The following is a 67,038-nucleotide window of genomic DNA, read 5'->3' as shown; positions in this document are numbered from 1 at the left end:
TCTTGAACTCAGAGATCCGCCTGCCTCTGCCTCCCGAGTGCTGGGATTAAAGGCATGTGCCACCACCACCCAGCAAGAGACTTATTCTTAGTTATGAATGCCTGGCCTTAGCTTAACTAGCTTCTTGCTAGCTTTTCTTAAATTATCCCAGCTACACCTTTTGCCTCTGGACTTTTTCCTTTTCTTTATTTCTGTATATCTTACTTTCCCTTTTACACAACCCCGGCTGGGTGGCTGACCCCTGACAGCCTCCTCCCTTTTCTCGGGTCTCCTATTTATACTCTCTGCCTGACAGCCCCGCCTATCCTTGCTCCTGCCTCTCTATTGGCCATTCAGCTCTTTATTAGACCATCAGGTGTTTTAGACAGGCAAAGGATCACAGCTTCAGAGTTAAACAAATGCAGCATAAACAAAAGCAACACATCTTTACGTCATTAAACAAATGTTCCACAGCATGCACAAAAGTAGCACACCTTAAAATAATACTCCCCAACACAGGTGTGTGCCATCACACCTGTTTCCATGACATTCTTGGATGTATGCTGCTGCCATCCCTCCCTGGTTCCGGCCTCCCTCAGAAAGTGCTTCCACTTTACCCACCCGACTTGCACGTCTCTAGGATGCATCCCACGCTCAGGGAAGCTGCTCCCTTACCCTCACGTTAACTCCTTCCTAACTGTGTTTGTGATCATATCCCGGTGACTGTTCAGACTGAGCTCCTTGGGGGTCGGAACCCAGCCATGTCGCCCCATCCCCCGTGTTCAAAGAGGAGCATGCTAGAGCCGATGTGTAGTTCAGTGATGGGCTCAGGAAACACTGCCAGCTCAGTCAATAATGTGGTGGGGGAGGTAAAGTCTGGAGGACACAGGATCTCAAACTGAGCGTATATGTCATCCAAAGATGTATTCATTCTTTGGGAGGGCTGTAGACCAGAGAAAGTGGAGAATGCAAGATTTTGTGATTTAAATAGTAACATGGGCTGGCAAAATGGCTCGGTGGATAGGGGAAGGTTCCTTCTGGGCTTGGCAGCCTGAGTTCAATCTTTGGACCTACAGGGTAGGAAAGAGTTGACTCCTACAAGCTGTCCTCTGACCTCCACAGGTGTGCCATGCATGGGGACACTCGGTGATACACAAACACAAAGCTTTTAATACAGCAAGAATCTGAAAATATTGCTAGACATTCAAGACTATCAACCTTAAATATATGATTGATCTTTTTACATGTTTATTTCCAAATATAAAGGGGAGTTCACAAGGTCCTGCCCCTCCCCAAAGGTCATAGGCGATAAACAATTGCTGAGAGGCCTTTCCAGAGGTGTAGCCATTAGGAAGTTGTCCATATTTCTGTAAGCAACTCTAATGTCCTTAGATTGACAGGGGAGGGGCTACCTGAAAGTAGTACCTGAAAGAAAGTACCTGAAAGTAGAAGGGGGCTAGTTGGGAAGAGTAACGGGTCAGCCTGTCTGTGCTCTATGCGCTACCATACAGTTTGCGAGTTTCGGGCAAGGGTCTGGAGGTTAAAACATACAAAGACACACAGAGAGACAGAGACACGGACCTCTAGTCACTGGTAAGAAGCCCCTTATTCAATAGCACCATGGAGGCTTATATACCCAACACAGTCAGGTGGGCCGACAGGTGAAAATCTTATCCTCTGATCCTCAAGGCAACACGTGCTTGTGAAGCAGAGCTGGTAAACAACTTTGACACAGCTTTCAGTAACTCAAATCAGAAGGAAAGTAAAGATCTCTAGCAGGGAAGAGCAGCTGGAGGCCAGGACTCCAAATGGTCCCAACAGAAGTGGGACAAAGAAGGGTAATGGGGGGCTGGCTTTATTAGAACGAACAGTTATAATCAGCATGTGCCACTTTAGAACTCTCAAAGCTGTGAACACAGGGAGCAAGCACATGGGTTGAGCTGTTTGCGAGGCTGTGCTGGTCCTGGATCACGAGGTGACTGAGGTCTTCGAGCATTGTCTGGTCCTTCTCTGGACATTTGGAGCTGCCACATGCCTCGTTTCTTGTATCTTTGCATCTTCATCCTGGAAGGGGGCTCAGCGAGCCCCCTCTGCTGTTAGACAATCCGTGACTGGTCAGTATGTCCTACATCTGGAGGTAAAGCAGCAACTTGACTGAGTTCTAAGATAAAAACAGGTACAAAGCGAAGGCAGGGACGGTAGCCTTGTATCCTACTTTTAGTTACTCTGTAGGCCCGAGAGGTCAAATTTCCGTGTGTCTGTTGTGGTTAATGGTCCTAGGGACACCTGGCTCGCACCCAGTCCTGGGGCTGAGAGCTGTAGGACCTTGTCCCAGGACCTCCCCTTTCTTTTCCTGTCCAACGTCGGGAAATGTCTAACATCCCTTGGTCACTAGAGTTCTGTGTATCACGTGCAATGAAATAAAAATAAAGCCTGGAAGATCTTTTATCAAAAAGTAATAGCTAGTCGAGGGATGTCGTCCACTAGGCAGAATGCTTGTGTAGCATACGTGAAGTCCTACCTTAGCCGACCTCACCATGTAAAACAGGCGCAGTGGTGAGCCCCTGTGATCTCAGCGACCAGGAAGTGGCGCCAGAAAGGTCAGAAGTTTAAGGACATGCTCTGCTATATAGTGAGTTCAAGGCCAATCTGGAATACATGTCCATTGAATAAGCCAAACATAGTGCACATGCCTGTAACCCCAGTAACTGGGAAGCAAAGACAAAAGGACCAGTCCACATTTAAGTCCATCCCAAGCTATATAGTGAGGCCATGTTAAAAAAAAAAAAATCCTTCATCTCATACCATGAGCGCTCCTTTTCTCAAAAGTTGTTCTAAAGTAGCTTCTAAAACAGCAGCCCCTCAACCTGCGGGTCTTGATGTTTTGGGGGGTCACATATCAGAGGTCCTGCGTATCAGATGTTTAGGATTCAAAACAGTAGCAAAATCACGGTTATGAAGTAGCAATGAAAATGAATTCATGGTTGGGGTCACCACAGCATGAGGAGCTGTGTTAAAGGGTCGCAACATTAGGAAGGTTGAGAACCGCTGTGCTAGAACAAGGCTGGAGGTGAAGTTTGCCATCTGCTCGCTGGTGTGACTTCTCAGGCTGGTCTGCCCTAGGGGGCCTAAGGTCCCGAACAAGGGGCTGAAACCCCTTTAGCTCTGCCTCTTTTTCGCCAGGTTTGAATTGCCCCGTCTGGTTCCTGAAATTCCTCTGGGCTGAAGATTAGGGCTGTTTTCTGCCCCTCACCCTAGCAACCTAGCTGACTCTCTGTGTCGGTCCTCAGCCCTTGTAACTAACATCAATCCATTGATGTGCTTTTCCAAGCCCCATTTGCTGGAAGCTTTGGGTGTCAGCTGTTTGGGCTCTTTAGGACTGGCGCTGACACAAGGCACTCTGGGAAATTTCGAGAGGCTGGTGCCCGGGCCCCTGACTCGCTGTCCTCAGCATTTTCACTCAGGCCATTAGCTTGCTTTGTATCTGAATCTGCTTGGATTCCTGCCTCTTTTGGGCCACATTCATCATCTCGGTTTCCATTAGGGCTCTCTTTGGATTCGTCCCAGGTTTAATAAAGGTAAAGCCACAACATCGAAGCTGCCGCAGTGGTAACATTCCCTTGCATTAGCCTTTGCTCTAAACAGAGGCGGGCGTCCTCTTTGGAGCAGCTTCTGTCCCTTGGAGACGGTGCTGAGGTTGGTGGGGATGAAACTCAGTTACTAGCAGACTCTGTGTGTGTGTGTGTGTGTGTGTGTGTGTGTGTGCGCGCGCGCGCGCGTGTGTGGTGTGCACACGTCTGTCTGTCTGTCTGAACCCAAGGCCTCTGACCCTCAGCATATACACTACCGCTGAGTCATGCCCCTAAGTCCCTGGCTTCCATTCTGACTCCGTAACTGGCCTGGTAAATGAAGATAATTTCAGACTATTGAAACAATGGATCCCAACGAAATGGGAATTTCCCCAGGAATCTCATGCCGGGAGAAGGAAAATGCACCAGCTGGGTGGAAAACTTGTAAAGGGATTTTACACAGGTTTAATAACTTATCAGGTCAGCTCACAGGATGAGGCTGAAGCCCAAGATAATAATGTGTCTGTGGGTGGTGAGTAGACCACACCTTGACCTGTACTGAATAGATGTGCTATACTTGGCTTTCTAGACTTTGATCTCACTTCAGGGGCCTGGAAGATGGACAGAGAATTCGCGGGATCTCTTTGTCCCTCTTCCCAATGACACCACATTGAATAAATCCTCCTTTTTCTGCTTTCTACTTAAAATAAATAAATAAAACTTTTTGAGTTATGTGTATGGATGTTTTGCCGGCATGTATGTATGTGCACCACATACACACCTGGTGCCCATGGAGGTCAGAAGAAGGCATCAGATCCCCCAGAACTGGAGTTACACATGACTGGGAGCCACCATGCCACTGGAAATCAAACCTAGGTCCTCTCGCAAGGCAATCAGTGCTCTTAGCTGACGAGTCATTTCTCCGGCCCCTGAGCTTTCCACTTTTAGTTGCCTTGTTGGGGATGGTGGCTGACCTTGACTTTGGGCACAGGCTGTGAGTCAGGCTGACTCCTTTCTTTATCCTGAGATAGTTCTTGCGTCAAGGGGAGTAGTGGTGCACCAGCACGTGAGATGAACAGACAGATCAGTCATCCTCAGCTGTGTAGTGAGCTAGACACCAGTCTGGGCCACATGAACTCTCATAAAGCAAAGCGAGTTCGATAGTTCTTGTGTCTAAACGACTGTGCACATAGTTTTTGCTCTAACCTGGGGCTGGGGTTTAGTTTCAGAGCACTCTAGTGTGTGTCCCGTCCTGGATTCCATCCCAAAACAAAACAAGTAAACAAAATACTTAACTGGACAGTGGTGGCACGCGCCTTTCATCCCAGCACTTGGGAGGCAGAGGCAGGCGGATCTCTGTGAGTTCGAGGCCAGTCTGGTCTACAGAGTGAGTTCCAGGACAGGCTCCAAAACTACAGAGAAGCCCTGTCTCAAAGACAACAAACAAAAAACAAGCAAACAAACAAAAACCTCAACAAAATAAAAAACAAAACAAGTAAAACGTACATTTCTGCTGTCTTATTCTCTGTTAGATCCCAGTAAAAATTTTGTTGTGTTTACAACAGAATATTATGAAATCGGTAGGGGGTTTCATGGCATTGCTTCAGTTTTGGGGTTTGTTTGGTTTGGTTTTGGTTTTTGAAAATTGGGTTTCTCTGTTTCTGCTAGCTTTGGAGTCTGTCTTGCAACTTGCTCTGTAGACCAGACTGACCTCAAACTCAGAGATCCTCCAGCCTCTGAGTGCTGGGATTAAGGGTGTGCGCCACCACCACCCAGCTTGCTTCAATTTTGAGACATGGTCTTGCTGTGTAGCCCAGAATGGCTTTCAAGGCTCGATCTTCTTGCTTCACTGTCCGAGTGCTCAGACTGCTGTCCCTGTGCACTAAAGCAGTCAGACGGGTAGTGGGTTTCTGTTGTTTTGTATTTGTTTTGAGACGGGGTCTCTCACAGCTCGTGCTAATCTCAAACTACCGTGTCTCAGAGATAACCTTAAACTCTTGATCCTCCTGCCTCCACCTTCTAGGTCACTTCTGGAATCCCATGCATCACCATGCATCGTTTCAGGGCGCTTACAGAGTCAAGGGAAGGTCTTGTGCGTGCTAAGCAAGCACTTGCCAGTTGAGTTACATCTACTCCCGTTTTTATTGCATTATTTACTTATCTTGTGTGTCTGTGACTGTCTGTGTTATCTGTGTGGCTACTCTTTCTCAGCTGAGCTCTGCTGCTGCACTCTGGTCCTGGTGGTGTCCCCACCTTCCCTAGAGGTCTGTCTTAGCTACTTTTCTATTGCTGTGATAAGACACCATGACCAAGGAAAGAGTTGCTTGGGGAACATACAGGTTCCGAGGGTTAGAGTCTGACCATCATGGTAGGGAGCATGGCAGCAGGCAGGCAGCTATGGAGCTGGAACAGTGTCTGAGAGCTCACATCTTTTTCTTGTTTTGTTTTGTTTCAGGGCAGGGTTTCTCTGTGTAACCCTGGCTTTCCTGGAACTCACTTTGTAGACCAGACTGACGTAGAATTCACAGAGATCCAACTGCCTCTGCCTCCTGAGTGCTGGGATTAAAGGTGTGCCATCACCATCACCCAGTGAGAGCTCACCTCTTGGTCCACAAGCATGAGGCAGAGAGTGGGCTTTTGTAGCCTTTGAGTCTCCCACCCCCTGTGACACACCTCCAACAAGGCCACACCTCCTAGTCCTTCCCAAACAGTTGTACCAGCTGGAGACCAAGTATTCAAATATATGAGCCTATACGGGTCATTCTCATTCAAATTCAAACCACCCCAAGTTCCATTCAGGATGTTCTTTTAAAGGTCTGCATGTGTGTGTATGTATGTGTATGTGTGGTGTACATTTAGGTGTATAGGTGTGCATGTGCCATGTCACATTTATGGAGGTCAGAGGACACCTTGCAGTGGTCAGTTCCTTCCTATTACATGGGTCCTAGGAATTATACTCAGGTCTTCAGGGTTGGTGGCATCTTTGAAGCCCTGTTTTAGAGACAGTAGTCCTACATTGGCCTCAAACTCACTGAATAACAAAAATTGACCTTGAACTCCTAATCCTGCTTCTACTTCCCAAGTTGCTACTATTACAGGCATAGGCTCCCACAACTGATAAATTGATGGTTTTCATTTTTAATTTTCACTTTATTGTTTGTGTGTATGTGTGCACGCATGTGCATACACTTGTGCACATACATGATGTGTGTATGTGCATGGCGTGTGAGAGAGGAGGGGCATGCACATGTCCCGGTGCTTGTGGAAATCAGAGGACAACAGTACGGAGCCAGTTCTTTCCTTTCTGGACTCTGGGGATCAAATTAAGGTGGCCAAGCTTGTCTGGCAGGTGCTCCACTGGTTAAACCATGCCACTGGCCACGGTTTTTGTTGTTATCCAAATTATTTTTGAAAAAAAAATCAAATTATGCGTGTATGTATGTGATGTGTTTGCAGGTGCCTCTGGAGGCCAGAGCTGTTAATTTCCCAGAGCTGGATTTGGAAGTCTTTGTGAATGATTCATCACCTGGTGTGGGTGCTCAGCACTGAACTCAGCACATCTGCAAGAAGTGTATACAGTCTCTCCCTTGTGTTTTTTGAAACAGAGTTTCTCTGTGTAACAATGCTGGCTGTCCTGGAACTTGCTTTGTAGACCAGGCTGGCCTTGAACTCACAAAGATCCGCTTGCCTCTGCCTTCCTGAGTACTTGGATTAAAGGCATGCACCACCACTGCCCGGCTATAGTATATATTCTTAATCACTGAACCATTTCTCTAGCTCCCTTTCATTTCTGAGATAGAGTCTCATATAACCTAAGCTGACTTCAAATTTAATCTGTAGCATAGATTAACCTACAAACTCATGGTCCCCCTACTTTTACCTCCCAGTTGTTGGGATTACAGGTGGTATACCCTCAGACCTGATGAAATCATGGATTTTGAGGAAGGGAGTCGGCTCTGACTAGTGGGCAAATCTAGAGAGTTAAGGCCTGCTTTCTTGAAATACTTTGTCCAAGTGGGGAAAAGAAGGGCCGCCACCTCTGAGGTCTGCCAGGGCAGGGAAAGTGGGTGGACCGGCTGCTTTGCTGACTCACACCAAGCTCTAACTGGTTTCCACCGCTCTGGTTCAGTCAGGCAGGCAGTACCCAGCCTGCCCGTGAGTCACAGCTGCTACTTGTCTGAGCAGTTGCCAGCCTCTGCGCAGGAAATACAGGGCCACCTGGCCAAGAGAGGCCTGTGTTGAGTGACACTTACAGGAGCCTGTCCTTCCCAGCCCCGGGGTGACACTGGGCTATGGTCTAATGGAGCGGAGTAAAGAGCAGACCAGGGACAAAGATGAGCCATAGTGGGGAGCAGAGAGAGGCTCAGACGCCCATCTGACTGACTATTGTTCAGAACAATAGTCACAGGGCCAGAGAAAAGAAACCCCCATCTCCAGCTGCAAGAGGCAGCTATGTGGTTTGGGGGCTGAGGCATAAATCCCGCGTGTTGTGATCCTAGACCCATCTTTAGCTTTTCAGCATTCCTGGGATCCCACCAAATCCAGCGTTTCATAGCTTGCGGTCAGGACATCATCGGTGGGCAGTAGGCAGCCACCCCACACTGTCACCCCAGCAAGCCAGTCCCTTTTTCAGAGACCTCCACTAGGTAAAGCCAGATTCTTGACTTCGCTTCAGGGAAGGATTTCAGGATAAATCAGTATGAAACAGGGTTTATTTAAAAACGATTTTTAACATATCGAAACACAGAGGGGTACTCTGGGAAAGAGCAAGGGTGTCCAGGGGTCTGTAGGCTTCTCAAAGGAGAGTCTCCCTTAAGTGTCTTTACAATGGCCATATGTAAGATTTTAACAGTTTCCCAAGTTCCATCTCAAGCAGTTGCTACGGAACCTGTTTTTATTCAGTGAATGAGATCGTGGGGGTGACTCCTGAGGTGGACTGGGTAGAATTACATCCAGTAAGGCAAGTCCCTGGGTAAACAAGGTTTACAGAAGAAGCTCAAATGTTACCATAAACAAATGTCTGTGTTTGTCTGTTAGACTAGCAGAACATATCTGGGAACAAACTAAGGCCACCTCAAGGCCTCATATGCTCAAGTTGTTTAGAAATAACTGTGCACAAGAAAGGTTGTTCCTGCGTAGGCAGCCTTAAAAGCAACCATGGCCTTTCATACTGAAATCCTCGCTGAGAGACTTCAGTTAAGACTCTGGGCTCTGAATTTGCACAGGGGTATGCACTGTATTAAATAGTTAAGGTTTGCCAGACAGTGATGGCACACGCCTTTAATCCCAGCACTCGGGAAGCAGAGGCAGGCGGATCTCTGTGAGTTTGAGGCCAGCCTGGTCTACAAGAGCTAGTTCCAGGACAGGCTCCAAAGCTACAGAGAAACCCTGTCTCGAAAAACCAAAAATAAATAAATAAATAAATAGATAGATATATAGATAGATAAATAGCTAAGGTTTATCTCTGTGGGTTTAGTAACAGGAACTAATAAAGTATTCCCTAAATAATGGGACCAGACAAGACTCAGTGGTAAGGGGCTCCTTTCCCTTCCCGTGTCCCCTCTGTTTCCTGTCTTTATATCCTGCCTCAGGATGACAGAACAACTCCACAATGTCTGTTGGAACACAGGACAAAAGAGCAAACCAGATCAAGTAGTCAAAAGTCTGCGGTTTGGGGGGCTCTGGAGAGGCCCTGGAGTTATCCAGGCTGCTGAAAGCAGGCTAAGGTCGGTTGGAGGAACTGTAGATTGTGGGAATTATGAAAGCTAGATCCAGAGAAATCAGTAGGGGCTCCATGGCATTGCTTTAGCGCTGAGGCAGGGTCTTGCTGTCTTGCTGAATGACCTTCAGCTCTTGGTCTTTTTGCTTGGCCAACCAAACGCTGAGATTGCAGTGTTGGATCACCAAACCTGCCAAGTCTGTAGTGTGCTTTGTTTGGTTTTAGTTTCTTGAGACAAGGTTTTCTGTAGCCCACGCTTGTCTCAAACTTACTATGGATGGAGGATGGATTCAAAGGTGACCTTGAACTCCTGATCCCCCTGCCTCTGCTTTCTAGGTCACTGCTGTGATTATATATCCCACCATGCCTACTTTATGGGGTCCTGGAGGTCAAACTTGGCCTTGTGTATGTTAAACAAGCACTTTACCAACTGGGGAGCTATCTTCTCCTTTTGTTATCTAACATTCGTTTGTTTGGTGTTGTGCCTGTGAGCGTGTCTATGAGCATGTTTATGTAGGTATGTTTGTGTTTGTGCATATATGTGTATGTATGTGTGTCTGTATGTGTGTATGTATGTATATGTATGTGTGTGTACATGTGTGGCTACTTTTCCTGCCTGTGGCCCGCTGTTGCACTCCATGACTTACCCATCTCTGCCCCCCAGGGCTGGGGTTACAGACTCACAGTTACACCTGGCTCTTATGTGGGAGCAAGAACTCGGAACTCGGATGCTCATACTCGACATACAAGCCCTTCTGCCTCTGAGCCCTCTTCTTGTCTCCACTCTCCTTTTTGGTGCTGGGGATTGAACTTCGAGTTTGTAAAAGTTACAAAATCTTGCTACCACTGAGCAACTACCCCCTCCAGGCCTACCTCCTCCCCCTTTTCAGGCAGTATTTGTTACACAGCTTAGGATGGTCTGCACTACATAACCCAACCTGGCCTCAACTCAGAGTGAGTCTCTGGCTCAGCCTCCTGAGTGCTAGACTTGAAGGCGTGGGGCATTCAACATCTCCAACTTTTCTTGTTATTTTTTTTGAGAGAGGGTCTCCTGTACTCCAGTCTGGCTTCAAGCTCACTTTGTAGCTGAGGATGTCTTTGAACTCCTGATGTTTTGTGCCTCCCCTTTCCCAGTGCTGGGATTACAGGCATGCACCATCAGGCCGAATTTAGGCTGTGATGCTCTGGATTGAACTCGGGGCTCTGCGCACGCTAGAGACAAGCACTCTACTAACCTAGCTATATGTCCGGTCCTTCTTTAACTTGCAAATCCTTTTATAAATGGCCACGGGGAGCAGCAAACCCAGAAGAAGCATGAGGAAGTACACATCTATCCGGATCATTTACAAGCACGGTAATCAAAGCCGTGTACCTCACTTGGGTCAGATATTCATTATCAGGTCTCTCATTCAGGACTTTAAACTTGAACTCCACAAAGTGCTGAATGAGCAGGTCCAGAAGGCAGGCAACAATTTGAGATCCAGTCGGGGCTCCCTGATGAGAAGTGAGTCAGCACACGCCCACGCAGGGCCATCATCTGCTCTTCCATCAGAAGCTGTTGTCAGGCTGTGGAAACGCCACCACACCAAGGGACTCTGACACATTGGCAGATTCCCATCTCGCTACATGACTCAGCCCCACCACGACACTGGACACACACAGTGCTTATGCCAAGGGTGTTCTGGAAGCTATTTGGTCACCCTCCAGCGATGACCATCATTTCCCCCGTTTAGACATCAAAGCCGCGACAGCAGCAGTGTTTAACACAGGCCAGGCACCCAGTAATTTCTTCGTCACACATTAAACGAGTCATTTGTGAAGCCATCGATGTCTCTGGTACATGACCTGAGACCACAGGGCCATCAGTGACCCCTCCCAACATTCCCTAGCTCTACTTCTGCTAAGCCACCATCCCAACCCTCCCTCCACAGCCAGGGCAGAGTCCAGCTGCAGTTTCCTGGTCTATGGAGTTGATAGCAACAGCATCCACCTGGGTGTGTGCGTGCCGGGCCTGTTACAGCGGAGTTCTACAAAACAGGCGTCCTAAAGAACAGACTCACACTGGCCCCTTGTCTAGAGGCCTGAAAACTGAGAACATGATGTTAGTGGGCTTGCTTCCCTTTTCTGTTTTCATACTGGGAATTAAACCCAGGCCTTGCTCATGCTGGGCAAGTGCTCTACCTCTGAGCTACACACCTAGCCCCTTTTTTTTTATTTGTTTTGTTCCTGTTTTTTGACAGAGACCTGGTGAGTTGTCCTCATCAGATTAGACCATGAAGCCCAATATGGTCAAGTTCAACAGAATTGCCATATACGGGCTGTGCCCATACATGCTTCAGCATTACCAGGGCATAAATTTCAATTTCATCCATTATATTACACGGTATTATATAGACCTGACTGGCCTTGAACTCACAGAAATGCACTTGCTTCTGCCTCCAGAGTGCTGGGGTTGAAGGCGTGCGTGCGCCGTCGTCCTTGGCCTAGCCCATGTTTTGGAGAGTCTTGTTACATAGCTGTGGCTGGACTTCCTCTGCAGTCTAGGCTGTCCTCCAGGTTCTGCCTCAGCTACTCAAGCTTTGGGATTACTGGTACACTACCACACTGGACAAGCTAGGTGGGGCTGAGCAGGAGACTCTACTCCAGGCCTATTGCCCAGCACTGGGGAGCTTCAAGCAATCCCACCCTGAGTGTAGATACATAGCCCTTATCTCTGCCTCTCTCTCTCTCTCTCAATCTCTCTCTCTTTTTCTTTCTCTCTCTTACTTTTCTGTTTGAGACAGGGTCTTGCTATATATAGTCTTGACTAGCCTGGAACTCTCTATGTAGACCAGGCTAGCCTCAAACTCACAAAGATCCATCTGCATCTGCCTCTTGAGTGTTGGGATCAAAAGTGTGCGCCACCACACACGGCCTTTTGTTTTGTTTTGTTTGTTTGTTTCATTGTTAGAATTATTTAATTTGTTTTATGTGCATTGTATTTATTTTATGTGTTTTGCCTGCATGTTTGTATGTGCACCTCATGAGTGCCCGAGGCTCATGGAAGTTAGAAGGCATCGGATCCCCTAGAATTAGAGTTGAAGATGGTTACGAGCAACCATTTGAGCGCTGGGAACCGAACCTGGGTCCCACACAAGCACAAGTACTTCTCTCTGCTGAGTCGTCTCTCCAGCCCCTGTCTTCACTCTTGCATTGTGTCACCCTGTGTGTATCCCTGTGTCTGTGTTTCTCGTTCTGTGAAGACAGGAGTGTGCTGGGTTCGGGCTCACCCTACCCATCTCAGCTTAACTGGGTTTTCTATGATGACCCATTTCCAAATAAGTCACCATCACCAGAACTGGGGATTCGGACTATAGCTCTTTAGGGTGTGGCCACAGCTCAACCATAATTTCATCTCAGTGAGCTGATGAGAGGATTATAGGAACTCATGCGTGGAGCACCTGGTATAGCAAAAGTCACTCAATGAGCCTGGCATGGTGGCCCATGCCTTTAATCCCAGCATTTGGGAGGCAGAAGCATTTGGGAGTTCCAGGGCAACTTAATCTACAAAGTGAGTTCCAAGCCAGCTAAGGATGTACAGGGAGACCCTACCTAGAAAACAAACCACTCTCAAAAAACCAAAACCAAACCAACCAAACAAACCAAAAAAGCAAATTGCTCAATGAATATAATTGTGTTGTTTTTTTTTTATTTATTACTGGGAATCAACCTATAGCCTTGTGCCTACTAGGCATTGCTCCCCACTGAGCCTGTGCTGTTATTATACATGGTAGCTGTAGGCACTGCCGTATGTCACTTGTAGTCACCCCAGGGAGTGAGTGCGAGTTCATCTCTGGCAAGTGGCTGGCGATGGTTCTGAATTTCACAGTAAGGAGGCATCTGTCACTATTCGCACACCTTAGAGGACAATGCTTTCTTTCCCTTCTACCTTGCTAAGGATGACCTTGAACTTCTGACCCCCTCTGCCTCTGCCTCTGCCTCTGCCTCTGCCTCCCAAGTGTTGGGAATATAGACCTACCCCACTATGTAAAGTTTAAGCGCTACTATAGGCATTGAACCAGGGCATTATGCATACTAGGCAAGCACTCTACCAATTGAAATCTGCTTGCAGTCCACTTGCCGGTCCCTCTACCTTCTCCAAACCTATGCTTACATCCGGCAGTGCTGCTGCCCAGTACAGTGAACTTCTGTTTTTGCCTTGTGGTACTCTGACCCATCTGTCTGCAGGAGCAAATATATTCTGGTTTTGTTTTGTTTTTGCTTTTGAGACAGCATCTCACTTTATAGTCCTGACAGGTCTAGAACTCTATATGTGACCAGACTGGCCTGAAATTTACTGAGATCTGCATGCTTTTGCTTCTGTCTCCTGAATTAAAGGTATATGCCACCATGATGAGCCTGAACCCCATTTTTAACAGGCAAAGTGGCCCTGCAGCCCTCCTGGTCTTGGGTCCTAGAGAACATGGAGGATAGGTATCAGAACGGCCCTACGTGCAAGGACCTGTCCCCTGGCGGCCTAGAAACAAGACTTGGGAAATAAGCTCTGGCCACTGGACCGAGTCCCAGTTGGTCCAGCTCTCTCCACTCAGTCTTGCCACCAGGCTCTGGGGCACTACCAGGCCAAAGCTGGGTGAGGTGTAGAGGCGGGCACGTAATAAAATGGCATTCTTCTCAGCCCCCTCTGGCTTTGGCGTTACTGCCTTTCATCTTGCTCTTAACGCCATGTTTAAAAACCAGTTGAAACCAGTTCCTCTTGGGGTCTGAGTGGGCGACGGTTTTCATAGACAGAGCTTATGAAAGTTAAAATCCACCTTTGTGGCCACTAGCCAGCTGTGCAGCCTTGGGGAATTGCTCACCTTTCCTGGTCACTTCCTAGAAGGTGAGGATTACATTGATAAAGGATATGGAAGCTTTCACCCTCCCCCAGTTCCAGAATGACTCAACAAAACTGCTTAAAACAGGAAAAGGATTACTTGTCATTCCCAGCCTCAAATGCCTGAGGCAGGAGAATCTCAAGTTTGAGGCCCGCCTGGGCCATATATCATGGGTCTTGTCTCAGTAAATGAGTACATACCGCCTGAAATCTTGATTGGATTTGATGACAGACAACCATAATCCTAGCATGCTGGAGTCAGAGGTAGAAGGATAATCACAAGTTTGAGACTAGCCTCCTCTACAGAGCAAGTTCCAGGCCAGCCAGGGCCGCAAAGTGAGACCTTGTTTCCAAACAAAAACAACAAACCAAAGAATCTGGGCTTGGTGGCAAAATCCTGTAATCCCAGCTATTTGAGAGGCTGAGGCCAGAGAATTGCCAAGCTCAAGCCTTGGCAGGTGACAGAGCTGGGTGGTAGAACACTTGCTTAGCCTGAGGGATGTCCTGGACTCAGGCAAAGAAATACCCAAAGGGAAAGGAACCCTGCAAGGCAATGCCCGATGGTGAAGAGGGTGCTTGGCTGGGAGTCAAGCTCAGTCTACTCTTGACTGGATAATTTAAAAATCGGTACCAAGGAAACGAAGGGCAAGGCAGAAGGTGTTGGCTGCTCTGGGTCAGTTTCTGGGACTGCAGCACAGCCTTTGCATCAAGGAGGTTTTACCAGGCAGGGAGATTAAAAGGGTTTGCATAACAGCTTTCCAAGTTGGGAAGACTCGTGGAGTGTTGGCCCTTGGTGGACTAGCCTCCTTTAACAGGAAACAAAGAAACAGACAACCAACAACATTTCTCCAACTAGTACCAGAAAAAAAGTCCACATTTTATTACTGAACAAGAATATTTTTAATGTATTTTGTGTGTGTGGGGGGGTGATGGTGGTACATGCCTTTAATCCTAGCACTCGGAGGCAGAGGCAGGCGGATCTCTGTGAGTTCAGCCTGCCTGGTCTACAAAGCAAGTTCCAGGATGGCCAGGACTGTTCGTTACAGAGGGAAACCTCCCAGAGCCTGCCTTGTTGCTGTCAGTTGCTACTAGCCTTTATTTAGCCTTGCTCAGTTTCTTAGTCTCGCTGCTCCCTGTCAGTGCCTCTTAGTCTTGCGATTTCTCAGAGCACAGTGGTCCCCATTGGATACAGTGGCGTTGCCCTAGCCAGACATCCTGGCCCATAAGTTTGGTGGTTTCCTTAGTGCCTCCTCTAAGTATTGAACAGGTCTCTATCCGTTGGCTTAGGCTCTCCTGTGTGAGGTGCTGAGGAACTTCCAACTCAGAGCTAGTGAGTCAGCACTTCACCTTAGCCCTGCCTTTGGCGAAGGTGTTGCTCACAACCTGGCTGATGTCAAGATCCCCAGGATCACAGGTAACCTCTCCCCAGAGACACTGACCCGCTGCTCCACACCCTTCCCCTGATCAGAAAGGTGTGCTGACTCACATCCTGACTGCGCCAGTGCCCAAGGCGACTACGAGATCATCCAATCTCATTTAGTTCTCGCGTGTTGGCCAGCCTTGCTTGAGATGGCATCTTGGAATATACTGTAGACAATGAGTTGGCTTCTGGGCTTCGTCAATGGGAGGGAGAGATAGGATTGATTGATCTTGCCCACCCCAGGTGGGAAAGGAGGGAGTGGTGGCCTACAACACCGTATATGGTATGTATATGTATATTATGGCTGCCAGTATCTAGACTGTGGGCCACAGGCTTCACAGCTGTAGAGGGAGGGGAGGGAGACATGGAGACAGTGGAAGGCACGACCTTCAGGTGGTCAGCTTTAGTGTAACTGTCCTGCCGCAGCGTCCTCAGGCACAGACAGGGTGAGACCCTGTGCTGCTGCCTCTTGGGCACAGCTGATTGGACCTAGGTGGGGGTCCAGTCTACTGACAAACTCGCAAGATTGGGAGGGAGCCTGGCTGGAAGATGGAAGCAGGCCAGTCTGAGTGGTTTTGGGGGGAAACAGGAATTCAAGGCAGAGCAGGGCAGTTGGTACAAGGAAGAGCAGAAGTCAGAGGCCGAGAGGGAGAGGAGACAGGAGCAGGAGTAATGATTCATCCTGAAGTTGATGTAATCGGCTCCCAGAGCCTCTGTGGGCCAAGGGTGGAAAGGCGAAAGAAAGAAACGCATGCTGGGCTATCGATGCAGGCATCTGCATTCCACGCCATATCTTTTTCTGGCTACAGGGGACTGGAGCCGTCTGTACTCTCTTGGCTTGTTGAAGCCTCCGCCGCGTGGTGTGGAGTCAGGCCCATGTGGGTGCCCCAGAACTGGCAGGTGAAGTAGATTCAGGTAGTGTGGTTAGAACTCATGACCTAGCAGACCCATCTCTGTGAGTTTTGAGGACAACTTGGTCTACAGAGTGAGTTCCAAGGCAGGCTCCAGAGAAACCCTATCTCAAAAAAAAAAAAAAAAAAGGAAAGAAAGAAAGAAAAATAAACAAAAAAACTCAGAGCCTGTACATTTCCTAGACTATGGGATGCTGGGAGCCAGAACTCTGGTCAGAGTGTGTCGCTGTCCTGTGCTTCCTGTCCTTGTTCATGAGGCTAAGTGACAGATCCTGCCCTTGGGGTGGCCCTGTGACCTAGAGAAAACCTGTGGATGTCTCGGCTGCTGCTAGGTCATCCCCTTTTTCCTGCGGTAAGAACTGACTACGTGAAGACAGAAACCTGGCCTCAAGGCCAGATCCTGATCCAAATCCAGGAAGCAGCTACTTTCTGGTCCCTGTTTTTTTTCCCTCTGTTTCTCATCTGCAAATAGCTAGGCGCATGACCAGCTGCCTGGAAAGGATAAACAAAAGAACAGCCCAAAGGTGACGGGAGCCCTGGCCACTCTCAACTTTCACTGTTCTTGGCAGTTATCCCGTGTCTAATTCCCTAGGTGGGAGAGCCAGGGCCAAGAGTGGGGGCATGGCTACGGGTCAGGAGGACCCTGTGCCTTAAGAGGAGGTAGGGGGCCAGCTCCAGTGGCAGCAGTGACCACAAGTGTGCCAGGCACCTTACAGACATCCTTGCCTTCATTCGTCGCCTAGAGCTGCCATCACAAACCACGTCGAGGCACTGGGGAGATGGCTTAGTTGGAAAGGCACTTGCTCTACTAATATAAGAGCCTCGTTCAGTTCCTCGGTATCCACATAAAAAGCCTGGCTGTAACCCCAGTGCCGGGATGGAGCGACAAGAGAATCCCAATGGCTCACCGGACACTCAGCCCTAAGCAGCTGTCAAGCTCCAGCTTCAGTGAGAGACCCTGTTCCCAAAAAATAAGGTGATCCCAGCACTCAGGAGACAGAAGCAGGTGGATCTCTGTGAGATCAAGACCAACCTGGTCTGCATACTGAGTTCCAGGCCCACCAGAACTGCATAGTGAGATCATGGCTCAAAAGCAAAACTAAGAAGTGAAAACCAATAGATGAGGACACCTAACATCAACCTCTGGCACCATTCACAACGCGCGTGCGCGCGCACACACACACACACACACACATTCATTCATACGCACACAGGCATTCATATGCAAACACACATACACACATGCATATACCTATACACATATTACAGCATGTATTCCACCCCCCCACACACACACATACACACACCTTGGACTGGGGAGATGGCCCAGCAGTTAAAGTGCTTGCTTCATGTGCACAAGGCTCAGAGTTCAGATACTCAGAATCTATGTAAATGCCAGGTGGGAGTGGTCTAATTCCAGTCTGGAAGACAAAAACAGGCGGAATGCCCAAAGCAAGCTGGTTAGCGAGACTTAGCATATCAGTTTTCTTAGGGTTCAACTGAGAGACCCTGCCTTAAAGCATTAGGTGGAAAAGCTATCGAGCCAAGTATGTTGGCACAGGGTTGGCACAGGGCTTTAATCCTGGAACTCAGGAGGCAGAGGCAGAGACTGAAGCCAGCCTGGTCTACATACTGAGTTGTAGGTCAGTCGGGGCTTCATAGTGAGATCCTTTCACAAAAATAAAATATCACTGTGAGCTGAAGAGATGGCTCACTGGGTAAGGACACTTATCGCCAAGCCTGTGTTCAATACCCAGGCTCCACATAGTGGACTTACAAATTGTCCCTGACCTCCATGTGAGCTGTGCCGTACATATGCATACACGTTTGTCTGCTTTTGTTTTTTTGAGACAGGGTCTCTCTACTTAGTCCTGGAAATCACTTTGTATAGATCAGGCTGGCCCTGAACTCAGATCTCCTGCCTCTGCCTCATAAGTGTATGATTAAAGGTGTGTGTCACTAAGCCTGACCCACATGTAATTTTTAAACTAAGTAGCCAGGCCAGGTGGTGGTGGTGCACACAACTTTAATCTCAGCACTTGGGAGGCAGAGTTCTACACCAGCTGGGTCTATAGAGCAACTTCCAGGACAGCCAAGACTACATAGAGTAACCCTGTCTTGAAAAAGCAAATAAATAAATAAAAATAAAAATAAAATAAAAGGGAAGAGCCATCAAGGTAGATTATTAACAGACTCAGGCCTCCACATGGACACATGCCCACATATATGGGAATGCACATACATGCAGTTACTGCTCACCATGCACACATACAGACACTTGAAAAAGGAAAAACCCCACCAAACAAAGAACATGTTCAGAGACCAGAAAGGGAGAGATGGGTCCATCCAGTGTTAAGTGCCTGCTGTTCTTCTTTGCTTCCTTCCTTCCTTCCTTCCTTCCTTCCTTCCTTCCTGACTGCCTGCAGGCATACATGCAGACAGGATACCGAGAATACTGTATACATAATAAATAAATAGATTTGAAAAAGAAATCAGTTTAAACTGACTATCTGTAATGCTAGCACTCAGGAGGTGGAGGCAGGGGGATAAGAAGTTCTAGGCTGGGGTTGGAGAGATGACTTGTTGGCTAAGGGCCCTTGCTGCTCTTGCAGAGGACCTGAGTTCAGTTTCCAGCCTCCATGTCAGGTTTCTCACACGCATCTGTAACTCCAGCTCCTGGGGATCTGATGCCTCTGGTCTCTGCCAGCGTTCCTGAACATGCTCACACAGACACACAAACTACACAAAATTAAAAATAACAATAAAGGCTGGGTATGGTGACGCATGCCTCTGATCCCAGCGCTTGAGGCAGAAGCAAGCTGAACTCTGTGAGTTTGAGGCCAGCCTGACCTACATAGAGAGCTCCAGGACAGCTAGGACTACTTAGGAAGACCCTGTTTCAAAACACAAACAAACCCCAAAAATAATAAAAATAAACTCTCTCTCTCTCTCTCTCTCTCTCTCTCAAAAGAAGTTCTGGTTCACTCTCTAAGCTCCAAGCCAAAAAGACTAGGTAGGCCAAAGACCCTAGAAAGCAAAATAAACCTTCCCCCCAAACACAAACTAATAACTAAATATCTGATCTGTTGGGCATAATGACAAATGCCTTTTAGCCCAGCATGAGGGAGACAGAGGCAGGAGGATCTCTGAGTTTGAGGCCAGCCTGGTTTACATAGCGAGTTCCAGAACGGCCAGAGGCATACTTATACTAAGATCCTGTATCAAACCCCCCCCAACCTAAATATTTAATTATATCTTTTGTCTAAATAAGATCTTGTGAACTGAGGCTGTAACTCACTCAGATGGAATGCTTGCCTAGCATACTGGCATGCACAAAACAGCAAGTTCCGTCTCCACAACAATACAAACCAGGCCTGATGGTACGTGCTTGTAATCCCAGAACTCTGGAGATGAATACAGGAGGCTCTGGGGTACATGGTGTTTGGTTTAATCCTAAGAAAGCCTCTCTGCCTATGCAAATGAACTCCAATAAAACCAGATTAGACCAAATTACAATGCCCATGTTTAATAAATGCGGCATTCTCGGGTGGACCGAAACCACATGACGGGAAGAGGAGCACATGCAAACTCAAAGCTATGTGTCCCCCCCACACCCTGTGTGAGCCTAAATAGCCTGTGTGAGTGGTCCTGACCCTCCCTGTGATAGGGGTCAGCACTTGGCAGGCTGGGACTTGGAGTCTGGATCAGGGCAACTCCCAGGCCAGGGGCTTTCAATCATCCAACACTTCTTGGATATAGGGGTGTTAGAGGACTGGGGTGACGCCCCCCAACTTAATATTACACATAGCAAATTCAAAGCCAGTCTAAGCTATCATGAGACTGTGGAGAGAGAGAGAGAGAGAGAAAGAGAGAGAGAGAGAGAGAGAGAGAGAGAGAGAGGAGAAGGAAGGAGGAAAGGAAGGACGAAAGAACACACATCAGAACTGAAGAAATGGCTCAAGGATTAAAAGCACTCATAGATGGCCTTAGTTCCCAGCACCTATACTGGGTGGCTCCCAACCAACTATAATTTAGCTCCAGGGGAGCGACACCCTCTTCTGATCTCTGCAGATATCTTCATACATGTAAAAAAAAAAAGCAAACCTTTTTGTAAAAAAATCAAATAAGATTTTATTTACAGGTTCAAGTGAACAAGAATTGGTGTCTTTAACTTCTGCCTTTGAAAGGCGAGAAAACAAGTAAGGAAGGAGAGGCTCAGAGTCACTCAGCAGACAGGGCTGCAGATCAGCTTTCTGACCTACAAAAGTTCAGTATGCCAGACTACAGCCAGACACGGTGGCGCTCCCCAGGAAGGAGGAAGTTTCAACAGGAAATTCCTCGGGAGCAATGTCCTAGGCTGCTTATCAGCTCAGGGACCAGACTTCAGCCTCCCAAACTTTCCCTGTTTCTCCAGCCCTACCACCTCCTGCCCTCCTGAGCACAGACAGGGAAAAGGCAGACTAGTATCTGCCCAGGCCTGTTCCAAGCCGGTCTGGCTAGGCTGAGCTGCTGGCAGCAGCAGCAGCGGTAGCAATTCCAGAGAACCAATGGCTGGACCAGCTGGCAAAAAAGATTCTCCAGGATCCCACAGAGAGAAGAGAGCTGGGCCTGCACAGCTAGGGGCCCACTTGTCTGAAAAGGACATTTGTCTCCCCCAGAGGCCATGTCTGTGTGTATAGTTCAGTAGGCACCAAGGGGAGGAGGGTTCAGGCCCAGCCAAGAGCTGTTGATTCTCATCACAGGAATAAATTCATTCTGGCAAGCAGACACCCAGGAACCATGAAAGGGTGGACTATGAAACAATTGACCAGTCTGCTGTTGCCTCCTTCCTCCTCCCCAGCGCAGCTCTGCAATTAGCAACGTCAGTCAGTTGAAAAAGAACGCGGGTTAAAAGTCACTCTCAGGCAGGCTGTTAGAGGCCTGGAATCCCAGCACTCGGGAAGCAGAGGCGAGAGGACTATAGCCGGAGGCCATCTTGGGCTATATAAGACGTTGTCTCAAAAAAAAAAAAAAAAAAAAAAAAAAAACCAACCAAACAACCAGCCACAGCAAACAAAGGAAATTACCCTTTGGTTCTAACCCCAGCCCCAGAGCACTGGTGACATCTCCAGGCATAGTGAAGCCAGAGGAGGGAGGCAGGGCAGGGTGGGGTCTCCAAGTCAAATCCCAGGCACTTTCTCCTGGTGCCAGCTACACGGGCCACACCCAAACCTTCCTCTGGACACTCCCTGTGACTCATCCCTGGCTGTCAGGCAGGTTTTGCCATGCTGCAGCTGGCACACGGGGACAGCAGCCCCGCTCCGGCCCTGGCTCAGCCGCTTTATGCAGGGAGAGTGTTTCTAGTGTTGTAGCCAGGGCAATTGATTCCAAGACCTCTAGGTTCATAGTCCCCAAGATGATCAACTTGTCCGTCTCCTCCTCCTTCCTCTACATAGAAAAGGTCTTGCGTAGGCCAAAGGTGACCTTGAATTTTTGAATTTCTGGTCCTCCTGCCTCTGGGAGGTTTTATAGGTGTGAGCTGAGATTATAGGAATGAGCTGCCAAGCCCAGTTTATGCAGGGGTTGGGATCAGACCCAGGGCTTTCCATACTCGGCCGGCATTCTACCAACTGAGGTGTATCCCCAGTCCCTCAAGTTCCTTTATAAAACGACGGGGGCATTTGTGTGTAACCTGTGTTGTGGGAGAATTGTTCCTACAGCCATTCCACCAGGCCAATAAAGTCACCTTGAAACAAAGGACGAGTCAGCATTAGCTGACTGGGATTAGCCGTAGAGTTCTTGGAGGACTGAGGTTAGCTAGAAGGACCGGAAGAGAGAAGAGAGGATTTCCAGGGTGTTTTCAGGGCTGGTGCATGGAGGATAAGACAATCGACTCTGCTTTCCTTGATTCATCAAGTCTTTATCTCAATTTCTGACTTCTGAGTTTTTACTATACTGGAACAGTTTAGGTATTCGTTACATCTAGCAGCCAACACGTGGCAAGGTGGTGAGCCCGCCACACTACCGTCCCTTCCCATAGGCCCTCCTGCCTATTCTTCCACTGCCCTCTTTCTACTGGCCTTAAAAATGCTGCTGGGGTCAGCCACCCCACCACTGGCCATTGCCGTCCCTTCCCTGGACTGCCAACCCAGACCAGCTCGACCAACCGCCTTGAGACCCGTTGAGTTCGGGCTTTTACTGCTGCCGCCACCACTGCAAGCTGCTGAGGGACCCGGCCATGCACTGCCAGCGTCCTCTAACCAGGAGGAGCGACAGCTAACCCCGCTGCTGCAAGAGTGTGTGTCTTCGGCCTTGCAGTGCAGCAATAGCTCAGTACACTCCGGGTCAGGCACCCCACCACCGCTTCTGGCAGGCACCTTGGTTTCCTCCCGCACTGTGTCCTGCCCTCTCCAGCAGTCCTATCCCACACAGCATCCCAGCCCCATGGATTTCTCTTCCAGTTTCCTTATATTAGCTCTTCAGATAGCTCACCCCTCTCCTCAAAAGTCTTGTGAGCAGGCACAGTGGCCCCCGCTGCACCTGCCCTCCGAGCTAGCATAGTCAAACATTGTCACGGCAGCCAATTACCCCCGCGTGTCTGCCTATGCAGTCGGCATCACCAGATCTAGTAAGACACTCGGGAATTTTTAAATGGGGAACTAGGGGATTTTTTTTAGGGGGAGCTTTCCCATGTTAAGATTTGAAAATATTACAATACAGGGAGTTAGGACCCTGTTTCGTGCTACTATGGATGGCTTGGATATGGAAAAATAAACGAGGGGATAATCAACTTAGCTGGGATTGACATAATGTCAATCATAATATCAGTTTGGTAATTCTTATTTTATCCTTTTAAAAGTGGTTTGATAACTGTGCAAAATATAATTTGACTCTTAGATACAAGTCTTAGACTTACTAACAAAAATAAGAAAAATACTCAGACACAAACAGTAAAATTTAGAGGAGCACCCACCTCATCCTTGCAATATGAAACTGAAAAGGAATGGCCTAGAGTTTTTAGACAACCAGCCTTTATCTATCCAGGTATCATAGAAGAATGAGCACCAGATGATAGGTACCCCAAAGGCTATGCAGAAGTTACCTGGGATCCTGTAGAAATGTGAGAGTTGAAGAGATTTAAGGAAACAGGTGTCTCATAGGGTAAGCATTCGCCCTCTGTGCAGCAGATGTTACATTCACAGGCAGCTAGGAACAAAATTATTTCACAAGGCTGAAAAGTGTCAGCTGTGCTAAATATTGGGAGCTGGTCCTCGACTGCAGTGGAAAACACGGTGGAGAGAGTAAGCTTAGGGCCATGGAACAGCAAAATATGGCTAGAGGTATTGAAATCTCCCAAGATTAGCTCTCCTTGAGAACGAATATGCTGATTTACAAAGACAGCTTAGATTTGATGGTTGTACCTTGGTGCAATGCCGTATAGCAGCTGTGAATGCGTGAGACAGGGCTGAAGAATCAGGAAAGAGGACTGAGTCACTTATTAAAATTCTACAAGCCCAAAAGAAACCTTCACTGATTTTTTTTTTAAACTGAGATTGACATCACTTGTAAATGGAATGATTTTTAGATCCAGAATTTAGACAAATATTAATTGGATCTTTGGCTTTTGAGAGTGCTAATTCAGATTTAAAAAAGGTTATTAGACCTTTAAAGGCAAGATCAGTACCCATAGATAAATGGATCCAAAATACAGCTGATATTGAATCTCATGCTTATTGATGCTGCTTTCATAGAAGCAATTTCTAGAAATTAAAGAAAATCAAAATATTAGATTTTTAATTATGGTAAACAAGGTTATTTGAAAAGGATGTAGGCACTGGGTGATGGTGGCACATACCTTTAATCCCAGCATTTGGGAGGCAGAGGAAGGCGTCTCTGTGAGTTTGAGCCAGCCTGGTCTACAGAGTGAGACAGGCTCCAAAGCTACAAAGAAAAACTCTGTCTTGAAAAAAATGCTTCTGAGAGAAATATTAAAATGTATTATTAAAAATTGCCACAGACTGTTCAGGTTGTACATAGGCAGGACACAACAGCGGCTGGTCTTTCAAAGGTACCAAGAGCCCTACCTTTAAAATGGTTAATTGCTAAACCTTTCTGGGTGGAACAGTGACCTTTGACAATGGAAAAATCACAGGCATTAAAACAGTTGCTAAATGATCAACATATTGATGAATTGACCAGTTCTTGTAATTCTCCTAGTTGTCATTAAAAAGAAATCTGGAGCTGGGTGGTAGTGGCACATGCCTTTAATCCCAGCACTTGGGAGACAGATGCAGGTGGATCTCTGTGAGTTCAAGGCCAGCCTAGTCTACAAGAGCTAGTTCCAGGACAGGCCCCAAAGCAACACAGAGAAACCCTGTCTTGAAAAATCAAAAAAAGAAAAAAAAAGAAATCTGGAAAATGGAGAAGGCTAACAGATTTAGGAGCCATAAATAAGGTGATTCAGCCAATGGGCTCTTTATAGCTTGGAATCCTTTGCCTTCTCTATTACCTAAAGGATGGTCTATTATAGTGATTGACTTTTAAAAAAAAAAACCTGCTTTTTTACTATGCCTTTACATAGAGAATTTGCTTTCACAGTGCCTACTTATAATAATTCACAGCCTGTTAAAAGGTATCAGTGGAAAATTCTTCCACAAGGGATGTTAAACAGCCCCATATTTTGTCAATATTTTGTTCAACAGCCCTTGTAATTAATTCATAGTAAATTCTATAATTTACCATAATATGGATGATATATTACTAGCTGATTCAGATGCAGATACCTTAGAAAACTATATTTGAAGAAACAAAGAAAATTTGCCTTGTTGGGGATTACAAATTGCTCCTGAAAATATACAAAGAGGAGATTCTGTTAATTACCCTAGGATATAAGATAGGTTTGCAAAATAATTCAACCACAGAAAGCACAAATCAGGAGAGATCAATTACAAACTCTTAATGATTTTCAAAAATTGCTGAAAGATATTAACTGGCTATAGCCCACAATTGGATTAACAACTCAAGAGCTAAGTAATTTATTTCAAACCTTACATGGTGATAAAGACCTGAATAGTCCAAGAAAATTGTCAGCTGAGGCCGAGAGAGAACTGGTTTTGGTAGAAAAGAAACTACAGGATGCACACATCAATTGCTTGGATCCACAGCCTGATTGTATTCTGGTCATACTGCCTTCTACACATTCTCCTACAGGAATTCTTATGCAGAGAGAAGATCATATTTTAGAATGGATATTTTTGTCACACAAGTAGAGTAAAAAATTAAACATTTATGTAGAAAGGGTTCTGAATTGATTCTAAAAGGAAAATTGAGACTTTGTTATTTAATAGGAATAGACTCTCCAGAAATTGTAATGTCTTTTACTAATGCCGAAATTTCCTCATTATAGGCAAAAAGTGAAGATTGGCAAAGAGCTTGCAGTAATTTCTTGGGAGAGATTAACAACAAATATCTCAGAAGCAAGAGACTTCTGTTTATAAAGAGCTAATTGGATTCTTCCTCACATTGTGCAAGGAACACCAAATTTTGGAGCTCCTGCATGCTATTCTGATGCAAATAAATCAGAAAAAGCAGGTTATAAGTTTGGAAATTTAAGTAAAATGTCTCAAAGTCTTTATGATTCTGTTCAAAAGTCAGAATTATAATGCTATTCTCATGGTATTATTAGATTTTCCAGAACCTCTTAGCATAGTTATTGACTCTCAATATGCAGAAGGAGTTGTTTTACATATTGAAACCACTGAACTTATTCCAGAATTAACTTTACTATTTACTCTATTACAATAAATAATCAGAAATAGAAATCATCCCTTATATATAACACATATCAGATTTCATAGGGTCTACCAGGTCCTCAAGCACAAGTAATGATGAAATTGATCAGCTATTGGTAGAAAATGTGTTAGAAGCCTCAGAATTTCATATAAAATACCATGTTAATAGCAAGGGTGAAGAAAAGATTTTTGTATCACTTGGCAACAAGTCAAAGAAATTATAAGGAAATGTCCTTTTATATAACCAAATTATAAGAAAGTTTGTTTATATACTATAATTATAAGGAAATGTTCTTTATATAACCAAACTCTACTACCTGCAGGAAGTAATCCAAAGGGTACTCAGAGAAATGAAATTTGACTGATGGATGTTCTTCATTTTGTAGCATTCAGAAAATTAAAATATGTGCACCATACCATAAATACATGTTCAGGATTTTTTGTTTTTTTGGTTTTTTGAGACAAGTTTCTCTGTAGCTTTTGGAACCATGTTCAGGATCTCGATGGGCAACTGCTTTGAGTTCTAAAAAGGCTGATTCTTTAATCACACATTTGTTAGAAGTTATGGCCATTATGGGAATACCTGTATAAATTAAGACTGACAATGATCCAAGCATAAGTCTTTAGTAAAATGAAATAGTTTTTTGCATATTGCAACATAAAACATATTATAGGTATACTGTATAATTCTTCAAGACAACAGTTATAGAAAGATCTAATTGTAATTTAAAAGATATGCTTAATAAACAGAAAGGGATAATAAAGTCCCCAGAGATAGATTATACTTCATTAACTTTAATTTTTGTAAACACTAATGAGAAAGTAACAACAACTGCAGAGAAATATTGGATAATAGGAAAAAAACGCTGACCTAAATCAGCCTGTGTATTTTAAGGATGTGTTGACCTCAGACTGGAAACCAGGATATGTTTTAAATTGAGGGAGAGGATGTAAGTCCCAGTCTCTGTCCTCCATCTTTGGAGGCCCATCCCTGTGCCCGCCAGCCAAAACCTTGACCCTCCCCTGGAGGAGGGTCAAGGCAGCCTGCCAAAATCTTGACCACTCCCCTAGTCTATTTAAACTGCTCCCCCGAAAGTCCCTCATGGTCCATCTCCCCCCTTGGGGCCACTTGATAGTACAGGAATCTCATTAAACTTGGATATTCTTTAATTTGGCTTAATTGGGATTTTTTGCATTGGCAGAGAGCTTGTGTTAGAAAATATTCCTTTTATTTTGGTTTTTGAGACAGGGTTTCACTGTAGTTTTAGAGCCTGTCCTGGAACTAGCTCTTTTAGACCAGGCTGGCCTCGAACTCGGAGATCCATCTGCCTCTGCCTCCCTAGTGCTGGGATTAAAGGTGTGCGCCACCACCGCCCTGCCATAAAATATTCTTAACAGAGGTTTTACTTTTGTTTCCATAAGAAAAGATGGGTACCATCAAAATTGGATAAGGATTGGATTCAAACGGAAGAGACCTCTTATTTAGAAGAGGTGATAGTTCATCAAACAGTGTGGCCATTCGACCTGGGGGAAAGGGAAACTCCCCAGAGTTAAAGTCGGGGGATAGTTTTGTTTTTGTCTTTCCAGGAGAATAAAAGCATCCAACTAAGGAATCTGAGTACTTCTGGACAAATGTGACCTCTGAAAAAGGACGAATTATCCAGAGAAAATGTACAAGAAAAAGAGTATATTGGCCTATTGGTATAACACACTTCCAATAGGATAGAATCTCATATCCTCCTAAATGTTTATCTCTACTGCTCTCTATAGACGTATAAGGCAAGTGGTCTTTTTTTTTTTTTTCAGTTTCAATTCAATTAAAAATTAAAACTGGCTTTGGAGTTGGAGCATGACTCTCTCCTTCTCTAAACACAAGCAGGCTTGTTAAAGGGAAACCCAAAAATCTCTGTCCCATATCAGAAGAGTCACCTGGTATAAAACAAAAGAGAAATCAAAATTAAGGGACTATTCTAACGTCACTAATCTCATATTGATTTTATTTTTAACTCTTTAAAACTTTTCTTAAGGTGTAAATATTATCTCAAAATTTATAAGATTACTATATAAGCCTTCTGCCATGAATGGTAACAGAGTATCAACTGATTCTAGGAGTAGGCTTCATCTAGCTTCCTGTATGTGATTTTAGACTTGAATCTGAAGCAGGTAATGGTAATTAGGAACTAAGTTTGTGTACCCTGGATGTATTGTGGTCCTTTAACTTCTCTGATATCTCCTGCCTATGACTTTTAAAATGTTTTAGTTTGGGACTGGAGAGATGGCTCAGCGGTTCAGAGCACTGACTGCTCTTCCAGAGGTCCTGAGTTCAATTCCCAGCAACCACATGGCAGCTCACAACTGTCTGTAACTCCTGTTCCAGGGGATCTGACAACTTCACACCAAAACACATAAAATAAAGTTAAATAAATCATAATAAATTATTTTTTTAAAGAACGTTTTAGTTTTCTGCAGTGAACCATGACTATTCCTAACAGCAACCTTTGAAATCTCCAAAAGGATGTTGGGTCCCCACAATGATGAATCCACCTGGATTGTGGTAATGCCACTAAGCTGACAAACACCACCCAAAGATCAGTTTTGGACTACAAACTGCTCAGGATAACATCAAAGCAGTTAGCTAAGATGGTCCAGCCTCATAGACTACTCCAGTCAGGACTTCAGGTAAGCCTTGCACGTTCCCATCACACTGAGACTGGACAACAGTTAGTTTCCCAGAACTTGATCTTTATCTCAATTTTTTCAGGGTCTCCTAAAGGTGCTGTTACCCACAGACAATAGGAAGTAATTTAAAGAACACAATGACTACATTCCTAAGAGGTGGGGTGGGTGGTTTTTCATTGTTCAGTGGATTTTTGACATTGTTTGTGGGGAGTTGGTAACCAAGTTGTTATTATTGGTCATGGTCAGGGAAGATACTAAGCTATGAAAATTAAATTTAGGGATCTCATTCTGAAAAGAAAGGGGGGATATAGAAATTATAGGATAAACAGGTAGATTATTGAATCTACTTTCAAACTAAAAAAGCAACTACTAGTCTCAAATATTTTACACTAGTATGAAATTTTGTATATTGATACAAATTTAGTGTTATTTTGTTATACTTTGTTTCTACTCTTGTTTAAGATATTTTTGTATATTGATACAAATTTAAGGTTACTTTTTTATTCTGTACTATGTTTCTATTTCTACTTCAGAGACTTACAGAATATGGCATTTTAATGTTCTAATAACATAAAGCTTTTCATGACACTGAGATGCCTGTTCCTGGTAGCACCAGTTTACTCCAAAAGAGGATACAGGCATTGAGGGACCTCCATATGGAGTTTGCATTCTTTGTGTCAGAGTTAGCCACTGGGCAAAGAAACTGCCCTAGGCTCGACTGCTGATGATATGCTGTTCAAATTGGACAAACAGGACACAAAATAAGGCAACTGCCCAACTTTGCCAAGACAAGGTAGGCTAGTCCTTCAAAGTTCCTGCTTCACAGAAGAGTCTGTCAGATATTTTAAGCCTGAAGGTAAAAGATGGATGCTCCAATGTTGCAGAGGAAACCTGGGGGCGGGTGACTGTCCAGGCAGCCAGATGTCTTTGTCATTTCTTAGTTTTAGAAGTTTCTTGCTCTGCACTTCCTGTTTACTAGGGTAATGTTAAATCCTTCTCAGGTCTCTGATAGGGTGAAGATTAGATACTTATAGTTTTCTTTAGTTATGATAGAAAGTAATTAGGTAAAAAAGTACTCATGGAGATAAGATAGATAATAGAATATTTTCTCTGAATTTGCCAAATACTAATGGACAGGACATCATGAATGTATTTCTTACTTGATAATTTTTTTTAAAAAAAATTTATTCACCTGTTATCTATCTGCATGCACAGAAGAGGGCATCAGATCTCACTATAGATGGTTGTGATCCACCATGTGGTTGCTGGGAATTGAACTCAGGACCTCTGGAAGAGTAGCCAGTGCTCTTAACAGCTGAGCCAACTCTTCAGCCCCCTTGATAATTGTTTTTATTGTATATAGTTTCACAATGTTATAGTTGAAATCTTTCCCTTTTATAATACAAAAGGGGGAAATGCTGTGGGATATTTGTTTGTATAGCATTGCACTGTGTTAATAAAGCTACCCTGAATCCAAGGACAGAGTCAGCTATTAGCTGACCCAGATTAGTCATAGTTCTTGGAGGGCCGAGGAGGTCTTTTAGAGAGGACAGGAAGAGAGAAGAGGGGACTTCCGGGGGTATTTCCAGGACTAGTAGTTCAAGAAAAACATGGAGAGAGGGTTTGCCAACTGACTCTGCTGTTTTTGGATTTATCGGGTCTTTATCTCAATTTCTGACTCCGAGTTTCTCCCACCCCCACAGGCATATAAACTATTTGTTAACAGCAAAGGCCCAGTGACTCATTTCTTCTTAGACACACCCACAGGACGGCACCGGTGGCCAGTGGTCTTGGTGCAGTGACCTCAAACACTAAGGCCCGAAAGTGGCGCAGCCCTATGGGCTTCTGACCTTCTTCAGTCGCTCCAGGTCCTCACGTAGCTTGTTGTCTAGACCATTGGCCAGAACCTGGCTGTACTTTCTGTCCTTCACATTCTTCTGTCTGTTCAAGAACCAGTCTGGGATCTTGTACTGTCGTGGATTCAGCATGAGCGTGATCACATGGTCCACCTCGTCCTCCCTGAGCTCTCCAGCCCTCTTGGTGAGGTCAGTGTCCGCTTTCTTTGGTGAGGAGCATAGCTCCACCCTCACACACCCTTAATGGCAGTGATGGTGAAGGCTATTTTCCACCACCCAGCGATGTTGGTGTTGAGTGCTCTGAAAATGTGCCCTAGCTTCTCAGGGATCACTAGAGACGTAGCAGCCGCATAATCGGCAGAGTGTAGGCCTGTGGAAGAGCCGAGTTGTTTTTGTTTTTTGTTTGTTTTTTTCTTCAAGACGAGAGTTTCTCGGTAGCTTTGGAGCCTGTCCTGGAACTAGCTCTTGTAGACCAGGCTGGCCTCGGACTCAGAAGGACTCACCTGCTTCTGCTTCCTGAGTGCTGGGAATTTTTTTTTTTAATGCCGGAACTTTTGTTCTTTTAAAAAGAATATGATGATGGGATGTCCCTGGCGGCTCGCGGAGTCCGGCAAGGACAGCCGTGAGTCCCTGCAACGCCATGCGGCCGGGGGAGTCAGGCGGGCGGTTACGGCGGATAAAAGGCTCACAAGACATAGTAAATAAACATAAGGGTAAACATTTATTACTTAAAAAGAAATAGAAAAACAGAGAGACAGAGATAGACAAATATAAAGACATAAAGACACAGAGACAGAGAGAAACGTGTACACACGACAGGAGACAACCACACAAGAGAGAGAAAGATGGCGAAGGGGGAGGTCAGAAGTGGCTGGGTGGGCGTGGTTAGTTCTTAAAGTGGCAGCAGAAGACTTAACAGGAACAGTTTAGATATTTGAGAAAAGCCTGTCCATGGCCTGCTATTTACTTGTTGTCTTCTCCAGACCACAATAGACCGAAGGCTCTAAGTTCTGTGTATCACTGTGTTCATGGTATCCCGTTGGGAAGATGATGGAGTAAACAAGATGAGGAAGTAAACTCTGTAGAGTGCGAGGGATTTCCCCGGGTGAGACTGTCTACAGGGGAGACTGGGACAGGGAGCTGGAGTGGAGCCGAAGGGGATGGGACGAAGCAGGGGCCCAAGCACTACTCACAAGGTCTAGCTAGGTACCAGTCTGGGGCAAGAGTTCGGGCAGAGCTTCCTTCTGTGACTGCTACCTTTTGTGTTCGGTTCCTTCTGTTTGTAATATGTAAATCTTAGTCGAGAGTTTCCTAAGGGTTCAAAGCCTATGCAAAACCAGGTCCCAGGGGGATTCAGCAAACTGAGGTGTTCTGGGATTTTGGGAATCTGCATTGGCATTGTCTCTTTGGGGAGTTTAGAGGAGAGGTTTTGGTAGACGGAAATTGACTTGCTAAAGGTGTGAACTGTATAATAAAAAAGCCCTTTGCTTAGCTACAGGGAGTCCGTTCACCAGGGGGCTGACCACCCTGCAGCTGGAAAGGCTAAAAAAAAAATCGTTGGAGCTCCTGTCTTCTTTCAGTGGACCTGCGTGAACCCACATAGGATACACCACCACCCATCCCAGCTTAGCTGGGGGCTGCTGAGGAGCCAACAAGTCTCTGTCCCCTGGGCCTTGGTGTCCCCTTGGAACAGTAGGAAGGCAGGGGCCAGCTTTCACTAACTGCCTTTCCTGTTTTGTTGGGATTCTCACTACCCTCCTCTCCTCCCTCCCGGCTGGTAGAGGGCACAGGCGCTGTTCCGCAGAAGGGCTCACGCTGACTGGGAACTGGCCCATCTTTGGTCCTTTCAGCATCCAGCTCCGGAGTTGGGCGAAGGGACACACTGCTGTCTCTAGATGCACTAGAACAAGAGGGTCCCTGGCAAGGACTTTAAGTTAGAAAGTGCTCTGTGACCTTGAGTGAGTCAGGTCCTCTCCCTTCTCCTCTCACCCCTCCTCCTCTTTTCCCAGCAGCTGCCTGCCCTCCTTTCTGTAGGCTAGCTGCCTTGGCCACTGGCCAGGACTGAGGCCCGAGAGCCGTTGGGGTGGCCGGAGGCAGGAATGTCTGCAGAGTCCAGGAATGTCTTTACTGCCCACTCTGCTGAGAGGAGCGCAGCAAAGCCCCCGGGGTTTCTTCCCAGCTGGGTCAGGGGCTCTCCTTCTCCTCCCTCGCCAGCCGTGTTTGTGTGTCTGGGTACTCTTTTCTCTATCTCTGAATAGATCTGAACCCTGTCGGGGCTGGGGCAACACAAAGGTGTCAGGCTTTTAGCCCGAACCCAGGACCCTGGGCTCTTGCTTGAGGCCCTTCCAAACCAGAAGTCTTACTCAGGTGCCACGGGGCTCTGTGACTGGTGGGCATATTTCTCCTTATGTAAATGGCTTTCTCCTGGTTTTTACTGGAAGTGAGCGGAGTGTAGGCAGAGCTCAGAGTAATGAGAGGAAGAGAACCCCCACCTCCACCCCCACCCCGGCTGGTATCTGCAAGCCCTTCGCAGGTTCTTTGGTGGGAGAGAGGTCTGCTTGCATGCAGGCTGATGAACGAAGAGGAGGAAACACTGTGTTTTATTGTTGTATTGTTTTTATAACAGATTTGAGCCCGAGATGAAACACCGCTCTGGGTGGGTGAGCTGTACTTTCCCCTTTCCAGGACAGTGTGGAGCTGGGTGTACTGGGGGGAGGGGGATGGAACACATGACAAGTTAGAGAGCTAATAGGACCTCGGTACTGTCAGATTGGACTCCAGGAAGCAGAGGCTCAGAACGGTAATGGCGGTCCCAATTGCACTCCTGCTTCTTGCTCCCCAGAAAAGAACTAAAATCAGGTGATCCAAGGCTGGCTTTGTTTGAGCAGAGGTCCTTCCCTTTCTGTGTGGCCCTCAGGGTCCAAAACGGCGACTGTCACACGTGCATTTGGAAAGCAAGATCAAAACAAAGACCGCAGAAGGACTGAAGGAAGAAATGAAAGCCCAAAGGAGTCTCAGGAGTGGTCGGGGACAGTTATGTTCCCATTTCTTTGGCTAGAATCACGTACTTGACTATAACCTGGAGCAAAGGAAGATGGGAAATGCTTTTATTGCTTTGGGTTTTGTTTGTTGAGACGGGGATTCTCTGTGTAGCCCTGACTGTCTCCGAACACTCTGTGGACCAGGCTGGCCTTGAACTTGGAGACCTGCCTACCTCTGCCTCCTGAGTGCTGTCCATTTTCCATGCTGACTAAGCGACATCCCAATATCTAAGCCTCTCATGCTCCAGTGAACTCAGCGACTGCACCCTTGCCTTCCTGGGCTGCAGGGATCTGTGGCAAGCATATAATTGTAGCGCCCCATGCCTGTCTGCGCTCTATACACCACCGTACAGTTCGTGAACCGGGCAAGGGGCTGGAGATCGAAACACACAAAGACACACAGAGACACAGATCATCCTTGAAACAGAAATGCCCAAGACACAGATCATCCTTGAAACAAGAATGCCCCCTTTATTGTGTTCAGGGGCAGCTCATATAGGGATAGCCACGCCCCAGCCAAACCCACCAGAAACCACTTCCCTGCCATCAGGAACTCCCAAGAGTCTCGTGCTCAGAGCAGCTGCAGGCTGTCTCAGAGCAGAGGAAAACAAGTTGTTTACAAGAAATTCAGGATCTGGGGGTTCACAGCTCCCAACATATATCTCCATATTTGTGTGAACACGAAGGTGACACTCTTGTCCAGTAGTGCTGCAGAATTCCCAGAATTCCCTGCAGTCACCTGCAATTCATTCTGGAATTGGCTTCAATGGCTTTTTGTTTGTTTGTTTGTTTTTGTTTTGTCTTGTCTACCTTGGGAACCACAGTGGCCTTCTTGGAAACATACCTGTTTTTCTTCTGAGGACCTGCCCCTCCTCCACCCCGGATTCAGTACATAAGGTTCTGGAACGGCGACTACCCTTTCTTCTCCATGTGGTGGGCACCGTGCCCAGGTCTAGCCTGTCAGAGTCATGGTGATGGAATCCAGAATCAGATCACAACCCAGCCTATGCCATTCTGAGACTTGGGGCACCGGGTCTTTTGCTGAAGTCGTTGGGGAGTAGGGACAAGGGCATCTTTTCTACCGGGAGCACAAGCTGGTGATTTGCTACCTAGCGCTAGTCTGGGATGCCGGTGGTTGCTTTTGTTACTATAGGGAGAACTTTGTTGAGAACAAGGAAAGGCTAGGATATTACTCGGTGGTAGAGTGGTGTCTTAGCAGGTTCAATCCCCAGTCCTGGTGTGTATGGGGCCAGCAGACCCTTAAGGACACCACTCGGGCCTCTGGGTCTAGCCATTCCTGAAGCTGGAACACCTCCGGATTCTCCGGTGATCAGCCAATAATTCTCTTATCTGTTTAAGTCAGTTTAAGTGGGGTTTTCATCACTCCACACCTGCAGATGAGAGCGTCCCAATCTGCCGACCGAGCTACAGTCCTGTCTGAAAGCTGGTGGAAGAACATTGACCTCGAGAGTTGTGGGAGAGATGGGTGTGTCAGCTCATGTATGTTGAGAATTAATGTCCGAGCTGAGTGTCCACAACATGTGTGAGCATTCATGCCACATGGAAATTGGTGTGCAACCGTGCGCTGTGTGGAAGTTGTACGACTGCATGCGCTTATGTGTCTGAGTGTGTGTCTGGAGTAATCGGTGTGAGATGTTAGTGGAGCACCTGAGTGTGACAATCGGTGTAGCTGAGAGTGTGTGGGTCTCTTCTCACAGTACTAGGGTGGCTTTTAGCAAACACAGGGCCTGTAAAGGATCCCACAGTTCTTAAGACAAGTCTAAGCACCAGACAGGTGGGGCCTCTTTGACCTTCCTCTGTCCTCAGTCCCCTCCTCCTTTTTCCGTGCTGGCAACAGCTGGTCATTGCTGCCACCCCTGGCTTATGCTGACAGCTGCAAACAGAAGTGACTCCTGCAATAGGGTGACTCTGCCCAAAGGAAGAAACACTCACTGCCATGACTTGGGAGCCTGGAAAAGGGTGGGAGTGGAGCTGCCCTGGGGCCCAGGACAGAAAGAACGCTGATGCTAGCAGCCCTTGTGAAACCTTTTCCTGCCGATGACCGGCCTGAAAATCCCCAGGCCTCAGTTTTCAACTGCCAAGGTCACGGGATCCTTTGCTGCGCAGCGGCCTCCGGAGGCTGGCAGTGCGCTCTCTGCTGCCACCTCCTGGGCACTTCCCTCTGGCGGACGTGGAGATTAGAAAGGCTGGGCCAAAGCAACTTTCTCCACCATCCCAGGCAGCAGCACGTGGTTGGGTTGGGGGTTCCCAGGATTGAGATCCCGGCTTTCTTGACACTCATGGTTTGGTCTGACACTTGGTCGATGTAGTAGTTCCCACCTCAGGGCGACAAGACCAGGCTGGTAGAGCAACCCACCTCTGTGGGTTTCCAGACTCCACCCGCGGGATTGTGCTGAGCTGGCCCACGCCTGGTGGAAGATGACAGGGACGCAGACACCTGAGCGCCTGGACCTCATTAGCCTCCAAGCAGATGAAAACACCAAGGTTCAGATAACTGCTCTAGGCACAGAATTATGCCCCCACCTTTCTCCTCCACTCTCCGAGCTCACAGATCCTTCCTGCTCTCCCCACCCCACTCCTAACCTAGGCTCCCACACCACAGCCCCTCCCCTCCCCTCCCCCAGCTACTCTTGTAGAAATAGAAAAACCCTCCGAGTCTCACTCTTGCTGCCAGCCCGTACCACGCATGACCTATTTCTGTCTGCTTCGATCTGGACAGATACTTCCCCTGGCTTCCTCTGCAACTGAACCTTCTCCCTTCCGGCTTCTGTGGGGCATCACTCTGCCAACCTGCAGCCTGAGCTCAGATGGCCACTCCCTCGGCCCCACAGGCCTCAGGGCCCTTCTGTGTTGCCCACTGCTTGCCTCGGTGACATTCAAGAACTCTGTGGGCCTCGGGAATTGTAAACCTCATTTCTAAACGAGATGACTCGGTTTGCTATCATCTACTCTACGACATTGCTTTTTTTTCTCATCTCTGGGGTCCCAGGGTTATCCCAGCTCCATCCCTCCTTGCTGGAGTCCTATAGGCATGGCTGGATTTCCAGGCTGGTTTCTTCTAGAGAACTCAGGAGCTATGTGATGGCAGTTTCATCTACTTTATATCCACAGTGCACGGCAGGGTTCTGGCAAATGGCATATGGCAGGCTCTTGGTAAATGCTCACACAAAATGAGCTGGCTTGATCAGACCAATATGTTCCAGCCGAGACAAACAAGAATCAGTTCCTCAGTGTGCCTTCTGTCCAAGCTTTTGCTAAAGGCAATAGGAAAATGCTTACCCAGTCCTTGGACTATTCAGAAGCTAGGCGAGACTCCTATGAGACCCATTTTCCAGGGGAGGGAACTGAGAGTCAGACATTAAGTGATTTGATCCATCAGACCCACAATTCTCACTCAGCTCTTCTCTTACCCACCACCCTGAACCATAACCCCGCACATCCTTGCTTACGCGATGCTCTCTGGCCCCCGTCCTACTTCTCCCCTACCATCCTCGTCTGGGCCAAAGATCTTTCCTCTGTGCCCTCACTCCAGTCTTAGCCCAGGGCCCCAGAAGTTAGGGTGGGTCTGCAGATGTCTGGGTGCCAGGGCAGCTGAGCCGTGGAGGAGGGAACAGGCACGCCCATGTTCTCCCATTTGGCTAAACAGGCTTCAACAGGCCCATTGTGCTTCTCAAACCTCAGGTTCCTAAAACGAGCTTGGAATGAAGGGAAAAGCCATGCAGAGGCTGGGACCCTGAACCCAAAGAATCACAGGCCTGTTTTCAGACCCTGGGTCCTTCCCGTGTTTCCGTGTCCTAGTGGTGTCCCGAGACATCTGTGCACCTCAGAGTCCTGGGAAGGATGGAGAGGAATGCATGAGAAGGTGTCCTAGGGACCGTGGAGGGCGAGGGCACCTTATGAGATGGCCAGTAGCTTGGGAGGAGGGAGAGGACGGGAACCTGGTTCAGACACAGGTTTTTCTGGTTAGGGAGCTCCTGTAGCCAGGGAGGGGAGCTGTAGCCTTGTGGGAGGAGGAGCTGCCTTGGGATCCCAGAAGGGCTGCTGACTCACACTCCTCCTCCTTGTCTTAATTACTTTTTCTGTGCTTCCAAAAGCAGCACATACTCATTGTACAAAGGAGGCAGGCAGCTCCTCATGTTCGTGCCCCCAGACTTAACTGCCGTTGACATTTTGGTCTCTGTTCTGCCTGTTCTTTTTCTTTTTTTGGACAGGGTCTCACTGCATAGCCCTGGCTGTCCCGAAACTCACTGTGTAGACCAGGCTAACCTTGAACTTTCAGAGATCTGTCTGATTCTGCCTCCCGAGTGCTGGGACTAGGGGTCCTCTCCACCACTGCCCTCGTCCGGTTTGCTTTTGATGAACACGCACCTCTTCTTTCAGGAGAGTGACCTGCGCCTTGAGGATGGTGTAGATCCACGCAGAACAGTGGAGAACTTACTCCCTTCATCACCCCCTTGGAACTATGGCTGCTCAGAGCTCTGGGGGATGCTGACGAGTGCCGTGTGAGCCTGAGGGACTGAGAGGCAGTTAGGACTTCAGACACAAAGACCAAGGGTCCCCTGGTACAAGTCCCAGCCCCCATGATTACCAACTGGCAAACTGTGAGCATCTTAGCCTCACTGAACCTTTCCTGCTTCCTCTGGGGGTAGGAATCATGACAGATCTTTAGGGTATGGCTGAGACAATTAAGGATGCTGAGTTCAGCACCCTGTCTGGCTCATCAAGGCTGAGCTGTTCTTAGAGACACACACACTTCATTCTAGGCATATTATCCTCCTTGGATAATATGGGAGAGATTAGTCACAGGGATTCTGAACTCACCCTGAAGATGAGAAGTTGGCATCTTGAGTCACAGAATTGGTTGCACAAGCGTGGGATGGGAGGAATTAAGATTTCCCAGGCGGAATGGAAGTTCCTACAGGCTGGTCTGCATCCACAGTTGCTGAGCTTGTGAGCACGGGAAGTGATGGGTTCTGAGCGTGGTTGGCCAGTCCACCTGGGGCCATTCCCTTCTCTCTATCCAACCGCAGCAGACATGGGAGGAGGGGCAGTGCTGGGAAATCAAATCCAGGATCTTACAGCTTTCTGTTGTAAACCCCGCCCCCCAATAGCCTCAAGGTTTCTCTTCTCACAACTTCCCCTCAAATCCCTTTGGTCTTCCAACCTTCTTAGCTTCAGTGAAGGCATGGAGACCTGCCATTTTGAAGCCAGGCCCCTGTCCACTTCTGGCAGCTGTTGGACTTGCGTCCCCTGAGCCTCGAGGGTTTCCCCTGCCTCCCCTCCCCAGCCACCATCATACCTACTATAGATTGATTGCCACCCCCAGCTAGAACAATGTCTTAAGTTTACTTTGGCCTTTTTGCATAGGGAGGCTAGGTGGAATACTGCCTCACTTGGTTCCTGGAACCTGTCAATGGCTTCTTAGGAGGCTCTTTTCAGATGTGATGGAGGTAAGGATCTTCAGATGGAGAGGCTGCTCTGGGCAAGCCAGACACACCCTAAACTCAGCGACAAGAGCCTGGCCAAAGAGAAGATGCGGGTGCATTGTGCCTGTAACTGACCTGGCAGGAGAGGACTCCTCTCATCTGCTTGAAGACTAAGATAAAAGGATCCCCCAAATTTCCAGGAGTCCCCTGCTGTGGGGAAGAAGTAGAAGACTGATGCATCATGCTGGGCAGAGGAGGCACTGGTCTCTCAGGAAGACATTTCACACATTCTAACAACGTACCAGACCAGACCGCCCTACAGGACAGACCCGTGCTGAGACAGTGATGGGTCACTGATGGGCAGGACCACACTGTGACCAGGACTGCTGAGCTGGCATATTTCTTGCTCTCTATTTCAGCCTAATCCTGGGTAGGCAGGCGACACCGTGTAGGTGCGTGGGATGCACGCAGGAGGATGGCAGACTTGGGAACTTAGGCCTGAGTTATGAGCCTTGTTGTTCTCACCATCCGTGTTCCCTCCTGCAAGTCTTGGTCCATCAGCTCATGAATTTGCCGTCGACCTTACGTGGAATAAGAGCCCTTTTATCGGGCTTGAAGCTTTTGTTAGTCTGGCAGTCATTTCTAATTTTTATTTGTTTTTGTCTTCTGAGACAGGGTTTCTCTGTGTAGTCCTGGCTGTCCTGGAACTTCCTCTGTAGACCAGGCTGGCCCTCAAACTCAGAAATCTGCCAGCATCTACCTCCCACGTGCTGGGATTAATGGCATGTGCCCCTGTGGCCCAGCGTATTGCTAAGATTTTTAATTGGTCCTTAATTATAGCCACTCACTTTAATTTCATCATCACCTATTCTGTTTCATGAGCGTTTTTCTTTTTTTCCTTTGGGCCATCACTCACTAATGGGATTTCTACTTTCATGTCTGCTTTGTAATTCTCTCTTTGTTGGTCTTCCGGAGTTTAAGCGCTTCAGTGTCCCGAGTTCTTTTTTTTTTTATCATGAATTCATACATGCATGCAAAACCACCCATACACATAAAACTAAATATTAAACTAAGGTAAAAACTAAAAATTAAGAAATGATAAAACAAGAGCATCCTGGACTACCGAAGAGGACCACGCTAACACATAGGCTCTCACAGGCAGAACACATCCTTTAGCTGGAATGAGGGAAGCTGCAGAAGTCAGTAGGGCTAAACGGGAGGTGGGTGGATCTAATCAGGGGGTGGCTGCTGTCTGATGATGAAGGCCACAGAGCCAACAACAGCCTGAGTGAGCTCCTGGTTGGGTTTCCCCAGGCCCCCTGATAGCAGTTCAAACATGGCTGACAACTTGACCCACAGCAAAGGATTCCTCCAGACAGTGAAGCCTTTCTGATCTCTAGAAATTCATGGAATAAATGTCGATTGTTTCAAAAAGAAAAACCCCTAAACTTCATACTAGTGCCCCAAAGGCTTGGAGGTCACTGTGAGAGGCAGGCTAGAAAGACAAGAAAGACAAAGGGGCGCAAGAAGGGAAAGGAGCCCCCTGCTCCAGGGTCCGAGTCCAGGGGAGTGGACGGATGCTCGGTGTAAGAGCGCCTGTTTTCTTGCAGAGGACCCGGGTTCAGTTCTCCGCATCCACATGCCAGCTCAGGAAGTGTCGCCTGTAATCCCGCTCCAGGAAATCCAGCACCCTCTTCTGACTTCCACAGGCACCCGAATGGAAGTGGTTCACTGTAGGTGGGTACACATGCGTGTACTCAGCCTTACACATATACAACAAACACATTTGTACAAAGCATCAATCCCAAACGTAACTCAGGGTCGCTCTCTTTTTCTTTTCTTTTCTTTTGGTTTTTCAAGACAGGGTTTCTCTGTGTAACCCTGGCTGTCCTGGGACTCACTCTTTGGAACCGTAGTGGTGCATACCTTTAAGCCCTGCCCTTGGGTTCAGTCATATTTTATTTATGCGTACATTTCTGTGCAGGTACCCATGGAAGCCAGAAGAGGGTGTAGAATCTGGAACTCACAGAGATATGCCTGCCTCTGCCTCTTGAGTGCTGGAATTAAAGGTGTGGGTCACCACCTCCTGGTATTTTTCGTTTTTGAGACAGGGTTTCTCTGTGTAGCCATGGCTGTTCTGGAACTCACTCTGCAGAGCAGGCTGTCCTAGAACTCAGAGATCTGCCTGCCTCAACCTTCCGGAAGGTCTGTGCCACCAGGCCCGATTTAAAATGCAAAACCTTGTACAAAAACAATAGTCACTGGCTAGTTCTAGAGAGCCTGTTTTCCCAGAATAGACCACGAGAGGGCGCCATATGCCCCAGCCTGAGTCACCATTCCCTCTCCCAAGTTTCCAGGAGCCACTCCTCTTAGTAGGTAAAGGCACTCTAGCCCCTCTGCCTGGAAGGTGCTTGGGTCCTGGGCACTATTCTCCCTGGTCTGTCAATCCTGTTTCCTTCCTTCCCAGGACAGAGGCTTGTGTCACGGCACTTAGGGATGCTTATGAAATTGTCCCAGCTTAAGAGACAAGTATGAGGGGTGGCCTCAGTTACATGGGCTGAATGCTGAGTTCTGCATCTATTGAGTGCAAGTTGGGATCACCTTCACAACACACCTTCCCTGGCTGCTTTCGGAAGGTGGATGGGCACCAGGCACACCGTGCACATGGAAGATTCTGAGTGGTGCTAAGGTGAATACAGACCCGTAAACGAATGGGGCATGGTGGTACCCGCCTGTTGGGGGCTGCAGGCCACGGGCCCCTTGACTTTCTTTGCCTGCCTCAGACCCTTTGCCTGCTGGAGTGAACTGAGCAAAACAACTTGTTTACCTGTGCCTGCAGCTGCTCTGAGCACGAGACCCTGATGGCAGGGGAGTGGGTTCTGATGAGGCCTGAAGCTGAAAGATCCCGAGAGCTGGGCCGTGGCTAGCAGTTAAGGAGTCCTATATAAGCGTCCCTGGAGCACAATCAAGTTGTCATTCTTGTATCAAGGATGACCTGCGTTCCCATGTCTCTCTGTCTGTTTGTGTGTGCATGTGTTTTTAAGTCTCCAGCTTAGTTTTGGGCCCATGTGCCATCTCATAGGGCAGGCGTTACACCCACCTTTAATCCCAACACTTGGGAGGCAGAGACTGGCAGATCTCTGTGAGTTTGAGGTCACTCTGGTCTACAGAGTGAGTTCTGGGACAGCCAGGGCTCCGTAGAGAAACCTTGTCTCACTACCACCTGCCCTTCCCCCAAACCTAAGCAATATAGGGGATACCTCTGGGACCCTGCTTGCGGTTCTTCCTGCCCACCCCTCTACCTGGAGACCCTACAAATCTCAAGTCACAGAATGTGACTGTGACCTACAGGCAGTTAGCTGGTACTCAGTGGAAGGAAGTTCCTTCAGAAGGAGCTACAAGGATAAAGCCTGTGATCCTTGAGAAGATTGACATCCAGCTGGATACTGTTTCAAAGCTGAAAAGCAGGAAGCATATTGCAGGAGGTGCCCTTGGCCCATCTCTCCTGCTCTCTGTTAGGCACTCAAATGACTAGAGGCCCAAGTGACCTGGAGCCTCGGACCCGTCTGTAGGAAAGCTGCTCAGGCCTGGGGCACAGACGAGCGGTGTAGGTGGCCCTTGGTACCTGGGAATGACCATGTCAAAGGGCTTTCTATAGTCTAAATACAGAGGTTTTGGGGATCCCACGAGCCATGTGACTGTCTTGAGTGTCCCAGCACCTAATGTGGTGGCGTACACCTGTATGTCCAGCCCTTGGGTGCGGTCATATTTTATTTATGTGTATAGTTCTGTGAGCAGGTGCCCATGGAAGGCAGAAGAGAATGTAGAATCTCCTGGAGGCACGTTGCTGAATTTCCCAACATGGGTTCTGGGAACTGAAACCATGTTATGTTCTCTGGAACATCAAGTACTTTATTTTATTTTATTTATGTATTTATTTATTTTTAGGGTTTTTCAAGACAGGGTTTCTCTGTAGTTTTGGAACTAGCTCTTTAGACCAGGCTGGCCTTGAACTCACCACAGAGTTCCGCCTGCCTCTGCCTCCAGAGTGCTGGGATTAAAGGTATGTGCTGCCATCACCTGGCTTAAATAATTTATTTATTTATTTAATGTACATTTGGTGTTTTACTTGCACGAGTGTCTGTGTGAAGGTGTCAGATCCTGGAGTTACAGACAGTTGTGAGCTGCTATGTGGGTGCTGGGAATTGAACCCAGGTCCTTTGGAAGAGAAGTCAGTGCTCTTAACTACTAAGCCATCTTTCCAGCCCCAACATCAAGTACCCTTAACTGCTGAGCCATTTCTGCAACACAACCCCAGCCCTTGGAGGTTGAAGCAAAGACAGTTGCAAGTTCAAGGCCAGCCTGGGCTACATGGTGGAGCTATGTATGGTGAGACCCTATCTCAATAAAATAAAATAAAAATAAAACCATAGACACAAACACAACCTCATCTGTTAGCTATAACCTGGGGACAACTGAAGTTGTATCGTTGCAGAGCTGGGCTGATGGCCTGAGGTCACTCAGAATCACACACCTGTGCCATGTGTGAACAGTTAGCTTCAGACTGTGTTTTCTGGAATGAAAGGAGAGGGACTGTTATGTGTTAGACCCCCAACTCCTCTGTGGTCCTTGCTTAATTCAAATTTAAGGGTCTCTGTCCCCCCACAAGACTCTATATAGACATACTTGGAGTCGTAGCCGGGAAGCAGCCTGAGAGCAGTAGGAACGTGATGGGCAGTCCAGATGTGGCCCCGGGTTGCCATCTGTATTGGCCCGTGGAAGTGACTGGCTAGTGGGGGCACTTGGGGGTCACAGCAGTGAATACTGGGACATTCTTCTTTACCCCCACACTCCCAGGAAGACACAGGACATGAAGCAAAGGTCCAGCACTTTATTACGGTTGAAGAACACAGAGAGGAAGGCTTGTGGTTCGTCCCCAGTGGGAAAGCCACTGGGGGCAGGCTGAGGAGGCCAGGCCCAATGGTGGGGGAACTGTAAGCGTTGGCTGAATCCTAGGGTCACTACTCCTGAGTGTGGCCCCAGGGTGTCCTACCCTGTTAGCCCTGGGTTCCCTGTGTGTTACGTCACTGGGTGGTGAGAGGACCCGGCGAGGATGTGTGTAACAAGGGGTCAGACAGTGGGGTCAGCAGCAGGAGGGGGGTCTCTCTTCAGGAATGTCTTCCAGATGCCTGCTAAGAGCACAGCTTGGTGTGCTCCTGGGAGCCACCTGGTCTCTAGAGATATGGTGCTATGCCCAAAAGTGAGGGCTGTGGAGAGATGGCGGTTGCTGCCTCTACCAACTCACCAACCATTCCTTTAACCAGGGACAGTTAAAGAAGAGTTCTAAGGTGCGTGTGTGTGCGCGCGCGTGAGTGTGCACGAACGTGTGCACAGGACTAGTGGCCTCTATCACTCTCTACCTTGTCGTTTTGAGATATTGTTTCTCACTAAACCTGGAGCCACCAATTCTGACCAGCCTGGCTGACAGCAGAGCTCCAGGGTCCTCCTGTCTCTCCTCTCCCTGAAACCAGGATGATAAACGTGACCCCACGGCTGGCTTTCTGTAAAGGCGCTGGGCATCCGCACCCAGCACTTGCCTGACTGGGCATCCCCCTCGCTCCCAAAGTTCTAGTTTTTTCCTTCACATTTATTTTAATCATGCATGTGCCAGTTTGCTGCGCACAGCACTGCACACACGTTCAGGTCAGAGGAGTTTGCTGCGCATAGCACGGCATGCACGTGGACGTCAGGACAGCTTTCAGGAGTCAGTTTTCTCCTCCTGTCACATGGTTCTGGTTTGATTTGGGTGACAAGTGCCTTTAGTGATCAGCCACCTTATCTCCCCAGCCCAAGTTCTAGTTTTATACCTAAATGTCATCAAGGATTTGGACATTTCAGCATCCCATAATGCAACTGGAGAGGCGGCCTTTCTATTTTTAAATTTTTGTACTTTTTGCTTCCCCTTCCTTCCCTCAGGAGGGTCTCATGAGAGCCTAGACTGGCCTCAAACTCACTATTCAGCCAAGGATGACTGTACATTTCTGATCCTCCTGCCTCTACCTGCCATGTGCTGGGATTATGGACATGTATCGCCACACCTGATGTGTTAGGCACGGAACCCAGGGATTCACGCATTCCAGGCAGGCACTCTACCAACTGAACTATATTCTGGCTCTAGATTTTTTTTTTGAAACAGGATCTCACTACCAAGAGACATGTAATACTATGTTACTCTGGCTGTCCTGAAACTCAACTGTGCAGACCAGGCTGGCCTCAAACTAGATTTTTTTTTTTAAAGCACAACAGAGATTTATTAAGGAAAAATGAAAAAGAACTCCCAAGAGTTGAGGGGCAGGGAGCTAAAAGGGAGTATTACTTGCTCCTACTTTCCTGTTCGGCTCAGATAGTCAATGCTAGGGGCCATGGAACTTAAAACCTATCCTGGTTCTGCTTTTTGCTGTCTGGGTGAACTTGCCCTGGTTTGGACCTAAAGAAAAGCCAACTGTAAGCCGCGGAAGCATCTCTGGCAAGGGATAAATAAGACTTAAGCATGTTTGTGACTCAAAAGTGATTGGACAGAAAGAACTTTGGCAGGAGTGTGTAGAAACGGAAAGGCAGGCAGCAGAGATTCCTGCGCAGAGAATAGGGAATCACAGGCTTCCCAAAGTGGGCAAAAATACCACCAGGGGGCGCTCCTAATCTTGTATTTTCTACCCCGAAAGCTCAGTTTTCTGTGGCTGTTGCACTCAAAATCCACCAGAGATGAATGGTTTTCCGTTTACCTAACTGATTTAATAAAATTTTAAAATAAATTTGTGTATGACTTTCTTAATAATGTGGATATGGGCCTGCGGTCCCTCCTTACCGTAAGGCCTGCAGGGAAGCAATGCGGAGGGTCAGAGTGGAGGGGCCGCGCGGCCTCAGAGTCCTGCTTCAACCACTGGGACAAGTTTCTCAAGAGCCAGTCGGTTCTGAGGTTCCCACATCCAGCCTCCCGAGGGTATTATGAAATACGGGCACAGTGGAAAGGAAAGCAACGCAAAGGTCAGAAGGGCTATCCCGAGTCCACTTACCTCCAGTGTACGGCCTTCTCCTCCCTCATCCCCGAGAGGAAATGCCAGGGTGGGAAGGAGGCAGATCCAGCAGCTAAGCCATGACCTCAAGAACAGTATTTCCAGGAATCCCCATCTTAGCATCCAAGGGATTCCTGGGAAAACTGGACCGTGAGGACAAGGTGGGAGGGAGGGAGAGGCCTTCAGCGCCCGCCACACCCCTGGGGACCAGCAGTTTTCTCTGCGCCCAGCCCTAGCTCTGGCAGCCAGCGTGGGGTGCTGCGACTCCTGGGGTGCAGCTTCCTGCCCTGGGAAGAGCGACTAGAGTTTGAAGAGGCTTGGAAAGTACCTTCCTTGGGGTCAAAGAAGCCTGCTGATGTTCATGAGAATCGATCAGAGAACCAGGGAACGTCTGGGACCAGTCCCTTCCCCCTACTGCCATAGGTCAGGAGCGGGGAATTTAAACGAGTTTGGGTGACGTCAGTTCCCAGACTCTGGCAACTTTCTCCCGCTGACCTCCAGCAGGTCCCTTAAATTCTGAGCCTTGGCTGTAAAGGGGCATCAGATAGGACCTGCTGGGTGAGGGGCCAGCGTGAAGAATGCGAGGCCACGGGACTCTTAGACCTGTGTGTGGTTCTGCCTTTGTTACTATAGCAGAGAGTAAGCAAGACCAGAGTCAGGTTTGTTCCATTTTCCTACTCTCCTGCTCCAGGTCCCATAGTCTCGCAGTGGATAAAAAGGTAGCCCCCAGCTCAGTACATCCGTCTGGGACCTAAGACCAGTTACTTAACTAAGACTTAGTTTTCTCCTCTGTGAGGTGGGTCGCCTTCCTCTGACCAGGTGCGGGAGGCTAAATGCCAATGGGTGTATCCCAGTGGCTCGCCTTTGCTGCCCCATGCTTCTCGGAAGCCTCTGGGACAGGGTCCACATTTGTGAAATGCCTGGGCTGGTTTAGGCAATAGCACGGAGCCAGGGTTAGCGGCCCGAACAGTGAAGACTGTGACTCCACGCCTAGCAACATGACACTGTCATCTACAATGTGTTGGGCTGCCAGGGGCCTGGGTCGCTATCTCCAGGACGGAAGAGCCGTTAGGGGTTGTCTGATGACCTCCAGAGATGAATGGGGTTCAGCCTAGGATCACTTAGGGTGGGTAACTGAGTCTGCAGTGTTAAGAAGGATTCTGAGGGTGTGAGGGGACCCTCCCAGAACGGATAGATGCCTTGATTTATTAGCAGTGTCTTCTGTGGGCTCAGGAAGAGAAAGGGGAGGCAGGTGTCGGTACCGGTCCCCACTGAATGGACCACCGCCTACTGTTACGGATGCCCAGGAGCAGTGGCTACTGGTGCGGCTTTATCTCGGGAACATCACCACGGACTGCTGGGGCGGAGTCTAGGGACAACCTCTTGGACCCACTACCCCACCGCGTCAACACTTACCACGTCCCGGAGACAGCTGCAGAACAACTTCTCCCTTCCTGAGCTACAGTGCTTCATCTCAGACTCCCAACTGACCAGAGATGCAGCACTGCACCTCAGGCTGGGAGACAGGCGCTCCGCGCGAGCTCGGGCTGCCCCGTTCCAATCTCGGGCTGCGGCCTTCTTCCTGGGCAGGAGGAGGAGTGTAAGCCTGCGTTGGGGTCTGCCTCCCACCCTGCCCTTCCCGTGCCCCGGAGCCCTCTGTGACTGAAAATTCCACCTTCCTTTCCTTTTCTTTTTAAGTTAGCTTTCTTGAGGTGGAGCCAATCCATTTAAAGTGTGCAATTAGTTTTTTTTTTTTTCTTTCTCTGCAGTGCTGGGAATGGAACCCCGTGCCTTGCACATATCATACAGCTCCTCTGTGTCTGCTCACCTCCTGGTTCCTGCTCTTGTTCCCCGCCCATCTCTGTATGCATTCTGGGCAAAGGACCACTTGTGAGAAACCATCCCTCACTCCTTTAGATCACGTTCTCATCCACCCTGTGAACTCTGTTTCTTCCCAACTCTTGAGGTAGAATTTTCTTCTGTGAGCACATTCCTTCACGAGGAAAGGGAGCCTGCTGGATTCCCTCAGCGCCCAAATCAGGGTCATGTTGAGCGCTGCTTGAGTTGCAAACCACCTCATCCTCTGGGCCATCCCCACTTACCTCACTAGTTCCCTGGGGCCAGGGCTCCTATGTTATAATGTGGGGTCCCTAGATACTGCTGAAGACAACAGACATAGCAGACATGTGCTGGTGGCTGACTGAGTGGCCACGTGGATAATTCACTTTCTTCCATGGGCGTGGGAACTTGTGTGGGAACTTCCAGGTGAGCAGGGCACTCCAACCCGAAACCACCCACTCACCCTGCTCTTAATAAGATCCCAGGGTCCCCAGAAGACCTTTGTTTCATGGTGACTGTGGTGGCCTTGTTGCTGGATGACATATTCAGGGTTGTCTGTCGGTAGCTTTTCCTCAAGGCTGGGAAGGAACAGAAAAGAAAAAGTTTGCCTCCCTTTTAGAAACCCCATAGCTCCTAGGCCTCCAAGCAGCAACCCCAAGTTGGAGGTGGGGTGCGGAAGCAGTGGGAAAATGTCTCTGATTTGCTGTTAAGGCCAGGATACTTTTGTCCTCAGGCATGCATCCCCAGCCAATCCAACTTCTTTCTGTCTGGAATTGTCAGAAACTTTCCAAAGCCCTCTTCCCAGGAGATTCGAACATGGACTCTCTTGGGAGTCAGAACACCATGTTCTCTCTACTCTGTTCCCCACAGCTCCCACAGACCCTGGGAGAGGCATCACTGAACCTGACCAAGGGACAATCCAGTAAGTAACTGGTGGGGTCAGGGAGGTGGCTGGACACAACCCTGCTGGGCCACACCGAGTCCCTGCTTTCGCCAGGATGCAACTGTGCCCAAAGCCCTTTGGCCTATACTTCCTTTGCTGTCTGAGGGCAGCAGATGGAGTGGGTGATCGTGGGAGTCACTTGGTGGCACACCATTTAGGTTGTCCCCTGCCACTTTGTCTGCCCTCCTCTCCCCCTTAGCCTCGGTTCTTTTGTTCCTTTCTTTTCCTTTTTTCTTTCCAGAAACAGAGACATATGTAGATCAGGCTAGCTCAAACTCATTCAGTGTGTAGAACTCCTGATCCTCCTGCCTCCACTTTGGGAATGCTGGGATTATGGGAATGTGCCACAATGCCTGGCAGCCTGGGGTCCTAAGCGTGTGCAAGAAAGCCTGGCTTGGGGCCTGGCAAGCCACAGAAGAGGCGACAGTGTGGTACTGAGGCTGCGCTCTCACGCCATGGTTTTCAGCTGCAATTAGTATCAATTCCCCATCTATAACAAGTATTCCTCCTACTTCGGTATGTGAAAAGATTCACCTTACACCCTCAAATGCAACTGCAGGCAAAAGTGAAAAACAGGATATCTGATGGCTAGGTTTGGGGCAGGATGCAGAGCCTGTTCCATCTTCTGGACAGTTTGTGGGGCTGGAAGAGCTCACCTTGGCTAGAGGACCAGGAGTAGAGGCGGGGCGAGGGGGGGCAGGCATTTTAGACTTGCAGATGTGTGTTCAGAAAGGGCAACTGAGAGCCACTGCTATCCCAGCTTGGGATAAAGGAGAGCACAGCAGACGTTTTATATACTCGGGGTGGGCTACAGGATCTGGACAGAAGGTGGTCCATCTTTCTTAAGGAGCAGGAAATGGCCGGACAGTACTGAGTGGCAGGTGTTCCGCCAGGAAGGGTCTTTGCCTCGCCTTCCTTGTCCCATCCTTGGATAAAGACTGTCTAGTTCTGGCCCTGTGATTCTAGAATCATCCAGCTGGTGAATGTTTAACTGTACATATCCCCATAGGTCTCCAAGGTTCCAGAGAAATACAATTTTCCCCTGGGGTAAGAGTACAAATCACCATACTGGGCTTCTTAGTTCAGAGCAGCCGGGCCTGGTCCCTCACCTTAACCTCCATGCCAAAGGCCTCAGTTCTTAGTCCTCTGGGTTTGGGACGGGGTCTCATAGTCATGCTAGCTCATTCAGCAGACCCAGCCAACACTGCTTTTGTGTGTTCCGGGATGACGCCCATGCACTTGCGGTTAGCAGGGCCTCAATACTGTTGGTCCCTTGCAGGGTACAGAAGGCTGAGCTGGAGGAAGGCACCTGGGCAGGGCATGGGGGCAGACTCAGCAGGACTCCCGAGAGCCAGTGAGAGGACTGCCAAGAGCTTGCGGCCAGGGAGGTCCCTTCCTCCACCCGCTGGGTAGCTCAAAAGGCCTCCTGGAAGGATTGGGGGGAGGGAGACTGGGATGGCGGGGAGGAGCAGTGGGACGGGAAGGTGAGCCTCTGGCTCTCTGATCCCGGAAACATACGTGTACATCTGCTGTGCTGGTAGGCAGAGCTCATCTGGACCTCCGCCTCCCTCAAGTGGGGCTTCACTGAGAAGAGCAATGTACCCCAAGAAAGGCTCCTTCACCCCGTGGTGCTGTCAGAATATGGGAGAGCTTGGGGATCCAGGCTCTATCTCCAGCCAGCACAGTTAGCATCATCTCTGGCGCTCTGAGATTTGGTTTCCCATTCTGTTAAAGAGGTGGTTGAAGCAGGCAGACTCCAGATCTTACCTTTCGTTTGGCGTTGGCTCTCGGCAGCTCGGAGGCCTGCTGCAGGGGGTTGTCCCACTTTTTCTCCTTTTCCAACGTCTTCAGGTCTTCAGAAAAATGTCTCCAGGCTAGGGGAATCTCTGGCTTCTGTCTGTTGGGAAGCTCCTGGGAGGGGTGAGAGGAGGGGAGGCTGAAGGAGAAAATAAACAGTGCTTGTCTGGATAGTCTCAGGCCCGGGCAGGACGGACACTCCGTGGCTCCTGCCCTTATATGGCGAGGCTGCTCGGAGCTAGGAACCCTGCCTGTCATTCCTCACCCCACTCACCACTCAAGAGGACTGAGAGTCACCACTGGTCACCTGGGCTGCTGCTAAGAAGCCAGGCAAGGCTCAACACACACATCCCGGGAATCACCTATGCGAACTGAGCAGCCATCTTGGCCTCTGATTGGAGTAGCAGGCAGGAGGGCTAATACTGGGTTGAAGGGAACAGCCTGGGCCAAACTTAACTCCCATCTCACAAAGACCTCTGCTTCTCGGGGCCTCTGTTTCTCTTTGTATAAAATGACAGCAGGGAGGAGAACTCAATCAGCCCCAGGGGGTGAGAGCAATTGCTCCCCCATTTTGCAGAAGAGAAAACGGGCCCAGAGATGCTAGGAACAGTTATGTAACTGAACAGGAAATGAGGCAGGATTTAACTCAGGTCTGTCTGGTATCAGGGCCTGGGATCTGGCATCGGGGTCCTGAGAGGGCTGATTGCATTGACGCAGCATAAAGGGACAAATTTAGCCATCACACGTGCTATGCAGGAAGTTGATTGTGCTGGAGGTGTGCCCCTGGGAAACCAGGGCTGCTGTAATGCTCCCCAACACAGCCTAAGGGGACCAGGTCCGTCAGACTGGGGCAATATGCTGCTTACTGGGTGTCCTCAGCATATGACATAGGGCCTGGTACAGATTAAGGCCTCCAAGGAGGGACCTGTGGAAGCACTGAATGAATAAGCCTCACTGGTCACAGCTGTGCCCTGGTCACAATTCCAGCTCTACAGCCTGTTCTGAGGATCAGTTGAAGCATTGAGTAAGAAAGCAAGGAAGCCAGGCGGTGGTGGCGCACGCATGTAATCCCAGCACTCGGGAGGCAGAGGCAGGTGGATCTCTGTGAGTTCAAGGCCAGCCTGGTCTACACAGAGAGTTCCAGGACAGCTAGGGCTGTGATACAGAGAAACCCTGTCTCAAAAAACAAAAACAGAAAGAGAGAGAGAGAGAGAGAGAGAGAGAGAGAGAGAGAGAGAGAGAAAGAGAAAGCAAGCAAGCACAGAGTCGGCTTTGCTCCTCTGCACACAGGTCCCTCTGCCCTCTAAAGTGGCCTCCAGCGTCTCCCTGTGCTGAAGCTGTGGGACCGAGGGGACAGATGTACTCAGGACCCAGGCCCTGAACTCTGCTTGGAACCTCAGGCTGGGCCCAAGTCCCAGACCAGCAGCAGTGACCGTGGGAGAGGCTACAGAGGGGAGCCCAAGGGGGTGGAGGAGTGGGCTGCTGGGAACGGCTCAGAAATGTGCCTCACACAAGCACGACATCCTGTGTGCTCTCTGGCCAGCCCTGGAACCTCCCTCACCCCATCCATCATCCTGGCATCTTCTCTGAAGGCTCCTTCCTGGGGCCGGGTGGGAGAGGGGGTGGGGGCTCAGAGCTGACTGTCCCCTTGACAGAGAGAGTGCAGCTGGCCACTCTTCGGGCCTGCTAATGTCCGCCTGGAGGGTCTTGGGCGGAAGGAGGCGTCTGCAGCCTCCTAATCCGATTTGTTTACAGCAGTCTCTGCAGCTCGTTTGCTCACAAGTGAAGAGCGGGTGTGTGCTGTGTTGGGGTGCACGCTCGCACACATGTGGAGGCTACACGGGGTGAACAGGTGGGCTGTGTTACACAAGCCTTGTCTCCCATCCGCGGAATAGTCCCTTTCTGCTGCCCTGCCTCCCTTCTTTCCCTTCTTCCATCTACAGTTCTTCCTGTTTATTCCAGCCCTGATAGATCCGCACCAGACTCCCCGACGCGTGGCCTGACCTTGCGGCGCAGAACTCTGCATACTCAGACAGGGCTGAAGAATCACCCCCATCCCTGGGAGCTGCTGTTATCAATAGCGTAGTCCTTGCCCAGAGCCCCAGGACCCCAGGTACCCCCCCTACCAAGCTCTTTCAGCTCTAAGGGAGATTACTATTGTGTGTGTGTCTTCTTCGAGCCAAGCTGACTTCCTGTTGCTGCTGCAAGAGAACGGAGTGGGACGGGAAGGGGTCTCACAGCTGTTGGGGTCCCTCGTCTTTGCTTCCACTAATTCACCTCCATCCCAGCCTCCAACACTGCTGCAAGGCTGCCCCATGGCTAGGCTCTGCTCGCTGAGATTCCCAGCATTCTCTTTGAGTTTCCTGAGCATGGGGATGGGGAGCTTGTCCGAGGGTCACAGGCTATTCCGAGAGTTCCCTGAGTTGGGGTGTATGTGGGGAACATGGAACGGAACACTTACAGTTCTGGGAGCAGACTGCCACCGCTGTCCGTTTTCTGGTTCTCGGGAGGATTTCTCTCTGGGGCTCCTCATTCTCCAGTGTAGCGGGGAATTTGACTAGACATCACTCTCGCCTGAAAAGAACAAAAGGTCCAGCTCTTCAGAAGTATTCTGGGCCACTCTGTGACCAGAGTGCTGAACCTCCAAGAGCCTGCGCCTGATATGGCTTTCTGAGAGACTGAGAGAGAGGGCCTGGACCACTCTGAGCCCAGCCTTGGGCTGACTTGCTGAGGTTTGTCAAGCCTCATGGAATTGTCCTTTGGGTCCTACATGGCCAGGATCCCTACTGTGCCCACCTTGCTCTCAAAGGGAAACTCTAAGCCCTTTGAGAGAGAGAGAGAGAGAGAGAGAGAGAGAGAGAGAGAGAGAGAGAGAGATCACCTTCCCTTCTAATGCAGCTGGACCAGTCAGCAAAAATTCTGCTCTCCAAGGGCATTGCCCAGAGACACTGATAGCCAGTGGGTCCATTTCTCATATCACAAGTGGGCTGTGCTGGAGAAGGCCACAACCCGGGGTAACTCGGTGACGGAGACTGTAACCTCTTCCAGTAGCACAAGGCTCTCGGCCTTGCAGCAGAGTCCTGCAACGGTACAGCAACTGCTGGGGTGGGAGGAGACTGGACAAGGCCTTGCAGCTTGCTCAAGGCAATCTTGACTGACCAGTGGTCAAGGCAGACCAGGAGCCAGGCTCAGCTGGCTATCCCCTGAGCTCGGATGACCATAAAGCCAAGTTCATGTGGTCATTGCCAAAGCCGGCGCCTTCTCCCAGGGGACAAGACACAGCTGTTGTCTTGGGAGAGATGGTCTACCTTAGCTTTCCTTTGAGGCTCCCTCCCACACACGGGTTCCACAGCTCTTGATTCCAGGGCCCAGTTACCACTATAAGCTTGCACAGAATACAGGAGAGGTGGGCCCACCTTTTGAATCTCATCCCTACCCCTTCCCAGCTGTGTCCGAGGATCCTCGGACACAGTCTTCACCTGGCTTCTGACCTCACATCCTTGCTTTACACAGTCGGGGGCAGCGGATAGCAAACACAGTTCTAGGCACATGGCAAGCCAAGACGAAATGGCGGCAGTTTCTATCGTTAGCATGGTAAGTGCAGGGGTGGGGTGGGAGGGAGGCATCTGGAGGTGTGGATGCCGACAGCAGGAGCCACCCCCACCTGGCCCCCCTCATGTTCCTTTCTGTACAGCTTTCCTCAGCTTCTGTTCCCAGATGCCCTCAGCCCCTTGTCACCCTGTAAAGTTCACCAACCTCACACGCTCCCTACTTCCTCCCCAGGGAATGGTGTTCTGGGACTCTTGAGCAAGCCCTGGGAATGCAGCATGAGGTGAAAACCAGCAATGCAGGGAAGAGAGAAGAGGAAAGAGAAGGGCGCTTCTGGCTCCTCTGGAACCCCAAACTTTGCCTCCAGCAGTTCAGATGCTGGGGTGAGAGAAATGCCTAAACACCTCGATCCCTAATTTCCAACCAGGGCAAAAAAAAAAGAGCGGATTTCCACCCAGCTTCCCTTGGTGTCTCCAAGCAAGATGGGGGAGAAGAGTTGGGAGCTCTTGATGCGCCTCCCCCTTGTTAAGAATGTTTGCCCAGTTCTCATTAGGAGCCTTCTTATGGAATTTTACAAATGAAGAGACCAAGGATCTCAAGGATCACAGCACCCCCTGAAGGTCACAGTCACCCAGCTTATTAGTCTAGGAGTCCCAGTCGGGCCCCATGCAATCCAGCACACACTGTCCTCGTTCCCCTGAAGCTCAGACCGTCCTTGTCTTGGAGGGAAGGAGGCTGAGAAGAGGGAAAGCAGTTTTAGTATGAACAGAAGTCATCTGGGCCCTGGCAAGGCCCCCAGATACTGGGAGCAACAGTTTTTTTGTGGATGTAGCTGCCTTTCCGGTGCCTTTTCTCTTGTTCGTTGAGTATTTGTTTTAAACAAACAAAACCCCATCGCCGTTATAAAAGCCTTGCTTCTGTCCTGTTTGCCTTTTGTGGGTTTGTGTATATGTTGGTGTGTTCCCATGTGTGGGTGTCTGTGGTGGTCTGGTGGCCACAAAGGAGGGGAAAGAGGACAGGGCTGTGGTGCAAAGGGTTAGGAATGCATGGGCGTATTACCAGTGAGTGTAAAAACAGAGATTGACATTAGGTGTCTTGTATAGTTCTCTAACATTTTAAAAAAAAATATCTAAGTATCTCTCTGTCTCTCTGTCTCTCTGTCTGTCTCTCTCTCTCTCTCTCTCTCTCTGTGTGTGTGTGTGTGTGTGTGTGTGTGTGTGTAAGTACAGTGCTCACAGAGGGTACAAGGAAGTGTTGAAGCCCCTGGGACTGAAGTTACAGATGGTTGTGAGCCACCCTATGGATGCTGGAAATTGAACCCAGGTCCTCTGCAAGGTCAGTATTCTTAACCACTGGGCCACCTCTCTACTTATCATCGAACAGTGTCTAGGGATCCTTTTGTCTTGGCCTCCTCAGCACTGGGATTGTAGGTGCTATCAGAGCATCTGGCTTTTACGTGGTGCTGGGGATCCAAGTCCAGACAGATCCTTGTGCGTGGCGAGCATTTTACCAGCGTCCGTCCCCCTCCCACCCGTCTTCCCTGCTTTGCAAAGAACAGAGACTCCAGTGCTGCAGGGCTGTGTAGGAATGGGCATCGGGCTTGTTTTCCGGATGACAGATTCTGGTTTCTTCTGGACCATTGAGGGCAAGGAGATTAGCAGGCGCCTGCATATATAACCCCACGGTTTATGGACATGGGTCTTCCCCTCTCTGCATGTCAGGAGCCACATGTGTGCAGGACATGGTGGGAGAGGAAGGGACTTCCTGATGACAGGACTCTCCCAACTCACCCCGTCCCCATCTCCCTTTCCTCGCTGCTGCACTGAAGAAGGACCTGAAATCTTGGTGCGTCCTGGTCTCACGCCCTTGTTCAGTTGAGAACGCTGGGGCGCAGAGAGGCGAAGCAAGGGATGCAAAGGGAATGCTTGAAGTCAGCTGACATCCAGCTAAGGTCCTGACCTCATCTATTGACTGAAAGATGTCATTGGTCGACACAGGGGGCCTCTGGGAGGAAAGTGGGGGAGAAGTAGAAGGCCTTAAGTTCCCTGGCTTTGAAGATGGAATAATCATGACTTCCTTCTCCAAATAGCTTTTGGCCCTTCCTAGAAGCCAGATGGCGGATGTTTGGAATGTATGTTGTAAATACTGTTTCAGGAGGGGGTGGGGGACAGATGCGTCACTTTCTCCAGTAACTAGAAAGGAGATCTGAGGGAGGGCAAGAGGAGGGAAGCAGGCTGTGAAAGGATTTGGGGAGAGAAGAGGAGAGACGTGTGTGTGTGTGTGTGTGCGTGCATACATGTAGTGGTGTGTATGTGTGCACATGCGTGTGTGCACGTGTGTGTGTGTGTGCGCGCGTGTGTGTGTGGGATGGCCACAAATGAGGGTAAAGGGACATGAGACAGCAGCAACTGGGGAAGGGGCTGTGGTGCAAAGGGACAGCTCCATCTTGGGTTAGGAATAAATCCTACATCTAAAAATAACTCAGCTTTTCCCCCAGCAGGGCTGAGAAAGGCACACTTGCCCTTTTATGGTAAGAAAAGCTTCTCAGAGGGAAGCTGGGCTGGAGCCTACAGCTCTGGATGGAGCCCAGCCATGGGGTCTAGGGTTGGATGGGGCTGGTAGGGGTCCAACCTGATGGGATGTCCTGGCCCGAGTCCCCTACTGTCTGTGAAGAAAGAGCTGAGGTGAGAGCAGCAGGGTCCACCCGGGAAAGTCTGCAGATCTGCTGGGTGCTAGGATTGGGTCCTAGGAAACCCCTAGTGTCTGCTAGGTACTGACCTTGGGTCCTGATGCCTCTGGTTCCCCTGATTCCAGGAAGAAACTGAGTCCCAGGTAGGGAAGGAGATTAGATTTCTTGTGTAGGAGCCTGAGGCACTGAAGTAAACTGACCCAAGTTCATACCAGGCTGGCTTTTGTGCCCATTATCCTGAACAGCCCTGTAGACCACGAAAAGGCACTGACTTGGGAGTCAGAGGCCCTGGTCCTCTTCCAGTTCTAACTTGCTTTGCCACCTTGAATGCTGTGCTGACTTTTTTTGGTCTTAACTTCCCTCACTGGGTTAATTTTACTTATTTATGTATCTATCTATGTTTTTATTTTTTTTAATTATTATTGATTGTTTTTTTCAAGGTAGCATCTCACTGTGTAGCTCTGGCTGTCATAGAACTCACTATGTAGACCAGGCTGGCCTTGAGTTCACAGAGATTGACCTGCCTCTCTTCTTCCCAAGTGCTGGCACTAAAGGTCTGAGCCATTTTGTCCCAGAGGCCCTTTATCACTACTAGGGCTTCCTAAATGCAAGGTTCAGGCTCACCCTGACCTCACTATGTACCCCAGGCTAGCTCTGAACTCATACAGTCTTCCTTAGGTTTCTGAGTGTTGGATTGCAGGCGTGAATCACCATGCCACACTTGTTTCCACGATTTTTCTCTCTCTGGGAATTTCTTAGCTGGCAAGCAAAGCTTGGGCATAGAAGAATCTGGAGGCTGTGTTTTCTTCCTGTGGCCCACCCACTCCCTCTGCCAAGCCTCCCGGGTAGATCTAAGATGAGCGAGGCAGTACATCATGGGGGGGGGGGGTGTCCCTGTGCTTTTCTGGCTCCTCGGATCTAGACCCTGCTGAACACACTGAGGCCTCTTGTTTAAGGTCAGTCATATAGAGAGCTGGGAAGACTCAAACAGAATCAAGGGCTTTCCTGTCCCAGCCTCGGTGGTTCCAAGAGGCCGCCTCCCATTTGCAGTTCCAATAGCTTGGGGACCATCTCTAGCCACATAAAGGGACTTAGAAGACAGAACAGCAGGAACCGGTACTAGGTTACTATTAAGCGAACAAAGGACCCTGACATGTTCCGGTTGGGTACCCGCCTCGCCTCTGTCCCTGCCTTCGGTATGAGAAGCATCCAACATTGCCTCTAACATTGGCTAGAAGGATGCTTATACTTAGTGTGATCTCGGGGAAGCCTCTCCTCAGCTTCTTTATTATTGACATGAGGAGATGGAGCTCTGATGCCTGCATACAAGGACTATTTTACCCAGAAGTCACCAGGTTACCTGGGGGAGCGCATCAGAAAGTGTTCTAGTATTAACCAGCCTGAGGCAGGGGCTTATCACTCACAATAGCCCAAGCCTCTGCTCCACACTGCCTGCCTTTATTCAGGGGAAACCTGGACTGTGGGCTCAGGAAGGCTCTAGTGCTGAGTATCCCTGCCCTGTCTGTTGGCCTGGCTGCTGTTTGTCTCCACTGCTCCAGGACTCTCCCCAAGCCTGACCAGTCCCCGAGCATCTTCCCTGGACCAACCACCTCCCCAGACTCTAGAAGGTAGTGAACGACCTGGAATTGCTCCTGCATCCTAGTTCACCATACTGGCTTTTGTGACTCAGCCTAGGGAAGCTGCTTGCTTTCCTCATCAGCTTCCTATCACACCCACCGCTGGGGAAAAAGGAGGGAGCAGAAGGAAAAACCGAGGCATCTTGATTGTCAATCAGTTGCTTTCCTGTGACCCTGGTGGAATCTCCATACAGACTCTCTGGAGCGTGTGAACGGGCTCTCAGAGACTCTGCCCCCATGGATCTCACTCCTGCAGGCTGGGAGGCCATTGGATGGATGGTCCCCAGGGACCTTGTTCTCGTAAATAGTATCTAGGCCTCTCTGGTCAAGCCTGGAGTCCCCTGGGAAGAGCAAAAGATCACAGTAGACTAAGAGGAGGTAGCGGGTAGGGGAGCCCAGGAAGCCTCTGCGCAAAGCCAGAACAGAACTGACGTCATATCTGCCTAGAATCTGACATGCAGGCAGGCAGGCAGCGACCTATGCTCTGTGGCTGTCCCATGGCAGCCTGGGAAGGCATGTGAAGTTGCAGGCCGTTGGCGGGGAAGTGCCTGTAGGGACTCTGATACCTGGCTTTTCTCTCTGTTGTTACTGCTAATCTCACATGCTTCTCAGGATAAGAAGCTCATTACTTCCAAATCCCTGGCCTTCCTGTCCCCAGGAACAGACTATTGGAGACTCCCCTCTGGAGGGCAGATGCCATGGGCATCTTTGGGGCTTCACGTGCCATCCTCTGAGCTGCAGACGTCCTGCTCCTCTGGAATCTCTCAAGATGCTTGAAGCTGGTGACTATAGTCCGCTGATTCCCTGTCCTGACTCTTCTGTCCCCTTACTTGACATCTGTGGTCATACTTCCCTCATCTCCCTGCTCCTCTGGGGTCCTTGGTCTGATGGTGTTTGGAGAAGGGGAACAGATTAAAGAAAAGTACCAACAGAACTAAAAAGCCTTCTGACTCAAGCCATTCCAGAACCCTCTGCTCGCCTCCAGCCTCAGTGAGCTGATAGGCTCAGAAAACACCTTTGCAGTTTTGCTTTTTAGAATTCCTAGCCTGTCGGTGGTGGCGCACGCCTTTAATCCCAGCACTTGGGAGGCAGAGACAGGCGGATCTCTGTGAGTTTGAGGCCAGCCTGGTCTACAGTCTACAAGAGCTAGTTCCAGGACAGAAGTCAAAGCTACAGAAACCCTGTCTCGAAAAAACAAACAAACGATCAAACAAACCAAAAAATAAATCCTCATCCTGCTATCTCCTCTCTACCCGGTTCCCCCTTTCTCCCCTATCTACCAGCTTCCCCTCAGGTGGAGTCTTGGTGTCTACATAAATTGGTCATGAGCTGCCCCCGCCCCATCCCAAATGGAGTATCAGGACCTGCAGATCTCAGGTAATGGCGACAGAGCCAGGGCCAGGCCCTCGTCCAGTTCACCTTAGGGGACACCCTAGGCTCTTCGAGGTTGGTGACGGTATGCCTGAGATCTACTGCCTCAAGAAAGGCTGGCAAATGAAGGGTGGCATCCTGGCTGCTTCGTAGGCAAGGTAGCCTGTTTTGACTCGTTCCCATTCCTGTTTGGCTGGGCAAAACAGAGGAGGAAGGGCAGAGAGAGTTGATTCGGCGGGGCAGGGTTCTTTTCAGCTGCCGTCCTGTGATACACTTAGGGTCCACAGCAGTACAGACGGACAGACATGGCTCATGGGGAGGTGCCATAGGGTCACCTTCCTTGACCTAGCTCACCGTTCCTCTGCAAGACTCTGAAGGGCTCTGTGGGGAAGGGGTAGTCCAGGACTGATGAGCCTCCAAGTGGACACACACCACCTAGCAGGTGCTCACTGGAAAAGTCTGACTGGAATCTGCATGTTCTGTCCTCAGCTGGTTGAGAGTGGAGGGTTCTGTCTAGTTTGTCACCGTAGTAACTCTAAATTCGGAAGGCACAGAGCTTCCTCCCCTAAATGCCAAGTGTCCTGTCAAACTGGAACTGGCTCTCTGATTCACGGCTCTCTTGTCTGGTTCTAGAAAACCGCGGTTAAGCATATGGAGTCAGCCAGATTTGAGACTGAGTTCCAAATCATATCCCTGTGTGACTTTGAGCAAATAATCAGACCTCTCTGAGCCTCTGGCTGACCCGAGGGATGAAGGTACTTACCTCAGGGCACAAGGCAAGGAGGCCTTGATACACAGCAATTTAGTTGTGTAGGAAATGAAAGTACCTGGAATAGAACACAGGGTCCCGCGGGTGCCAAGCAAGCCCTCTGCCATTGGCTCACAACACCCCCAGTGTGAGAACTGTTCTCTGAGACAGGATCTTCTGTAGCCCAGGCTAGCCCGTAACTCACTACATAGCTGAGTATGGCCATGAATTCTTGATCCTTCTGAGTGCTGATATTACAGGCATGTGCTAACAGGCCTGGTTTGAAAATTGTTATTTTTCTCTTTTTTCTATAGTTTCATCATCATCATTATTATTTTATGTTCATTTGTATTTTGCCTAAACATATTCCTATGTGAGGGTGTCAGAAGCCCTGGAACTGGAGTTACAGACAGTTGTGAGCTGCCACGTGGGTGCTGGGAATTGAATCCAGGCCTTCTGGAAGAGCAGCCAGTGGTTTTAGCCACTGAACCATCTTTTCAGTTCTTAGAACTGTTATTTTCTAAGGAATGAGAGCATACTAGTCCTCAGCATCCAAGAAGCTCGGACTCAGCAGGACATCCTCTCCCCAAGAAGCTGCCTGGGGCTGTGGCAGCTATGTTTTCTTGCATAGGCCCCCGTGTGCCAGTCATTGCTCCAGGGGCTTCAAGAGCTTCAGCTCCACTAATCCAAACAGCTCAGTAAACTATCCTTGTTATTAACTAGCTCAATCTTCCTACTTTACGGATGGAGTAATGGCGGCTCACGGAATGGCAGCTGCTTCCAGGCAAATGCAGGATTCAAACCCAAGCAGCCCGTACAGACCTAGCCCCGTGATCCTGGCTTCCTGTGATTTCACGTCATTCTTACAGCACTCTGATCATCTTTGCCTCTTTTCGGGGGGACCCCTGCCCCACCCACCACAGAACTCTGCATTCTCAACAGACCCAAAAGGGGCTTGAAGGAGCTGGATTGTGTGGGCCAGCGGCGTGGGCGAGGTCCACTGCGCATCAGGCATGCTTCAAATTGGAGAAAAGGTTTGTGGTGTTTGTGAGACTGCCACCAATGGATTCTTTTGCAAGCAGGAAAATGGCTGACCCCAGAGCTCTCGCAATGTGCCGATGTCAGGTCCCTGTGGGGTTTGTCTCAACAGGCTGTGTGTGAGAGCAGTGATTGCTCCCGGACTTTACCCACACAAGCCCTGCAGCCCAGCACTGGACCCAGGGTGCACCAGGGTGACTATTGCTCAGATCCCACCCTGGGGTCTTCCTAAGAGTGTGTGTGATGTAGGTGCTCTGATAGGGATAAATTCCTAGGCATCCATGCGGACAAGAGTTGGCAGCCTGCAGAATACATATGAGCGTGCCTGCCTTCCTTCCTCCGCTCCCCCGCTCCCCTTCCTTCCTTTGTGGTACCAGGAATGAACTAATGCTAGACAAATGCTCTACTACTGAGCTACATCCTCAGCCCTCTTCCTTACATTATTTGATGTAAGATAAAGCAGGTAATATATCTATTTCAAGAAATCCTACCATTTCTAATGTGGTCAAGGATAGGGGTGTGCTCAGTGTGGTCAAGGAGAGGGTTTGTTCAGTGAGACATGTAGAAATAGCCTGATGGAAGACACACACACACACACACACACACACACAGAGTGACTTCCCATGCTATCTTCAAGCCACACCCAGGACCCAGCAGCCTCACTCCAGGTGTAAACTGGAAAAACTCTGGCCTCTGTGCTCAGGAGGTTGTTTAAAACTGAACAAAAAAGAGGGCAGCATTTCTTATGCCTCCTCCTCTTCCTCTTCTCCTTCTCCTTCCAGGATGTAGCCCTGGCTGACCTGTAACTCATTAGGTAGACCAGGCTGGCCTTGAACTCACAGACTCTCTTGCCTCTAACTCCTGAGTGCTGGGATTAAAGGCACGTGCCACCACACCCAGCTTTCTTCTGGTTCTCTGAGCCAATCCAGGACCTGAGCCCCAGGGGCAGTTCTGATGGAAAACTGAAGAAGTGGCAGGTCCCCCATCAAGGACCTTGGAGACCTCCTCCTAGGAGGAGTCTCACCTGGGGGAGTCACTCAAAGCTTGGGTCTGTGGCAACTCAGGGTCTGGAACTTTCCATTCTGCAGAGCTGTATTAGCTTTTCTCCAGAACAAGCCAGCAAGAGAAAGGGTTGAGGTTGGCCACAGAGCTGGAGCGTGGCTAGGGGACCAGCGTCTGTCTCCTCTGTTTTGGGACAATCTCATAGCTGAGGGAGAGCAGTGGCCTCAGCTGGGAGACTTTCACCAAGCCCCAGTACAAATCCTGAGATGGGAGTCTCCTCCATATGTCTCACTTCTTTATCAGAACTCAGGGGATCTGGGGCCAGGTGAAGAGCAGGCAGGTGGAGGCTGAGTTTATACCTCCTACCTAATTTCTCGTGGTGAGAGCTTGGGTGGGTTGTGGTTTGTGCCATAGCCAGGGACACTGGGATCATTTAATCTCTCCCAAGAACAACCTTAGGAGAATCACAGTAATGCAAACCATTTAGCTGGTGTCTGGCTCCTGGGAATGCCCCCATACATATTCTACCCATGAAATTTACTGGACACTTGCTAGGAGGTCCACGTGGCCATAAGCAAAGTGAGAAGTTGGTGGCTCTTGGTAGAGAGAGCAGCCTAGGGCAGCCAACACACATACAGTGTCGGGCCTCTCTGCAAAATGGGAATGATTGCACCTAGCTCCCCAAGTCCTGCAAGGTTCCATTGAGTTAACTCATATAAAACACTCAGATTCCTGGATCTCCTAAGTCCTCAACAAAAGAAAGCAATATATTTCTTATTTACAGTACCTGAAGGAGCCCCTGGCTGGGCAGACACACACTCTGCCCTGGCTCTCTTGTCAGCGGATGGACCCAGAGCTATGATTTCTTTCCGGGGGTTGCCGATGCTCAGCTCTGTCCTGATGGTCTTAGGTTGTTCTGCAGCTCTGGGGCCTTGCACTGCTGGTGCCCAACTCCAGGCAGAGGGTGAGAGCAAAGGGAGCGGTCTAAAGCTGGCTGCTCTTCGCCTGTTTCCTCTGACTGGGATTTATTCTACCTCTCTCTTTCCAGAGTCTTCTCTCTCTAGGGAGCTCTGGGCATTTCCTCCCTATGTCTCATTTTCTCTCCTTAAACATAGCTGAGACATATATGTCTCTTATTTCTCACCACGGCCATATGGGGTGAGAACTTAGGCGGCACCTATTCTGTCGATGAAGGAGCCTAAGCCGAGATGGCTGATGACTGGACCAAGCACTTTGATATGTAAACAAGCCCAGAGTTGGGCCCCATCCCTTCTGAGCCATATGGCCTTCGGTGACCAGGTGCAAGAGGAACAGATGTTGTGTAATCTGAAACTGGAGGACTGTGCTCCATTCGGGGCCCAGATGGGGGCCACTGTGTAGGCCCAAGGAGTTGGATGTTGCCTGTGCGTTCCAATGTTCCAATCTGAGCTCCGCCTGGCCCCCACACTGCCCATCACAGGCCTGCCTTCCAAGGTTCTGGAAACCGTCTGTGATTTCTTCACCCCATTCCTGGCCCGAGGTCCTGCACTTGTGGCTTATTGCATCAGACATCATCTCTGAGCCCACCAGAGGCAGCATAGCACCCTGGGGAAACCAGATCTAGGGCTTCAGCTAGACACCCTGAGGGTGTTCTCCATCACTTAGGCTCTCAGCCTCCAACAGCCCTCAGGGCTTTGACCAATTGCTTGGGTGCAGAATCTATGCTCAAAAGGTGGTATAGCCCAGAATCCTGAGGGAACTTCCCCCAGATGGCTCAGAAGCCACACCCTGCATCTCCAGACCATTTGGTCCAGTTACACATCTCGATGGACAAGCTGGCCCAGAGAGGGATGGGTACCTGCCCAGAGCCATATAGTCCAGCACTGAGTGCAGATTTAGGATAAAGTTCAGGCCCTACCTCCTCAGTGTCCCTTCTTAGTCCCCACCCCTTTTACACACAGCTGGCACCCCATCCTTCCAGCCCTTTGCCTCCTACTCCCTGGCTGTCTGAGCATGCACGGCTGCCCTCCCACCCAGCTTTGGCTTTTAGAACCGTTAGTCGGAAACAGTTTTCCTTAATAGGAGCCCCAGGTTCTTGGAATCGTGGTGTGAACACCTGGTACAAACATGGCAGAATGCTGTCAAGGTAGAGACAGGGCTAACTGCCCAGATGTGGCACCGTGGGAGCTTGGCCTGCCAAGGACATCGGCTCAGACCCTCATTCCTCATTCTGCAGAAGCAGTCAACAAACCCATAGGACTGGAGCTGGTCAGGGCTGGGCCGATGCTTGGTGATCACCAGATCCAGCCCTGGTACAAATAGGGAAATTGACATCCAGAAAGGCAGATGGCCCATGGCAATTAGCAGACAGCACGGATGAGAGCCCCTGGGAGGAAGCCCCGGAGGCCCGCTCTGGGACCCACATCTGCGATCCATCCTTACCTTGGCTGTTGTCTGGCCCAGGGAAGACTCTTCGGAGGTGGAGGCTCAACTTATTTGGGGTATGGTTGTGGGTGTCACTGCTTCTCAACTAAGTTGACTCGGTTCTGGCACCTCTTGATGCTACAGGGGCATTTTTAAGCAACTGGCATCGGACCCCCCTCTGCTCAGCCCCTTGCCCGTGGCTCTCTGGCCACGGAGGCCTCGCTGCCTTTTACCTTATATGAGCTGAAGAAGCGAGCCTGGTGTTGGGGCAAGGCGGGTGCTGAGTTCTCCCTGGGCCCCCCATTGGCCAGGGCGCCAGCCACGTGACTGCCTCGCCTTGACCTGCCCCTGGTGCCGAATGTTTCTTTTACCCCCTAAGGAAGGAGTGGTTGACAATTTTCATATTTCTTCTAAATTTGGAGGTTTCAGACAATGCTGAGGGCTTGGCTCCAGCCGCCAGAGCCCATGTGGAAGTTATTAAGCTGGAGAAGGGCAGCAGGGGGAGGAGGAGGCAGGGAGGAGAGGAGGAAGGGAGTGGGGGACGGACTTCTGAGGGTTGCCAGTTGTCAGCCTGGGAACTTAGCAAACTCCTGGGGGAGAGCTGTGTGTGAGAATTTCCTTCCTCTCCCGTTGCCCCGAGTCCCAGGACTGGACAACGGGGCCCTGGGATGTTTTGAGAATCCCCCAAGAGAAAGACAGCAGCTGAGGCTTCTGGGGCTCAGCGGGTGATGGGAACGGTGACGCATGGCAGGCCCCAGGGAAGGCAAATCTCTTCTCCAGAAATCCAGGACCTTGAGCGGCCACTCCTATCCCTGTGCAATTGAGGTTCAGGGCCCACACAGTGAGGCTGCCCGGATAGGGCAGGCTCTTGAAGTCAGGCGTGTGGCGTTGGGGGACTCTCTCATCCTAAGGAACAACCGCAGCCTCTTTCTTGTTCAGTGCCCCACTCTATGACCTAGTTGGGGCGAGGACTCTCAGGTCCCCATGTTGGGTTGCCAGGTTTGCACCCCCTCACACAACCCAAGGCCTTAGCTCTTCTCCCTGCTCCTGTTCTATCTCAGACACCATCCCTGGCCACCTCAGGATGGCCCACCACGTGCCCTGCTGGCATCTTCCTAGGGCTCATCACACACTGTCTTGCCCATTTGCCTGCCTGATTTACCACAGGCTCCTCTAGGAGTGGGTGACTTCCTATCCAAGCTCCGAGTCCCCAGGCTTCCTACAGTGCTGGTCAGAAATGCGAACAGAGGGGCTGCTGGCCGTGGTCAGCTGGAAGCTCGGCTCTGAGACCTGCAGAGAGCTTCTTCCAGTGGTCAGCCATGCCCTCTGTCCAGGGCCGTCACTCTGTCCCCGCCTTTCATGGCCCAGGCATGCCCCTCCATGTCCATACTCGGTAGCCATATCCTCTGACTATTCACAGTCTGATTCATAGACACCTGGACCCCAGGCTGGGAAGGACCCGGGGCTGCCCACCTTTTCCTTTCCTGGGGTCCACTCTATGATCTGCTCCCTACTGCTCATGTCCCTGCTAGTAATAGACTCATGGACCCATGTGGATCCAACCAGGGCGTCCCTAGGGTATGGGGGTGACAAGTCAGACACACTGTTGATTGTTGTCTGTTTTTTTGTTTTGTTTTGTTTTTGTTTGTTTGTTTTAGACAGGGTCTGTCTACGTAGCCTTGACT

At 49.2% G+C, this 67,038-nt stretch overlaps 2 long non-coding RNA genes and 1 pseudogene across 3 annotated transcripts; 1 reads left to right on the top strand and 2 right to left on the bottom strand.

The window, feature by feature from the left end:
• Positions 1–30,661: 30,661 nt before the first annotated feature.
• On the bottom strand, positions 30,662–37,974 carry LOC125390271 (small ribosomal subunit protein uS13-like; annotated as a pseudogene).
• A 6,161-nt stretch (positions 37,975–44,135) lies between these two features.
• On the bottom strand, positions 44,136–65,552 carry LOC125390425 (uncharacterized). Of its 2 annotated transcripts, XR_007228734.3 has the most exons (5): positions 65,372–65,552; positions 53,378–53,490; positions 50,887–51,030; positions 48,640–48,754; positions 44,136–47,919 (listed from the first exon to the last, which is right to left on the bottom strand). It is a non-coding gene; the product is annotated as an uncharacterized LOC125390425 (long non-coding RNA). The 2 variants fall into 2 exon arrangements; XR_007228733.3 differs by having other exon boundaries at positions 44,136–48,754.
• LOC125390426 (uncharacterized) lies at positions 52,868–59,711 on the top strand. Its single transcript, XR_015734693.1, has 5 exons — positions 52,868–53,029; positions 54,430–54,510; positions 54,700–54,848; positions 55,695–55,800; positions 59,450–59,711. It is a non-coding gene; the product is annotated as an uncharacterized LOC125390426 (long non-coding RNA).
• Positions 65,553–67,038: the final 1,486 nt, after the last annotated feature.

This window comes from Myodes glareolus, chromosome 13 (genome assembly GCF_982192425.1).
Source record: "Myodes glareolus chromosome 13, mMyoGla1.1, whole genome shotgun sequence".
Classification (NCBI taxonomy): Eukaryota; Metazoa; Chordata; class Mammalia; order Rodentia; family Cricetidae; genus Myodes; species Myodes glareolus.
This window is presented reverse-complemented; position numbering and strand designations above follow the sequence as displayed.